At 41.3% G+C, this 72,089-nt stretch overlaps 3 protein-coding genes across 3 annotated transcripts; 1 reads left to right on the forward strand and 2 right to left on the reverse strand.

The window, feature by feature from the left end:
- Nucleotides 1-987: 987 nt before the first annotated feature.
- On the forward strand, nucleotides 988-23,638 carry LOC306977368 (protein sel-1 homolog 3). The gene is made up of 24 exons (XM_079575669.1): nucleotides 988-1,078; nucleotides 2,411-2,921; nucleotides 4,794-4,920; nucleotides 6,650-6,771; nucleotides 6,942-7,057; nucleotides 8,493-8,542; nucleotides 9,417-9,540; nucleotides 11,221-11,359; nucleotides 11,477-11,617; nucleotides 11,693-11,901; nucleotides 11,980-12,159; nucleotides 15,210-15,332; nucleotides 15,464-15,604; nucleotides 17,127-17,189; nucleotides 17,265-17,441; nucleotides 17,980-18,107; nucleotides 18,479-18,562; nucleotides 18,663-18,744; nucleotides 18,973-19,048; nucleotides 19,133-19,251; nucleotides 19,395-19,516; nucleotides 20,144-20,267; nucleotides 21,679-21,742; nucleotides 23,119-23,638. Exons 1-24 carry the CDS (start codon nucleotides 1,025-1,027, stop codon nucleotides 23,367-23,369), a joined length of 3,327 nt encoding a protein of 1,108 aa, XP_079431795.1. The 5' UTR covers nucleotides 988-1,024; the 3' UTR covers nucleotides 23,370-23,638.
- A 15,908-nt stretch (nucleotides 23,639-39,546) lies between these two features.
- slc34a2b (solute carrier family 34 member 2b) lies at nucleotides 39,547-52,925 on the reverse strand (the record flags this gene model as incomplete). The annotated part of the gene is made up of 12 exons (XM_079574792.1): nucleotides 39,547-40,083; nucleotides 43,174-43,298; nucleotides 43,375-43,491; nucleotides 44,516-44,683; nucleotides 45,936-46,047; nucleotides 46,351-46,446; nucleotides 47,442-47,637; nucleotides 49,071-49,182; nucleotides 51,149-51,289; nucleotides 52,469-52,597; nucleotides 52,668-52,799; nucleotides 52,883-52,925. 12 exons carry the CDS (start codon nucleotides 52,923-52,925, stop codon nucleotides 39,547-39,549), a joined length of 1,908 nt encoding a protein of 635 aa, XP_079430918.1.
- Nucleotides 52,926-63,260: 10,335 nt separating this feature from the next.
- LOC306976972 (chymotrypsin-like elastase family member 3B) lies at nucleotides 63,261-67,457 on the reverse strand (the record flags this gene model as incomplete). The annotated part of the gene is made up of 8 exons (XM_079575120.1): nucleotides 63,261-63,305; nucleotides 63,376-63,528; nucleotides 64,879-65,021; nucleotides 66,362-66,498; nucleotides 66,670-66,798; nucleotides 66,896-66,993; nucleotides 67,254-67,342; nucleotides 67,415-67,457. The coding sequence occupies 8 exons, from the start codon at nucleotides 67,455-67,457 to the stop codon at nucleotides 63,288-63,290; spliced, it is 810 nt and encodes a 269-aa protein (XP_079431246.1). The 3' UTR covers nucleotides 63,261-63,287.
- Nucleotides 67,458-72,089: the final 4,632 nt, after the last annotated feature.

Below are 72,089 nucleotides of genomic sequence, written 5' to 3' on the forward strand. Positions count from 1 at the left end.
ATGGAAACAGGAGCCAGGAACTTGCGGGGCCTGCTGCCATTTCCTTAATGAGTGAACTAGGACACAATTAGTCAAGTTTTCAATGGCAGTCTATGCCCCAAACAAGCCAACATTTCTTCCATATTCTATTATGCCAGGGAATAACGAAAATAAATATTTCTTGCACAACTAAAAGCTACCCAAGGACTTTTGTATTTTTGTTTTGTCCCAGTGCAACCCTTGAGAAGTACTTTGAAAGCTGACTGCATTTGCTACGTCTTTATAGAATTCGTTTGAAAAGACAACAATGCAAATCCAAAATCCGGTTTAGTCTTTGCCTACACTATCCTTACTTCTCTCTTTAAAGCTGTGGTGTATCTGTGTGGCATGCGTTTGCCAGTGTAGTAAGTTTATGCCAGTGTGGGCCTTAATTTGGCCCCTGTGGGTTTGGCCCTTGTGTCGTACAGGCTTTTTGTGCAGGACTGTCTTCATTTCGCCAGACAAGCTGTTTATATAATACATTAAAGGCACTCCAATTGAAATGTCTGTCTGGACACTGGACACAATATCCCGGATACCATCATCATAACACTGAGATATATCTGTCATGTTGTCAGACAGTGCTCCTATTCTTTTTTATTATATTTGATTCTTGAATAATAATGATAATTTATGAAATATATAAACTGTCATCAATTATATTTCCATCAATCAAGTTTGGACCTTTTTACTTCAAAGTGCTGGGGTTCCCTGTAACGCTGGAAAGCTTTGGGGACCTTCATTATAGTCTAAGATTGAAAATCATCCAACAACATTATTGGTTTGCTCTCTCACAGCACGTCAAGGGATTTAGGTCAGGAGCCTCTGAAATCCCTTATGCAAAATTGGCTGAGCTGTTAAACGAGAATATCAGGCTGTGCCTCATGCCTCTGGGTGTATCCAGTCTCACACACTACCTGTTTGGATGTCACTCTATTTGCACTTCCTGCTGGGACACGAACTCAGCCGTTTCAAACTTCATGGACTTAAAAGAGTAATCAACAAAATGCACTCTATGTGGTTCTTAAGGCGCGGATTTACCTCTGCATCTGTCATTATGGTAAGATTTGTGCTACTAATATGTCTCCATATAGTTATTATTATCTTCAAATAAGTGAATTTGGGGAAAAGTGGTGTTTATTTGCTATTCATTCTATAGCATTGGTCATTAAACTGTGGTGCCGATGCTGCTGACGTTTTCTTGTGAAGCTTAAGTGTCTTTTTTAGTTGTAGTTTCATGTAATATCGAGAGTTTTAATGAGAATTTGTTTACTTTTGAGTATGTTTTAGTGCATACATGTAATATTTGAAAGTCAATATTAGATATAATTTTGTTTTTTTTCTAGCTTTGAAAAGGCTGTTGAGTTACAGATGATGGATTATACCCAAACCCTGTTTTTACATGATTTTTGTAGCACAACAAAATGCAATAATATGTGACATAATATCCATGTTGCAAGAAGCGTCAATATATCACATATGTTTTGCTAACACAGCCTAAAAGTAAAATGCATTGTAATTCAAAGATGTGCAAAAGCTCAGTTTATGAGTCTCCAAGTTCATTTCAATTGTAGTGTAGTTTTGGTCCTGATCAGAGCGTGGCCAAAATATTTTCTCAAATACAAGTAAAAAGTAGTGACCCAAATAAATAATAATAAAGGAGTAATGAGTAACAGATTTATGTTTCAGTTGTGACATAAATTATGAGAAACAAAAGAATGTGAAAATTGTAATATTTATTTCAGTAGAAGAGGCACAAAACAAAATGACATATGACAATGACATTACTCTCAAGTAAGAGTAAAGATACTTCTTTACAATATTACTTAAGTAGACATAAAACGTACTGAATGATATAAGTACTCTGATAAGTACAGTTTCTGTACGACCCACCTCTGTCTTAATTTGACACAATTTGTTGAAATTGGTTTATTTATTTGGTTGGGACAGTCCATGTTAATGAACAAGCCACACCGGATTGTAGCCTTGGGCAAATTTCCATCCGTCGTCCCCCCTGCGCACTCTCAAATACACTCTCATTCATCCTGGCCTATACATGTTTTAGTGGTAGGAGAAACCGGAGTACCCAGAGGAAACCTACGTAGACAAGGGAAGAACATGTGAATTCCACACAGAAAGGCCCTGTCCCTGGTGGGAATTGAACCCGGACCTTCTAGCTGTGAAGCACGAGGGCTAACCGCTGTACCACCGTGCCTACCTACCTGCCGTTTAGATTGTTTAAATTCAGTGGGACAATAGGAAATGACCTTTTTTTTTTAACCGTATTTCTTCCCATTTTAGCAAATTGAAGATAGTACACTGAAGGCCAAATGTTTTCTGAGGATGCACTTTATATCGTTATGTTTACATTAGTGTCTGTCTGTGTCTCCAGGGCCTCTGTGTGCTACAAGTCGCCTCAGCCTCCTCGCTCGGCGCTGACAGCTCTCCTCACGCTTTCATTGCGTTTGCCTCGGCTCCTGACAAAGTGTTGGATGGTTCGGCGGTCCTCCTGCGCTACCAATGCTCCGGGCCGTGTCAGCTCGGCGTCCGCGTTTTGGCGACCACATTACAGGAGACGGATTTGGTCATCTTCAGGAGGAAATGGCTCGTCCGTGCACCTTGGGGCAACGGGACACACCGGGTGCCCCTGCGTTTCCCCCCATCTACTCTATATCGACCCGGCCTCCATAACAGGGAGGTTTTGGAGATGGTGAATGTGACTCTTCAGGCGTGGGTGGACCACAAAGACGTGCACCCCGGTGTCGTGACAGTTTCCAAACAGCTGCAGATAACACCACTTTGGGCGCGCCCGATCAAGCCTCCCACCGAGTGCCCTTCATGGCCCTCGAAGCTAATGTGGCAGATAAACACAAGCCGGCTCTCACGCTGCCGGCGGGAGACAGGTCAGACACTTTTCATAAACACTGCAACAAACATAAAGTTGTTCAAGAGCAGAGGTGAGCTTTGATAGGTTCTACTTTGGCTGTTTACATGAGAAAGTGTCGACATCTACCTGACTTTTCAGTAAGAATTAATACCTTTACAAACAGATCTGCAGCGACTTAATCTTTCCTTGAAAATTCTCGAAAACCTTTGGTTGAGCACAGCTTTCATATCTTTTCAAATCCTCAATAACCAATGTTGCCCAGGGTACTTGGAAATATGTCAGGTCATGAAAGAAGGTCAAACTGAACAGTACTTCAATATTACTTTAAAAGAAAACTTATTTTTTATGATCATTTACGGTAAAAAGTTTTAATTTCATATTGCTTTGGCTTTTCTTTTTTCACGCTATACAGCTAAATGCCTATAAATCGGAGTTTAGCGGATCATTTTCTAAACACTTCGCTGCACCTTGGAGTTTAGGGCAGGGGTCTCCAAGCTTTTTTTTTTTTTTTAACCACATCAGCTACTTATGCTTTCGAAAACACTGGTGTAATAGCCTGGAAAAACCACACCCACTTCTTTTCTGCGCAAAAGAAGGTGGGTCTGGACACGGTAAACAAGTGACTTTGATTTGATAGGCTAAGGCCAAACCAGTCACGACCGTCACAGAGAATTGACAAGGTTACGTCACTCGCTGCGCCGCTGTGTTGTGGTTCAATCAACAGTGACTCATGCAGAAGTTATTAGCCACAACTTATCATGGATGAAGGAGTCTCTTGTCAGTTTACAAACGAGCGATCGCTGTTATCGTTTACTTCCGCAATTTTCGCCGAATGTTTTGGTGAATGGTAGGCAGCAGCTGATGAATCCAGGCCTCGAACATAATAATCGATCTATTACAGCGCAAGAGAAGCCACGTCCTGTTCATGAACATTGTTTTTGCCGATCATAGGATTCTTATTATTTGTTTAAAACGTAAAATGCCTACCACGGACGACATCGTATTGCTGATTGGTTTATTTCACTGACAATCTGTGCGTGTTGGGCCCGCCCGCTCAAACTGCTCCACTTGCTCCGTTTACCAGACTAACTTCCCAGTGTGAAATGGACAGGGAATAGTATGGCAGACTGGTGTAACTCTGCGATTCAACTGGATTTACTTGATTATTTTCTTCAATATTTATGAGCTTCCTCTTAATCTCTGTACTCTATTTACCTGAATGTCTCCGATCGTGTTCAAAATATTCAGAGGAAAAAGAGAATGCATCTACAATGTGACTCATCAAGCGTATGTACAATAGAAAGTATCTGTTGGGCTACTTGGAAAGGGGCCCTGGTTTAAGGTAAATGAAGGACTCAAGGGGTACGCAAGACCAAAAAGGTTGGGAAACACTGTCCTAAACCAACAACTTTGCCGGTTAGCCGTGTGGACAAGACAGAGGGACATACGAAGCTGTTCACAGAAAGACAGCAGTTTGATTGACATTGATTCTTTATTGCAGACATTTCTAGACTCAAGGCGCTACATTTAGGATTATATAGTTGCCATAAATACAAAACATGCTCATACTGACCAGCTGGACAGATTTTTTTTTTTTTTGCAGTAGGTAAATCTAAGAATGGATTTGAATTGAGGACCTAATCTATTTAAATATCCTATTTGGATGCCTTTAGTCCACACGAGACACGTTGGAGACATCTCGGCTCCCAGTAAAGTTACAGTCAGTCCTTGTATTTCTATTCATTGGGTAAAATATATCGCAGTGTGGCTTTAATGTCGACCGTAATGAAATGTTTCCACTGCATTTGACAAATACTCCACCCGCCGCTGCTCACGGGCAAACACAGAGACATAAACACTGAATGTTTGGCTGATTTGTTGTTCACAGCAGAGATGGATTTGCTGGAGTTTCCCTTTGCCAGCACTGGGGAGGGCTTTGGAGTGGTCCGCAGGGTCCGGCCTGTGATGGACGGGGACCTGGAGAGACTGCGGCGCCGCGCTGTGAGCAACCCCAGGTCAGACAAACACTCAGCAACATCAACTTTTCATCTGACTTACTTCAGCCGCAGACGCCTTTTCTGTGGTGGTTTAACTGCGCAGTGGGACAGTGCACCCAGTGGAGGAGCAACATGTTGTCACGCCATGAAAAACCGTGGAATGACTCAATGAGAAAGGTTGAAATAGGGTAAAGTCTGGTGACTGCCCATTGCACCTTGTAAATGCTGTGGCTCTGCCTTCAACCTTGAAGAATCTGATTGGCTCATAACAGCAAGACAGGTGCAAAAAAGAATCCCTCGAAATAAACACTTGTGACACAGACTGTGATCTTGCTGCGATATCCTTAAAGGAACAGGCCACCGTTTTTCCATACTGAGATATGTGCTTACCTGAGATTAGACGAGTTGATGTGTAACTGTCTGGTCTTTGCGCATACGCTCAGTCACGCAAAAATGTTGTCAACATTTAGCCTCTCCTCCTCTGCTAGGGGGGAATGAATATAAAATACATTTCCCTTAAATAGGGAAAACGTGGGAGAGCTTGGTCGCTTCTAACTTCACCCCCGTTTGGAGCTATACCTATGCTAGGAGAGGCTGAACGCTAACAACATTTGCCTGACTGAGCGCACGCACAAAGACCAGACAGGTATGCATGAACTCGTCTAAGCTAAGGTAACAACTTATCTCAGTATTCAAAAATTGTGGCTTGTTCCTTTAAATGTCAAAGGTGATTTGTCTGGAAACAGTAGATTTAATAGTCTAAACTTTATGCTTTGTAGTAAGTTAAACACTGCAGGCTTATAGAAGGATGTGACTTGAAACACTTGAATCTGACATCAAAGTCTCAGTTGGAGGACAAGCCAGTAGTACTTTGAACTTTTATTTTCTCTGAGAAACAAAATATTGACACTTAAACTGCAAGTTTTACCATATGATTTTGACTGTCCTCAGATTTTTGGCAGAATCTCAGTGGATTACTGAAGACAGGTGGAAGTTTTGATTTCATATTGAGAGCAGAGATAATGTAGGAAACGGATTCGTATTTGCATTGCACTTTTCGCCGACATAACTCAGCTAAAGGACTATTTTTTCTCCACTCTCCACTCGGTGCTTGCATAAGCCAGACTGTACGGTAGACTGACTGACAGAAGCGTGGCTGCACCAATCTGCACAATCACTCACCCAGGCTGCCTGGTATTTCCCCACGGTTTCCCGTCCTGGTAGTAACCAGAGCCCACTTCTGCTTAGATCAGTCGAGTGTCTACAAGGTGGTATGGTTATTGAAGGTGTGATTGTGATGAAATCTCCAAACAGAAAATCCACTAATGCTGGACCTCTTCATTTTCTATTAGGGATTGGCCCAAAACACACACAATATTCATAAGTAGATTAGTGCTAAATGATTGTTTGAAAGGCAGAGTGTTTAAAAGTGCCTTGGCATCATCAGCAGACTGCGAGGCTCCAGCTCATTGACTGTTTGCTTTTCAGCATTGGCAGATGTTCACGCCATCCACACTCGCTCACTTTCACTTCACACTCATTATAAATTACTTTACCGGCTTCATGACGCCTCTTCACCAGAGCATAAAGCATTTTTTATTTACGGTCAACGAGAGACGCCGAGGTCAGTGTTTTAGCAGATTGCACGCTGCGTCATTTATTTATTTTTTCATTTTGTACTCCCCATCACGCCTCGGGTGTGAGATGAAATGATTTGTCAGATCTTGTTTTGTCAAATGTCTTTCAGAGCTGCATTCTCCATGTGGATCTACCTGACGCAGTGGTGTCAGGTAAAGCAGTGTGCCATCTTTCATCACCTCAACAGTGAACGAGTGTACGAGTCGCCTTTGATCCAGCTTACAGACACAGGTGGGCAGCTCGCGGAGGCTTTTGGAACAAGCCATGCGCTACTAGCAGAGGGGCGATGATGGTGACTGATGATGCGTGCTCGATGCGGCTGTGAACAGGCTGGCTTATGTATTAATAAAGCCTAGAGATCTCCCATGGTGTTTTATATGACTGTCATTTCTCTGGTGCAGGCGACATCATAATTCAGGCACATTTGACAGACGGAGTAGATGAGGCTTTCCGATTGAACCGGGCCCTGCCTCTGTGGACGTGGATTCGATTGGACTTCTTTATACAGGGCGCAAAGGTATGAGAAAGCTGTTAAAGAGTTTGGTAAATCAAGCTTTCAACCAGGATATAATGTAGCCTGGTTAGCCAGTACAGGCTTGTCCTGCTCTTTACAAGGACGTGTGGTGTGGGACCCGGTGTTCATTTTGCGATTTCTGATTAACCAATTAGAGAAACGACTCATCCGAGTACAAAGGCATGAAAAAACAAAACAATAAAACTCATACAGAGGAGAAAAATTCCATTTCTGTCACATCAACAGCCAAACAGGCATACACATGCAATTACAGGTGAGGTGATACATAAGTACATAAGTTTGTTTATACAGCACCTTTCACAGACACAAGATTACAAGAGAAATACAAACAAAGTCACAAAACAAGATGGTCATACAGCAACCCTTCCTTTTTTCCATGCAGCCCCTCTGTGCAATGTGGAGTCAGGCCACGCCTCCCAGTCCAAAAACGTGGCCCCACAAACAAATCAACACATAATAATTGCTATTAATAAACATTTCTTTCACACAAATAACCTGAACTTGGAGTGTTTTAGGCCTGTCCCGCCCCCGTGCCTTAATCTACTGGAATTAAAACGCTTTCTGAAACAAGGAGGTTTTTAGTTTGCTCTTAAAAGCATCAAAAGAATCGAGCAAACACGGATTTTAACATTTGTTTCAGTTGAGTGAGAGTCTTCCCCATAAGAGTGGTGCGTTTATTTGTGATTGCATTTGGGAATCTGGAGTGAGGAAAAACTTCGGTTTTGGGATTGGCCACTTTAAAGTCCCATAAGCACTCTTTTGAACTGAAAGTACAAATGGCATACATGATTGAATAGAAATGCAATCATGAAAAACACTACGTTATAACAAAAACATGCATTTAGCCAGTCTTTGTCGTCCGATGAAGCGCTCAGATCTTTTTTTCCTGTATTTCATTGAGTCATTGAGGGAACACAATAAAGCCCTCCACATTTTTAAAGCCATAATCCATCACTGGACTTGTTCTGTGCTCAAAGTCCATCCTGACAAGATGGATGTACAGCAAAGTGGAAGTTTGTTTTTGATGTTATTCAACGTTTTACTCCCACTGCTGCCTGCAGAGGGCGCTCCAGGCCAAAGAAAGACCAGCCCAGTCTTTCATGCAAGACATTATTTCACATTTAAACATTACTTTAAAGAGCATGTTGCATTATTGGACCTTAAAAGCCGCTGGGATTGGAACGACTGGCAGTAAAGCTCAAAATTCAGCTTGTGGCATCTCATCTGACTCCTGCCTTTTCAGTGTCTAATTTCTTTTGGAAACAGCTGTAAGATTCTGCACAATGGTCCTTTCCAGCTGGAGAACTTCAGGCAATTGCAACGTGTTCTGCAATTTAGAGTCATTCACGGCTCAGCAGCGCTGCCTCTGCGCTCTACGCCGGTTTTATTGTTGTGTGTGTGTGTGTGTGAATTTCAGGTGCAGTTGGCAATGGCGTGGGGCGGTCGAATCTCTGTGTCAAGTTATAGGTACGTTTTTATTTCTGCCTTTGTTTGTTTTAGTAACATTGTAGGAACAGTAAGTCTCTGGACCAGTGGTTCTTAACTGGTACGGCTTCACCATTACCCCAGAATGACAAGCCATGACCCAAATAAAAAATGTATTTGCGCTATGTACAATGGAAAATACTGTGTTTTCTCCACAAATAACAATTACATAAGCCTTTAAAGCTGAAATTATGATCAAACCAACTCGAAAACAGTCATTTTAACAGACTCCAGTGGTGATTCTCCACCTACATTTTGAACAATGTTTTCTGAGAAAGGCTCGCACTGAAAATTATTCTGCGACCCACGTTTGAGTCCCAACCCCACAGCTGAGAACCGCTGCTCTAGTCCAGATCATACACATTAGTTAGGTACAGTATTATTATTATTATTATTGTTATTAAAGCAGTACTAAGTAACTTGTTTTCCTTAGTAAATCCTTTTCGTAGTTCCTCTGGGGGTAATAAGTGTTGATTGGGGGGTCTTTCATCTCCCCCAGAAGAAGCTAACAGGTGACCAGGCAAAGCTAACTGCGGGCTGGACCAACTTTTTACAGCCAAGTTTGAGTGACAAACATGATCTCCATTGTGTAATTGGATGTACAAAATCCCTCTCCCTTTGTCTTTTCTGTAAGCGTAGGATTTACTCTTAATGAATATAAAACTGTAAAATGCTATGACACCTGCAGTGGCGCGTATGGCCTCTCGGGGCATGAGTTTCTTAGTACTGCTGTAACTTATAACTGACAGCATAGTGGTCAGCTGTCAGGCCTTATTATAGTTATATTGGATCATTCAATTATTCAATACCATGACACTAGTGTACTTTTTTATTGGCAATGGCTTCATTTTCACAGGTTTCATCGTAACCTTTATCTGGATGACACTGATGGACACTTTGTCATTGGAGGCACCCGATACGTCAGAGGAATCCATGGATATTTTGGCCCTTTTAAGTACTACCGATTTGGTGCTAAAAAGGTACTGACTGTGTGCCATTACTACAACAATAGAAGTGCATCACATGGATTAGCTCTTCATCTGTGCCTTTTGATGAGAACTATGTAAAAGAGAAAAGATTTGGCCAATATGCACCAAGGGAATCAGATTTCAATTATTATGTTTTCAATGTTTTCATTCAAAGAAAAATTGAGCGCAAGGCAGTGAGTGCTTTTAGCAAGTGCCAAATTGTGATGGCCAGACAATTGGATCAGCGAATCTCCCAAATGTGCTGCTCTTGTGAGATGGTCTCAGGCTGCGGTGATTATTATCTATCTGCCAAAGTCAGAATCAGAGGTCACGTCCATTTTGTCGTTATTGGAGTGGCACAGGGGCTGTTCATTAAGAGCGCATGGCATTGGTCCTTAAAGGCTTGAACAAAATTAAATGAATGAAACTGTGATGATAATTAAATACAGAATACAGCTGTCTGTGAGACTCAGTGAGTATGTTTTTATTCACACTCATTGAGCCTTATGTGCTGTTGTTTGCTGATACGTTGAAGTAAAACCGGTTTGAACTTGGGTTGTGTGGGCCTTTCTGTGCGGAGTTTGCATGTCTTGGTGAGTTCATTCTGGGTGCTCCGGTTTCATCACCATCACCACCAAATACATATGACCAATAGGTAAAGGAACTCCTGTCTAAGAAATTAGCTCAACATAAGGGAGGTAGGCTCTCAGGTTGCCCAATTGCATTAACCTCTTAACCCCTAGCCTGGCACGAGTCAGACTGATCCTCCATGTTAAGACATACATGGGGATGCAGTCTTGAATTGTGCGACTGGAGTTAACGGTGCGTCCTCTTCCGCGCTAGGATTTTCCATCAATCAGTGCTCCTCCGGGCCGTAACCAAAACAATGAAGATGGCGGCCGCGACATAATGATCTTTTACCAGTGCCCTTTCTTCTGTTTTAAATGAGCTCGACATGTCCTTAAAGGAACAGGCCACCGTTTTCCATACTGAGATATGTTCTTACCTGAGCTTAGATGAGTTGATATGTACCTGTCTGGTCTTTGTGCACGTGGAAGAGCGTGGTCACTTCTATCTTCATCCCATTTGGAGCTATAGGAATACATTGGGAGAGGCCAAATGCTAGCAACATATATGTGTGACTGAGAGCACACACAAAGACCAGACAGGTACGCATCAACTCGTCTAAGCTCAGGCAAGAACATATCTCAGTATTTAAAATTGTTGGCCTGTTCCTTTAAAGCTACACTTTGTGTTTGATTGGTTCGCTCTCGTTCAAATTGCGATTGTTCGCCCCGCCTCGTGTCCTATTACCACAATTCCAGACTGTCTTTATATGTATTTAAAAATACATAAATAAAGTCAGTCTGGCTTTATGCCAGGCTACTTAACCCCACCTTCACCAAGCATTTTTTTTTCAGTTGGCATCACCCAAATTTGTCATCTTGTCGTCACTTTTTAGTCGCTTTTTGCTTTTTGTTGTTTTTTGTTCTTTTTGGTCACTTTTTTTTGTTACTTTTTTAACGTTTTTGTAAAGAACCTTGTAGATGACGTTAATGTGGTACAAAACGGGAGAAAATGTGAGCGGTTAAGGTGGGGGTAATAGTTAAAGTATCCGGTGTCACTGCCGCAGCCCCTCTGATCCATTCATCTGCATCATCACAAACTTATAACTGTGTTTCTGTGTTGCAGATACATAACGATCTTTCTCCCAAAGGCTTGCCGTTGGGTCTGAGCGAATTTCATACCCAATGCAAAGAGTTACAAAACATTACCAACACCTACCAGCAGGAAGTCACAGCGAGCCATTTCCTGTCACCAATCAACAAAGGTGCAACATTGTTCTGACAAGTTGGCTGTATATATAGAGACTGCCAATAGGAACAAATCGCACCTATTAAACCTATGAAAGGCACTGTTGACAAGTGAATTTCATGTTTTGTTGCAGACGTCTGTACTGGTTTCTTTGTCAAAACTTGGAGTCAGTTCTCTCGGAAAACCTGCATGCGGACGTGGAGCTGGGAATGGCAGACAAAACACTATATTTTTCTGAACTTTCTGCGAACAAAAGAGGAGCTGATTCTGAAAGGTTAGCGTTGTTTGCACACAAAGTGGTGGTGATAAGTGCCACCGGGGTTTTGAGAGAGTGTTTCATCTTTTTCAGCAGGAAATTTGAGCCTGCGAAACCTCAGGAGCGACTTGTTCGAAGAGGGAGTCGAGGCGATGTTTACCGAGGGCCTGGTGGGAATTAGAATGACAGAGAAATCAAGAGCTCTCCTGCACACTGCCTCCTGTTTTGGAAATCACAAAGCGTCTCTTCTTCTGGCCACTCTCCATCTCTCCGGGCTGGGACACTCGCTCGATCGACAAAAGGTACAGTCAATGTTGTTTTTGGGTGGCTTCAGAGACGGATTGATTTGTGTGTGGCCTGTACGCTTGTTTGTCTTGCAGGGGCTTATCTATAGTTTAACCGGAGCGTTGGGTGATGATCGCTTTGCCCTGATGCATGCTGGGTACAAGCATACACAGGGCCTTGATGGCTTCCCCAAAGACTTTGATATGTCTTATGGCTACTACTCCAACGTGGGACAGCAGAGCCTTATTGACATGGGGAAAAAGGATCAGAGCAAAGTAAGTGAGCCATTAACTTGTAGACATACTATTTCTCCAGTTTGGCTTTACCCAAATCTGAAAGCTTAAAGAGGGGGTATTATGCAAAATCGACTTTTTCAAGCTTTACATCATGTTATTATGTCATTCCCTCATTAAAAACATGCCTGAAGTGTTGCCTTGGCACATTCACGTATTTTTGAGCAATCTGTAAAAACTCTGATGGCGGCCATTTTAGGGACAGGTTTGTCTGAGTCCTCCTAGGAACGCCCCCACCTCCTGGAGACGCCTCCGAGCTTTCGTCACCAGCCAAGTAACCAACCACTGCTCCTCAGCAGAGCCCCCTCCCCACTGATGCCACAGACAGCGTGTGGAGGGGGCGTGTCGGAAAGGGTCAGAGGTTCTTAAAGAGACAGAGGCCTATTTCAAGACATTCGCTGCAGCCATTTTGAGAGAGCAATTTATACAAGGCAGTTATTCTAATTTACTGCATTTACAGACCAACAGAAGGTTTGTAGTGTGCTATAGACTGGTGCTATGTGATTGAAAAAAGCAGAATACCCCCTCTTTAAAGGGGTATTTCAGGATTTTTGACATAGGGCCTCATTTCCTAGTTATCCAGAGTGTTGCTGATTTCTGGAGATATTTTTTTTGTAATTCAAGCAGTTCTTATATTTGAAGAGTTTCGTGGCGCTAGGCTAGTGCAAGGCTAGTGCATTTTTAAGATATCAGCTAGCCTGCATTAAAAACAGTCTGACCCGCTCCACAGTGCACCTGAGGCAAATCACTTATAACGCCAGATTAACAATATAAATGTCTGTGTCGATAGAGTGATATTAACAATTTTGCATTTAAAATAACTTATATTTGAGCAGCATCAGCTTCGTGGTTGTATAAGCTACGCAGCGGCGGAGTGATCTGCTAGAAAATAGTCCCTCAAAATGCGATTGTTCATGTGATGCAAGGTCAGTTGTATTCCCAAAACTATTCTATCGACTCGTTATAAGTGATTGGCCTCAGATGCACTATGTATTGTGTTTGACTGTTTTTAATGTAGGCTAGCTGATATCATAGAAATGCGCTAGCCTTGCACTAGCCTAGCGCCACGAAACTCTTCAAATATAAGAACTGCATGAAAAAACAAAAATCAGAAATCAGCAACACTCTGGATAACTAGGAAATGAGGCCATAAGTCAAAAATCCTGAAATATCCCTTTAAAGCAACAAAATAGCGATGGAAATGGGGATAAAAATGTAACAAAAACACAACAAATAAGTGATGAAAACGAGGCGAAAACACGACATAAAAGCAACGGAAAAGAAGAAGAAGTAACAAAAAAGACACAAAAACAAGACAAACACGCTTTTAAAAAATGTGACAACAGAGCTACGATCACTTTTGTCGGTCTTAGCTTTCAAATGAGGCGTAACCACTGTTGTTCTTCAGTCAAGAAGCTTTTAGATTTGGGTAAATCCAAACTGGAGAAAATGCGCTTGGTTCAGGCGAGGGGTAAAAAGTAAAAAAAAAAGAAACTAAAAATACCTAAAACTATGACTAATTCACACCAGTCAAAACGTAACCGAAAGGAGAAAAGCAACAAGATCCAAGCTCCTGATGAAAGATCGTTCCTCCTTTTCAGTCAGAGGCTGAAACCATGTACAGGAAATTCACTCCTGTCTGGCCCTTTGTACATTTTCAATAAGGCTCCTGAAGTGATGCAGTCAGAACACATTTGTGCCGCCTTCTCGGTTGAGATTTAGTCGACTCAATGTTATGGCGATCCAGCAATTAATGCAGTCCTTCATTTGTCCTATATCGGAAGTCGTAACTCGAATCTGGGAAGTTTTCCTGATCATTTGATGCTTGCTGTTCCATTTGCCCGCACAGAGCTGGGGGGAAAAGGGCTTTTGTTTACTCTGACTGGAAAGTAACTGAACTTATCCCATTAAACGCTTTTAAGTCCAGATTGAGAGCACTTGAGATTTGAATTGTAATAATTTTGATGTCATTTTTTTTTGAGAATTGTAACTGAAAAATGAAGGCTAAATAATAATGGTATAAAAAAAAATCCGACAGTGAGACAAAAGTAAGATTTGAAGCTCATACAAGTCCAACAAAAACATTAAAAATAATGATCTCATTTTGTTCTCTGGTACAGTGTGATTGTATCAACAATAATCAATATTGTGACAGTCAAATAGAGCGCGCCGCTCGCTAAACAATAACTGTAGACACTCACCTGCTGCACAGGGGACGGCTAGGTGCACAAGAAATGCAATAATATTCGATGTGATAATAAATGGCGCCACCATTTTATCTGATCTAACTCAAGATTATTAGAGATGATGCATGTAATTCAACATTTGAATGATTTATCTGCCTTTACTTGGAACAGCCCTCCGAAAACAAGCTCCTATTTACTCTTTGAATATTAAATAAGGCCGGGCTCATAAACGGGGCTGTAGGCTGGAGCACATGGGTCAAAATAGGCAGATCCATTGTTCAGAACAATATCCTCCTCTGCATTGTTTTGGAAAAGCAGAGTCATGGACAAGTCAAAGAGGGGGAACAAAAACAGTCCTTGCATAAAACCAAAGCACAGTTTCAAGGTAAGTTTGAATAAAAGTGCAAAGTGAAGTGGTTTCTCTCTGAAGTAGTTTATAAATAATCCTCTTCCATTTACGGATGGTGCTTCAGCGAAATTAGTCAGAGCACTGCTTTTGACGTGAATTTCCGGCTTTTAGAAAACAATGGATAACAGCAAAATGATATATTTCAGAAATGCCACAGTTTAAACAGTTTACAGCTGGATGAACGGAAAGCTGGTTTATTTTTGTGACCTTCGGATAATGCTCTTTAATAACGATCTACTGTGATCCATTAAAACGGAATCATCATGATTGTGGAACAAATGTGTGGGGATGGGGTACGACTTAGATAGAACCTGCCAGAGACTTATTATATCTCCACTGATAAACAACAATAGGATCTTGTCCTTCCTAGTCTCTGATATTATAATAATAAAAGTAACAGAGTACAACATGTGATGACATTTATGTTTCTATGACAGCAATACACTCCAGAACACATCTACTTATGGAGGCGCGAGGACCTGGCTCAGCGGGAGGTCGCAAGGACAGACTTGATGGAGTTTCTAAGATACCAGGCATCGAGAGGGGACATGGAAAGCCAGGTGTGTTTTTATGGCCATGTTTAATGGTGCTGTATAAGCTAAATTAAGCTCGTATTTACTCCCCGTGATCCTCTTGGCTGAGTCATTGTTTGGACAATAAAGTGGCCAATTAAAACGTCTATTAACCGCAGAAACAATTGGGAGCCATGTTGTACTGGGGACAGAACGGCCTCTCCAAAGACAGAGCGAGCGGGGTCCAGTGGCTGGAGCAGAGCGCCCTGCAGATGAAGGACCCCGCCGCCATGTACGACTACTCTATCCTGCTCATGAAGGTGATGGTTATACTGAACTGTCCATACTGCCCATGCGTAGGATATTGTAGAAGGGGAAATTCATCTTATTTGTATAGCGCTTTTTACATGACACAAGCGCTTCACAAGGAATTCACTCCACACTCAATTGAGGTAAGTAATGCATGCTGCGTGTGCTGTATGTAGCCATAGCTGCCCTTAGACTAGACTGAAGTGCCCCTGATCTTCTTTTTTAAGGTAGTTTTCAACATTATAAATATATGTCATAAATAAATGATTGTATTTTATTCTATTTCTTGGGTGAAATGGTGCGGTATGGTGTGGCTTTAAAGGAACAGGCCACCATTTTTACATACTGAGATATGTTCTTACGTGAGCTTAGACGGGTTGAAGCTTACCTGTCTGGTCTTTGTGAGTGCTAATGCTAATGCTAAATGCTAACATCTCCTCCTCTCCTCTATGGGGCCAAACGGGGGTGAAGTTAGAAGCGACCAAGCGGATTCTGAGCGGATAGAAAGGGGTACTATATATTGCAAGGCGTAATAATACATTAGGAGCACTTCGACTTTACTGCACGGACCCCCGTTTGGCCCCATAGAGGAGAGGAGGAGAGGCTAAGTGCTAAAAACATTTTTTGTCTTTTTGCGTGACTGAGCGCACACGTAAAGACCAGCCAGGTACGCATCAACTCGTCTAAGCTCAGGTAAGAACATATCTCAGTATGGAAAAACAGTGGCCTGTTCCTTTAAAGTGCATGATTGTTCTTCATGGAAGAGGATTTTTAGAGCTTTTTTATTTTAACCTTGTTACAATGTTGTTCTCTCATCAAAAACATACCTGGAGCTGTGTTTCGAGCCGTTAGCACATCTTTGAGTAATCTTTCCATCGTTCTTAGGGCTGTTCCGAGTAGAGCGGCAGCAGCTCCGTAAAAAAAGCTCCTGACGTTCTTGCTAAGCTTTATCCTTTCATCTCAAAGGGAAAACACTCATCACAGCTTCACTACAGTAAAATACTGATAGAGATGTATTTGAGATTATTACCAAATACCTGCCCTTTTTAAAACATAGTTAATACAATTATATTTATGGAGATTTATCGAGCACAGGGTTGAAATTTGTATAATTGTCGCAGTTCAGCTATACTGTACCAATGGGCCGTGAGTGAAGTGACTGAGAGTTTGCTTTTAATAAGAGAGATTGATGGTGTCATTACTAAACCGCTCCTACTGCATTGGTAATATAATTTATACGGCCTGCTGCAAAATGTAGATCTTTAGTCACCGACGAAGGCGTAATGTCAGCAACATTTTAACTACCAAGCACAGATGACAGATTAAGAACTTTTGTCTGCACTAGGGGAAGCTTACTCGAATCTATGACCTATATACTTCGTACGCTTGCACTGCTGTTTTTATTTACCAACCCTACAAAGTTCAATTTATTGTTAAGGCAATCTGTGTTATGACTGAGCTTAACAGGGGATGTTTGGAGCCTGTCTTGGCGTTGACAACTATTGATTCTGTGATTGATGCTGATCCCTCCAGGGCCAAGGAGTAAAGAGAAACTACACCAAAGCTGTGGATCTGCTGAAGAAGGCTGCGGAAATGGTACGTGTCGAAAATCAAGTGAAAGAGAGCGTGTTTACAGTCACTGGCTGCAGCTTGTGTTTCCCTTTGCTTCAGGGCTCAATTAATGCCTTGAATGGTCTGGGCTGGTACCACGGGATTATCCTGAACGACCACAAATCGGCGGTGAAATACTTTGAGCAGGCAGCGTTTAATGGGAGCGAGGACGGCATGTTTAACCTGGGAATTTATCACCTGAGCGGCACTTTCCCGGGCCAGCCGCAGAGGAATGAGGTGCGGCTCCAGAAACCTCATTAAGTGTTTGATAATTAATCCCGTTGATTGACGTCTATTTATTTAATAATTATTAAAACATATTCTGTGCTATTTTTTCTTTTACTCAAAATTAATGACCTGTTTCCTGTTTTTTCTTGTTTTCAAAGGGTGGCAGAAGGAGCTAGTTAGTATAAAACTGTTAGCTGTGGTTGAAACACATTCCTAACATCCTGATCTTATTACAAGCATGTTTCAAAAGGCAAACGATAATACCACCGACAACTAAGACGCTTACAGCACATCAGAGTGGCTTCTTGGGTCACTATTGTTAAAAAAAGCCTCTGTTAATAGATGCAGACTATGCACAAAGCCTTGTTGTTATTTTGAATTCTTAATTTTTCTCTGGATTACTCCAAACTAGCTGTACCCCGTTGTTCCCAGTGGCCACAACTTTTCCTTTTCTTGAGATTATGTTTGGGACTTTTGTTGTGTTTGGAAATATAGCAGATGATATGACAAGCTAATAAATATGGATGTTTTTTGTTTATGTTTTCAGACAGCTGCGTTCCTCCTCTTCCTGAACGCCTCTGAGTTGGGACACGCTGGCGGGTCAGTAGAGGCAGCGCACTACCTGTCCACAGGCGGTCTGCAGGGGGTGTCCCAGGCTGCGGAGAGAGCCGTAAGGTATGAGCTCTTCATCGGCTTTGGAGAAGAAAGCCTTGTTTTGGGCTGTGGCGCTGTAGCCCGCAGACTCTGGCATCTCATTTCAATGACAGTGGCTAATTCAAGGTCAGAACCCACCATTTGCATTTCTAAAAATAAAAGCCAGTGTTGCCGCTTTAGCTGTAGTCTGGCACACTCAGGCACACACAGACTCTGCTTACCAATGTTATTGTGGCTTCTTATGAATTTAAAGAGGCCCCTGCTGCTGCAGCGCCTTTTGTAGATGACCTCAACAAATCACAACTATATTTAGATTAGATTAAAATATTTCCGGTTTAAGTGAAGTAAATGTTATTGCATAATTCATTAGTCGTTTATTTCCTTCTGTGCAGAATGCTAAAAAAGGTGTGTGAACGAAACGGACATCTTGGATTTATGATCAGAGAAGCTCTCGTAGCTTACCTCCAGGGCTCTTGGTGGGATATTAATATCCATTACTTTTCAATTGTCCTCATTTAATCACTTCAGTGCAATCTCACGCCTGACTCTCACACTTGTTTTTGTGCTGCATCACAGGAACGAAGCTTTCGTCAAGTACGTTTTTGCAGCAGAAACTGGTTTGGGTTTGGCCCAGAGCAACGTGGCTCACCTTTGCGAGGTAAATGATATTATGCTTTTAGCGGACGTATTTGTCCCTGTTTAAAATGGTAATGACTCGCTCTGATGCAGCCTTTTTAACACGTTGTCAGTGAATCGTGAAAACAGTGCGTGTAATTCTAGTCACATACAGAGAAGCTAAACTCTGCTGGAGGGAAATTATTAACTACTAATGAAATAACTTTCATCCCGGCGCTGCAGCCTCACTGTGCTCTGCTCTCAAACACAGGAGCTCAGTCTGGGTGATGACTGTCAGTGGAGATATCAGAACTACTCCATATTAAACTATGATCCCCATCCTTCTGGTGAGTTCCTCATTTCATTTTGCGGTAACCCGGCTCTCTGTGCCAATCTGCTCGATAAACAGCAAGTATTTATCTTCGTTATAGCTCTGCTGAAGATGGGGGACTTCTTGTTGGACTCGTGGAGCAGGCAGCAGGACTCATTATCAGATCTGGTGCGGGTCGTGTCGCTGTACAGCCGCGCGGCGCTGTTGGGCAGCCCTCAGGTGACACTTTCTGTCCAACACAATCAAACTTTCATGGACGCAGGCCAAACAACACACAACAGAGATTTATGAATATATTCGCTGCATTTCATCAATAGTTTTGAGAGCATTCCTTAAAGCTACAGAATTATGTTTTCACACAGGGCATGTTCAACTTGTTCATGTTGGTGCAAAGAGGCCACAGCCTTCCTTCGAGCGCCCAGGACTTCTTCAATGTGTCGTCCCACGAAGAGCTCCACGTTGTTATGGAGAAAATCTTAACAAGGTCTGTCAGTTCATTTTTCGGTTTGAATTTAATCAGTTGTTTTTATGTATGACTTGTTTGTGCAGCTGATAAACTGAATTTCCTTCGGGATGGATAAAGTATATCGCATCGTCGTAAAACTATTACATTTAGATAATGTTGAAGGTACTCAATGATCCAGATCAAACAATTACACTTTTTTTGAGCTTATGAACACAAAACACACATAGACAAAGACTAATTGTACTTCCACATGTTAAGATGGCATTATCTTTTGATGAAAATAATTTAAACACCTCTCAGATAGTAATGATAAAGCTCTACATGATTTGGAATAATAGATACATTTGAAAACATTATTAGTATAACCAATATAATGTTTATCATTTCTAGAAAATAGAATTTTAACTTCAACCACCAAACTTGACCAAAGCATGACAGTAATGTTATAATTGCTAAGTACTAAATTAGCTTCATTATACCTTGTACAATGTTAATTATTATCACATCTGGGAAAACTATGTGCATTGAATTGTGTTGTAGTCACCCATCCCTTTATTGCACTTTATTCTTGTAGAGCGCTGCCTTTTGCATATTGAGGTCAGATATTCTCGTAATGACACGCTCTCCCTCTGTTTGTGAGTGTAGATGCGTGGACGGCGCGGGGGTGGAGGGAGAGGAGGCTGTGGCGCCCTGTGCTTTAGCCCTGCTCAGAGTCCAGATGGGTAGAGCCTTGAGGAGCATGAGTCAGAGCGCTCCTCTGCAAGCCCTGGTAGGCCTCTCTTCAAATATTAAAGACACATCACACATTGTACATGAGGCTATTGTGGATAATGAAGCACAATACATTCAAAGAGGGTCAGAAATACATCCAGAACCACTATATATTGTAGACAAAGGTCCTCAAGTCAGGATCTAGGTTGTTTTTTGAGCTCAAACGATCTCTAAGCAGCAGACATGATTCATACTGATCTATAAGGGAGGGACGATGGCTGGCTTTAACTTATTGGTTCCATCTATAATGTCTCCCACAGATCTGACTGAGGCTATGGGTTTGTAAGCGACCCCTATTTGAACAATTATTATGTAGGTAATATACACCTTTGAGTGAAATGTTAAATTTTATTGCTTCTATTTGACCCTGGTAGTTTTTATTTTTAGTATAGTTAATTTATTCATGATTTTTCTTTTTTTTTTTTTTAAGTTGAAAAGACAAAGAAGCAAAAATGATCATTTCTGATGCCAATTAATTGTTTAGCTTTTAGACCACTTCTATTGTGTAAGTAGATATAACAGTATAAAAGTATATTATTAACAGTATAAATAGAGACAGGCCATTGAACAAGTCGAGAGTATGTTTAAGAAGAAGAAGAAGTAGAAGAAGGATGGAACCAATAAGCAACAAATGTGTTAGCGCATTATTAACCTCATGGAATAGAATAATACAGTATTATGCAAAGAGCCACTGTTAACAAATGATTCTATTCATTAAAAATAATTAGTCTAGTGAATATCGCCACGTTTCTAAATAAGACTAATAGTGGGGTTATCTCGCTCAGCAGGCTCAATAAATCAGGTGCCAGTTTCTCCTGCCAACGTTTTAGCTTTTCCTTTTACGCTGACACTGAATCAGAGCAAAGAATTATGGTCATGGTTCACGTGTCCCTGAAACAAATCAAAGCATTTCAGACCTAAGAGTTTAGAATTCAATAGTGTGCAAGGGTAATGTGAGACATTCAAGATCCCAGCATCATTTCATACCTGATCGGGCTGCACGATGGGACTACTGCTGTTTTTTTTATTAAAATATTTTAAAACGGCTTAAGAAAAATACTTAATCAAGATCAAAATGAGGCTAAAATGGAACATAAGTAAGGGAATCATGATTAAAACACATTGTCAGTGACCATGTGGGTTTTGTTTTTGGCTGTGTTTGCCAAAAAATGGGTAAATCAAAAGTCAGATGGAAGTGATATAACGTTATGGCTCATGCTGTGCAGCCTTAATCTCTGGTATTTAACGCTAGATCCCAGATGTTTATCCACCTTTGATGAGCCAATATCCCTTTAATTATTGACATTTGTAAAAACGTGAAGTGGAGCCAGGGCATACATTAAACATTACAACTCTATGGATTGCTATTTTGAGTTGAATATGCATGACTTATTTATATCTCTCCATAGGTCTGGGCAGGGTTTCTCTCACTGTGCGTCGTTATTGTCACTGCGCCTTTGAGGATGTGTCTGGGTAAGTGGCTGCATATTCTTCTCCTGCACAAATGAGCCACAAGAGGGTACAATTTCCCCACGCACAGCGCCGTGCCAAAGTTTAGTGAGGTGTGGGGAATGATAAGAGAGCTTCGATGAATTATTTTGGTTCTGAAAGTTCAGCAAAGGGTCAATAAAGACGCTGCTTTCTGTGACAATCCAGGCCTTTGTTTCAAACCACGAGTAGAGGATTCTGGAGCATTTGAAGACAAGAACTAAAAAAAAACATTCACTTTAATCACTCAGAGAACGAATTATTTGCTTTTAAACGATCTTTTCCACTGTGAGATGAGGTTTTGTTGCTCATTTGAAACAGAATTTACCCCTGAAGCTTGTCCCGGTCTGGGCACTTTATCACAAAGGACTTAGTAGTGCCTTGGCAGAGGTCTATACTCATCCAGTGCTTTTAAGTTTTTGTTTTTCAACCCAGTCGACTTTATTTACTAAGCATTTTTAAAAACAATGACAACCAAAGTGCTTTACAGTTCACATGTGTTTGTATATTTGTGTTTCAATGCACATACATTGGACGCATTGAGCAGTCACAGTACCATTACTTAGGTTATGAATCCGCTATTTTGTAAAGGACAATATGGTGGACATATGCATAATTTAGGGTAACTTTGTATTGATATTTTAATTCTTTTTTAAAAAGTGAAAACACCCATCGTAGCTTAACTTCGCAGCCACACACACACACACACAGAGCAGGGGAATTTCTTTCTTTTGTCCCTCTTTATTGCAACAGCTGCGCAGCAAAGAGGAGCCAAATGATTGTGGTGGTGGGAGGGCCTTATTTTAGCTCACTCGGAGGAGTGGGAAGTGAAATTACAGGATATATATATATATTGCTTTTAGATCAATAATGCATTTTCTAACCAACAAAGTGTAGGATAGTGATAAAGATGTCTTTGATGTCGGCGTGATGCGAAAGGATCCAGTGATGGATTTTGGGCTTTAAAATGTAGAGGACAATTTTGTGCTCCCTCGAATAAAATCCAGGAAATACAGCGCTCTGATCTCCACTCTCAAAAGGGGGAGATGTCTGAAAAGATTTGTCAAAGCTGCGTGAATGGAGCAAATATACTGCTCCCAGCGTATTTTTGACAAGATATCAACATGGTTAAAAGCTCAAAAACTATTATTTGCATATTATGTCCGAGTACTGAATGGAGTATTGAACAGTACATTTTAAAATCTCAATTGGTTTAACATTACACTGAGAATTCGATGTAGTTATGACACACTCATCATGTCTGCCGTATACTGTGTGTTACTTTGTCTATGTTGCTGTAACTGGGTGCAAAGTTTGCCCAGATAATCCACTGTGATTCCTCATTATCTCCAAATGAACAGAACAAAGGCGACGGGGTGGCCTCGTGGTCACACAGAGGGCACGGACATCATCTGGCAGCCAAGATGATATCAACATCAACACCGAGCAGAACGGCATTGTGGGAGAAGCGCCCTATATACCAGCGGGGCGTCCGCGGATTAGCGTCCAGAACGAGGAGCACTGGCTGTCCCGGACCGGCGATTTGGCTCTGACACTTGGAGGCGTGTGTCTGTGCGCCTTTTGGACCGCGCTGCTCTATCATCTCTTCTGACATACAGCACCGCGGACAGTGATTCAGCACACGCAGCCAGGCCATAGGCACAAACTGTTACGGCGGGCATTAAAAAGATGACACACAGAGGCCCTTTAGGTGAGGCTTATTCTGTGTGCCGGGAACACGAAGAGGAGGTGATGCGAATGGCAATGTGCCGCGTGTTTCTGTGCAGTTTCGTTGATAATGTTGCCCCAGTAACCATTTTTTTCTATTGTTTTGTATGGAGTGGTGAAAACAAAACGCTTCTGACTGTTCCCTTCTGGGTCGTCACAGTAAATTATCTGTTTCCAAGAGTGCAGTGACTTGCATACAAATTTGGTGAAGGTTTTGCCATCCTCCTCCTGGACTGGACTGGGTTAGTTTGATAATACAACATTATATTGCCATATTAAGTAACTAAGTACTTTAAGGAATTCTGTATTTTCACTCATACTAACAGCTTGAATTCAATCGAAAGGAGCTGTGTTTTCATTGGTTGTTGGAAGTATTGATGCCAGCGTTTCATCCTCTCACAAGATCAATCTGTGTGTAGAGGAGGCAATTTGGGTGAACTTGGACTTTAATGATCGCAATTAGAAAATCACAGTTATTTAGGTTATGTAATGGACGCTAAAAACATTAGAATTATCTCTACAAACATGTTCAGAAATGCATGTGAGCACTTAGAACTTCTATCTGGATTTTCAAACATAAAAACGCAAATATAATCGCAAATGCAAAGCTTGTCAGAATTTGTTTCTTGTTGAAATGTGCAGCTCTAAGGCGGAGTGTCCAACAACTGTCACTGCACCATTGTCACCACATTGATACCATGGAATTATAGTCGCAAAAGTTAAACATTGAAACTTTTTTACCTTGAAGGAACAGGCCACCGTTTTTCCATACCGAGATATGTTCTTTCCTGAGCTTAGACGAGTTGATGCGTACCTGTCTGGTGTTTATACGTGTGCTCAGTCATGTAAAAAGACCGAAGATGTTGTTAGTGTCTCACCTCTGCTCCTCTCCACTATGGGGGGTTAAGTTAAAAGCGACCAAGCTCTTCCACATTTTCCATATTTCATTTATGTTATTACGCCTTACAATATAGTACCCCTTTTTATCTGCTTAGAAAATCGACATGTTTAATTTTGCGTAACTATACTTGGATTGTGTAACTATATTTAAATAATTTAAAAATTGGGAAAACATGGAAGACCTTGGTCACTTGGTCGATCTCAGTATGGAAAAACGGTGGCCTGTTCCTTTCACCTCTTAAACTCCACCTGAACCGACCACATTTTCTCCAGTTTGGCGTTACCCAAATCTAAAAAGAGCATCAAAACTGTGACAAAAAACGTGACAAAAGAGTGACAAAAATAGGATACTAAAGTGACAAAAGTGCCTCAAACACACAACAATAAAGTGACAGAAAAAGCAACAAAAATGTGACAAAAAAGCCACATAAGAGTTACATAAAAGTGATTAATAAAAAGTTACGGCAAGAACGCAAGGAACACGATCCATAAAGCCCAACTAGAGAAAATGTGCTCAGTTAAGAGGTGCTGATGCTAATGGAGATCTAAACATAAACACAGGCCTCTCAAAACTAACATTTTGCCTCTACAGAAAGCACCTGGATGACTGAGAGCTTGCACTGACATGCATCGTTGTGCAAATTGTAATGATTGTACTAAATTGAAGTTTTCAATTCTAATTTTACGCATTGCTGCTAAGTTATTACGTTGTAGTTTTTAATTTGTTCAATAAAAAACGTTGTCATCTCTAATCAAGGAAGGTGCTGTTGGAGTGAACACGGCTGACACTGGATTACGTTTTCATGTTTGCACGGCAGAGGAAACTTCAGAAATAACATGTTTGGCACAGTATCATGAGCAGAAGCAATTTCCGAGGAGATAGGCCATATACAGAGATACAGAGGATGTTGATGCGGGGACTGCGGATGTCGTCAGGAAGCTCTGGTCTAATACTTCACCCATTATGTCCCAGTGGTGCATACGTGTTATTGCTCCTGTGTGAACGCCGGTGATAAGTGCTCAGAGGGAGAGCGGGCAGCGGATTCCTCTCAAACATTTGGTCCAAGGACAGCAGCACATCGATAACGTGACTGTGCAGGTCCTCTGTGTTGATACATGGATAAGATATTAGTTTTACTCATTGCTATTGGAGATAACAGGAAAAAGGTAACATGGCAGGTCATTTTGTGCTTAGACTTGTCCCTGTGGAATGTGTCCTCTGCATTTGACCCATCCTTTCACTGGTGCCTGTGGGAAACATCCATCTCCAGATTGTTATATATTGATCGGGGGTGCACGGCAGGAGGATTTACTGGTTATTAGCAAAAGAGACTTAAAGTGCATATGACACTTTTTTTTTGCTAAAACACAGTAGACACAATGTAGTGAGAAAAGGGTCCTGCTTTCTATCAAGTAGATCTAATCATATAGAAAATATTGTTTAACTTGGAATTTACAACAATTATGTTTAAGATTATGCCAAAAATTGTGCCGTTTTCTTTTGTGATGTTTATAATTTAACTCCCTTATTGGACACCGACAGGAAGTGACATAGATGAAGGCAAACAATTTTAAACTGTTGCCGTGTCAACCATGTTAGGGTCAATGGGAAATGAGACACTGCTCTGGAACCTTAACTTTATCTACAGCTTTAAAATTCAAATAGAAATAACCTTTCTGCCCAACATTCCTTCTACAAAACTGCTGCTTCACTGAAATGAAATGATAATTATGAAACTGATAAACTTGCAACTGATGTTATCCTTTTAAATAAGTCATATTTTCAAAAAGCATTAAAACCCGTTATAAGCACTTTAAGTAAACATGTTTTTTCTTATTATTATTATTATTATTATTATTATTATTATCATTAATTATACTGTTTTAAAATTCATTTATACCTTTCTTGATCCAGGAAAGTCTCACTGAGATTCAGAATCTCTTTCAGTTTTTAGTGGTGAGGGACACAGGAGTAACCAGACCTACAGACAGATCATGAGTAATCTTCTCACTGAAAAGCCCTACTCTGACCGGTAATCGAACCCGCAATCCTCTCATGTGAAGTATAAGCACTAGCCACTGCGCCACCACATCACCATCACCTACTTTACTAATACTTTTACTTATACTGTGTTCCAGTGTTGTGCAACAGCTACACTAACAGACTGCCATATGTGCCATTACCACATTGCAAATGTCAAAGTTACAAATTCAAAGATATGAAATTACAAGACATTATCCTATTTCACGACCCTGTAGTAATTTTCAAACCCTGAACTACATTTTTTCCACAAGATCTCTTCAAAAATGACTTGGAACAGTTTGTACCCTTAAAGCGGAGCAGGACATTTACTGCATATGCTGCTGAAGCTCAGTGCATCTCTATGGTGCTGTGCTGCTTCTATAAAGATAACATTATGGCCAATCTGCTCTGAGGGATTGAGTTTCCACTGGTGTGGACTGTTTGGGATGAGGCGGTGTTAGTCTTTAAGTATTTACGGCCCGAGTGAGCGTGTGTTGTGATGATGTGCAGTTGTTTGCTATGTGAGAAGCTGTCATTAGTTAAATAGCCCCATGCAGAGATCAGGCGCTATGAAGTATAATTTAGAGCGGCAGTAATGATGTCCCTCTTCAGCCCTGGACTGTATGCGTAACAGTGAGCCGTGCTTTTCCAAAGGAGTCCACTAATGTGAGAACGTCATGCTGCTTTTTACTTGTTATAATGCCCGTCTAGTTATGTGCCACTCTCAGTATTATGAAGGGTGTGTCTGTACTTCCCTAAAGGCATTACAAGTTTGAATGTATATTTGAATAAACCCAAATATACAAGGGAATACAGTGCAACAAACTGTATACTGTGCAATTAACCTTTTTTTTAAATTGTGTGCAGTGCAATTTAAATTATTTTTGGTGTGAATGTCTAATTTTATCAAGGCCCCCGGGTGGTGACAGGTCGTTGGTGTAATTGGATGTAGTGTGTCATGCTGCCACTAGATGTCGCATGAAACTGGACATTCCACCTGGAGAACTTACCTTTAAGTAGCTTCCGAATCCAAACTCTTCTCCAAAACTGGCAGCTATCACCTCCAGTCTATTCTGAATATAAATCACTTGGCTTATTTGGTGACAGATAACACAGTGGCCCATTCAGAACCACTGCTGGACTGATTTAAATCGGCTCACGGGATTATATGAACCGCTTAGTATGTCCTATACGACATGCATATGTTCCTTTTTCTGTGACATTCATCTATGCAAATGTGTCCTGCCATTGCAAGAGTAGATTACATCAATTCCATTAGATTTTTTTTTTTTTTTTTTTTATGTGAGATTACTAAATGAGTGATAAGGCTGATGGATGGACCTTGAGGATTATTGCATGACAGATAAGAATAGCCTTTGACCACCACTTTCTTTTTATCTCTTACAGTTAGGGCTAAATCAAACTCTTATTCAATCACTGAGCATTAAGAATATACTTTATCTGCTGTAAATAAAGGAAAGTCTTACAGTTTCATGTGCAACTTAAATTTAGCCATTAATTATTTCTGCTCGATCAGCTTAGCATATAAATAGCTTACAAATTTAATGTTGTTTGCTAGAATAATAAGTTCATGTTACAGTCGCTAACCACCTTATTTAATTACATTAATTCTTTTCAAGCGGTTGGAGCGCTTTCGTTCACAGCCCGGGCTCCCCCGCTGACAGCGAGCTAAATCTCCACTGTTAAAAATCAGCAGTTGAAGCAGCCAATTGGATTTTCATATGATTTGAGTCACACAACAGTGGATCGGCCGATGGAGCGGTAACATAAACAAAACAGTGTGCATTTCCTGGCAGCTCAGCCCGATGCAGCCTATAAACACTGAGCACATATATATATATGCAGGCAGTGGGGGATATATGGAATAAACAGTGCAGTAAACCTAAATATAGCAATATGCAGCTATCTGCCCCAGCCACCTGAGCGAAGCATGCGCACAGTGAGCTCCCTGCTATAGTCACAAGAATATTATACAACAATATAAAAACTCTGTTGGGAATTATGAAATTATATTCCTAAATGGTCAATCTAGTAAATGCTTAACCCCTGATTTCTTGCTGAGCTTAATCCTTTCATCACGGATTAAAGTCACTCACCATAGTTTACTACAGTCACACAGACTTCGTCTTAATTGAAACAGCAGTGAAGGGAGGGTGGGAGGAGCTTACAGGGATACTGTGTGAAAACCAGGAAGTGAAACAACTGGTTATTTCGTTCCAGCTGTTTTAGATCAATATCCCATTTTCAAACCAACAAAGTGTAAAATAATGATGATAATGTGTGTTTTAAAATGTAGTTATATAAAACATGGTATACGTATAGTATGGGTATAGTTTCTAGGGTCACAGAAATATCCATCGTTCAATCACTCAATCACCCAGTCCAGTTGACAATGTTTGAAAATCTCTTCTACAATGGGTAAGTTAAATGTAGAATCCACAATGTCCTTGCTGATATACACTGTGCGTCGCATGTCTGGACACATTCTGCCCTGTATAACTCAAGCGTCTAATGAAATGTCTGACCTTTTTAAATAAAATATGAATCAATTAGGAACAGATTAAAGTGCGGTTGGTGCAGTCAGCATTCCATGTTCAATGTCACCTAACCTTGGATTCCCCCTCCCCTCTGATTCTCCCACATGTTTCTCTCAACACACTAAATACAGCACGGATTACAGAATCCAAACTATCTTAAGTATGCTAACAGTAGAGTCACACACCTTCTGTTCTAAAATGACACAGAGTTTTGTACTTTTGCTACTTGTTTACCATTGTCGTTTTCCTTAATCCTACTTGATGCTGTAGTGCGCTTTCCCCATTATGGGATGAATAAAGGTTTTCTTATCTTATCATTGTGCTTTTTCTGGCTTTTAAACTACTTTAGGACACCTTAGCCTTGATATTTTTGTAATAAAACGAAATAACTTCAAATGATACAAAATGTAGTCCGACAAAACTGCAACAGAGCACAACGCTACTTCTGCTACAGCAGTGAAACGGCAAAAGTTTAAATTGAAAGTAATGATATTAGAAACCACCGAGCATACGAATGTGCAGAAGGAACAGAGAATTTGTCCATGGACAGAATCTGACCATGGTAAAGGTGTCCACTCTTAAAGGAACAGGCCACTGTTTTTTCATACTGAGATATGTTCTTACCTGAGCTTAGACGAGTTGATGCGTACCTGTCTGGTCTGCGTGCGCGCCCTCAGTCACGGAAAACCAAAGATGTTGATGGCATTTGGCCTTTCCCAGTATGTTCTTTTAGCTCCAAGCGTGGTGAAGTTAGAAGCGACCACACTCTTCCACGGGCACGCACAAAGACCAGACAGGTACGTATCAACTCGTCTAAGCTCAGATAAGAACATATCTCAGTATGAAAAAACAGTGGCCTGTTCCTTTAAGAGTGGAGCGACGTACTTTGCACTAATGAAACAATACACCACTATGTATGATTTTTGATGAGGATGTGCTTAAAAATGTCATTGAGTGTTAAGGACAAACAAAACTCTCACAACAGCTGTTTTTGTAATTTTGGAGGGTAAAACGTTGCAATTGTTATCAGGAAAATCCCTGTTCAGACTGTTTAATAAAGTAAAATCCTGCGCACTCCACCTTCTTAAACTTCGGTGGCTGTGAATCCTTTGCCCGGTGGTTCAGCTGTATCGGTCTCCGCTGCAGGGTCGCAGCTGCACTTAGAAAACCTAAAATTGCGGCCTGCTAATAAAAGCACTGAATGTTCCCGGGACATTGGATCCGCGGTCGGCAAGGCTCCAGGGGCAAGATGTCAGCTCCCACGCCACTAGAAAAAATATATATATGTCACGCTAACTTTCACACAACTTACTTTCTTATTATTTTCCTCGAGTAGTTTTTGAGAAAAATGCTGTTCTGGGTTCAGTCGTGGCGGCATAAGCTACATCTGAGGAAAGTTTCGGTGTCGTGCAAAGATGTGTCGAGTACGAGGAGATGCCGGATTTGGATCTATAATTGTTCTGATCCAAACCACACAGAAAAATGTAGGAGGAAGGGCAAAAAGTCAAAAGTTCGGTCATCTCTTTATTGAAAGGTGGACACATATATAGTACTGTATACTCATCGGTTTCTGCCACATGTTATTTTCTAATTATGGCCAACATTTTGGGGAATTTTGACCAGAATAATCTGTTTTGAATTGTTAATCGCCATGGCAACAGTTTCTCTCTTGAAACCCATGGAAACATTTGGTCAGGTACCAAATCTTTCCATCGCCTCACCGTTGACAGAAGATTGATGTGGCAATTTTTACGACAGTGGCTCAGGTGGTAGAGTGGGTCGTCCCATAACCGAGAGGTCGGCGGCGAGGATCCCGACTCCCGATGAATCCAGTGAGCGATTGGTTGTTGGTGGGCAGATGGTGGTACAGATTTACCTCCATTAGTCTACCCTGGGTGTGTGATGTCATATCTTTAAGCATCATGGGATTTGCAATAATAAAGTAATGGAGATTTTAAAAGGTAAAATGCTGGAGATATTGTTCACATCAAAACAATTGGACAACAGTGTGTTACCAGTTGTGACTCAACATCTAACAGAGTTCCACAGCCTTTTTTTTCAGTTTTTATACTGTTTTTAGCAATGGTAAATATATTCTAGCGCCCACAACCATGGCGGATCTCAATGGTAGCAGTGGATTTTGCCGAGCTCCATAGTTTACCGCCTCTGATGATGGAGTGAACCAATAAGTTACCTCCAGTTAATGAAGCCTAGACGTAAATTCAACTTGGAAGACTAATTTCAGCATCTCCTACCTGTGCTGCGACCCACCTCCACCCCTTCACCGCCTCTTCTGTCTGGCGTGGCTTAACCCTGCTACACCACCACCAGTTTCCAGGCTCCGGGGAAAGACATCCCCTCACTGTAACCTACACATCCATACTAAATATAATCCGTATACTCAATGTCTACTGCCGGGGTCTGATCGCCAAAATATTTATGTCAATAAATCTTTCTAATCTCTGCTTTTGTCTCTGAGTCTATCCGGGACGGTTGAATTACTATTACTTGATTGCACATTTAGTAAACTTGTAAACACAGGCTTGTAACACACATTGCAATATCGTTATTATTAATTTCAAAAGAGATGAGCAAAATTCAACAGCAAATGATTGTGCAGTGAAACACCCTGCTGTTCCTCTGCTGCAATTATAGCATGGAGCTGAAATAGGCCTTATTCTTAGACAGAGTGGGAGGCGAGCATTACTGTAACGATGTGTCATCTGGTATGTCTTGTGTTCAGTGTGAAAATCCTCCGTCAGGTAAACAAAGTGATTTCTGAAAATGGGACGGCAAATGCTGGCAGTCGGGTGGTTGTGAGACACACTGCTGTCCTCCTGCTGAATTCCCTTATGGTAAATCACTGTTCGCTGTGTTTGGGTCAGAGCTTGTTATCAATGACCTGTGAGCGGTGGCCAGAAGCATTACTCAGTCTAATGTGTTTTTATATTTACTGGTATTGCTTTCTCATCACTCAACACTGATAGCGAATAAATTGTTTTGCAGAGCGTCTGAGAATCACAACTTTGAAGTCTTCAGCTTTTTGGGGGAAATGAAACCTCAAACGGCAACATTATATTGGATATTTAGATAGAGCAGTCATAGTGTTTCAATGTTTGCATCTAATTAATAAGATAACTAACTGGAGCTTAAAGGCATAAATATCCGAAATCAAGTTGTTAAATAGGAGCTTGTATCATCTAGCAAAAATTAATGTTCTGTACATAATATTTGTTCTGAATGCTGTAAAAAAAAAAATGAGCAAAAAGTCCTGATTCACTTCTTGACCTCCTGAAAGTTTCTTGAAAATACGCTGCGTTGCTTTATACAATGTTGTTTCTGTCTTGCTTCTGCTGTATCCTGTTCGGTTTGACACATTATGCTTGAGGCAGAGGTAAAAGTTACTGTATATACAATGTAAGCAAATCATTCATGGTGGCATTTCCTCTGATCTGTAAAACATATAGGTTAAAGTAACTTCTTTAGGTTATTGGGGTGAACTTTTTACCTTAATGATTCACCACGGCAAAAACCACCAGTGTTATCTTAGTATAGCCACAGACTATTGCCGTGAATAAACCATGGGACAATGTGCAACCAGCGATTCTTTTATCACTACTATTTCATCAATTATGCACATGCTAAAAGTGGACTAAAATGGGTCACTGCTGGATGGACTCACTTAGCTACGAAGGCTCTCTAACAGGGCAAAGTGAAGCCGTGCATCAGAGAAGAAGAAGTGCGCTGTTACAGATGCAGTCAGCTCAGGGCAGACTGGACGCAGACAAGGGACCTTTGTCTTTAGTTTGTGCTATAATCTCAGGAGGACTGTGTTTAGGAAGGGGATATCGCAATTACTCCAGGTCTCTTGGGGTTTGGTTGGATTTGTGGTATTTGTGAATGGACACCAGCTGCATGGACTGGATTTTTGAGGTTATTAGCTTCCTTAACTGCACTGACTTTGCAGCAGTTCATTTTCCCCCCAATTATTTTACATAAACTACCACCTGGAGCCAAAGAGTGGATTACACAACAACCAAGGCTAAGGCTATATCACCGGTAGCTGTAGATGATTTTCTGAGGGTGCAGGAGTAGTGCAAAGTGCCTCAAGTAGTTGCCACTAATGATGTGATGTTATTAACTCATCTGCTCTTTTGAACGGCTGTTCACACTGAACGGCTTAAACATAGACTGTAGAATTAATTGACAGCTTCTGCTCACTCCTCCCCGTTTGACCATAATGACCACGTTCGCAAGGGAAATCATGGTGGATTTACAGACTCCTACCCTGCTCTGACGGAGCATGTTCCTAAAAAGGGTTTAAGGGCGGGATCTTCACTGTAGCTCTAATGCTAACGGCCTGTCAAAGTCCAGCCGTCATTTGTATACGAGATTTCTAAAATGTTTCATACGAAAACCCGCCTGGTTTCTTTAATTGTAACTGACCCAGCGTTATCACAGGAGCAATATCTATCGCAGAAAGTTTAAAAAACTTAGGCACCAGACTTTACTGTTGTTTAGAACGTATCTAAAGGGCAATGCTATCTAATGGAAAACTAGCTTGTTTTTGTCTTTGTTGTTGTTTTGTCGGTACTACAGCAACGTCGGCCCCTAGCGTCGCCGTCATAAAGCAGTGCAACCAGCGGCCATTGGGATTAAACCAGATCTCGATTGTGAAAAAAGCTGGATCTTTCTTTCAGTTAATATCACGCAGTCTCACCTTGAACATACTCATAAATCAGCATCGGCAGCAGAACACAAGTGAAAGCTTTTAGTACAAAAAAAACCCCCTCATGGTGGGCAGTTGTAGCCATGGCGCAACATTTTATACACATATATATTTTTCAGATGGTCCTCCCCATCAACAATAAGCCACAACAGTAAGCTTATACGGCTAACATCCAGCCCTACATGACAAACAAAGACATGGAGTATAAGCTATTCTCCCAATTCTTAACCATTATGTTACTCCTCAAATAACCCTCAGACTTGATTATTGTGAACGCTGCTATCAAGTGTTATCATTCAGGAGCTGCACAGTGCACCTGTGTCGTAAGATGCTCATAAATGTTTCCAATTACATTTTCCATTGTCATCATCCACCTGTGAGGAGATATAAAGTCTATAATCCACTGTGTACTGACCTGGACCTTCACCTCAGGAGCGAGAGCGCTAATTACACTGTTAGCGTCACTGTTAGCTGTTTGTTAGCGAGGTTGACCTAATGTTGCCAGATAATTTCATCATGATAATGCTGCTATGGTTTGTCCAGTCACTCAAAGCCACTTAAAAAATGTCATGTCTTTTCCTGTTGGTGTTGTTAAGCTCAAGAGACAATATAATAGCTGATCTTAGCTAAACCAATAAACAACTCATTGACTTTATATGGTATCACTTTTTCTACTCCAGTTATTTTTTCTTCAGAATAACATCTCTCAACTGTTCTTTTACCCTCACGCAAAAAAAGAAGAAGACAAAAACATGCTGGAAAAGCAACAATAACAAAGTAGAAAAGTGACAAAAACACAACAAAAACACAACGAAAAAGCAATGAAAAAAAGCCACAAAAAACAAACTCGACAAAAAAGAGACAAAAGAGCAAGAAAAAAAAACATTGTGAAAACACGAGAAAAAAGAATTTAAAAAAAGAGACGAAACAAGACAAAAAAGCTTCAAAATGTGACAAAACTGCACTTAACAATAAGACAAAAAAAGTTATTGCCAGTTTTCTTTTAAATGAGGTATTAACTGTTGCTCTCCAGTCAAGAAGCTTTTAGATTTTGGTAAAGACAATGCATTAAACGGACTATGCAGAGTTTAAAAATGTTAAAATAATGTATTTTCCTCCCCCTACATGTTCCAGCCACATCCTAATGTGTAGAATGGGCCCAGACATAGTCACCACAACTGCCTCTAAAATCCTGCACTTTCACTCAAAAAGTTGTTATTCAGGTCCGAAGTGCCGTCATGCACGAGCTTTATATAGAAGGTGCAGTTACGCATAAGACCTGAGGTGGCAGTAGTGAGTATAAAATGGCCAACTTGCATCTAGCCCCTTTGTGGTGGGGGGTATGAGGTAAAAAGTGCTAAAGTCTTTACATGTAAATCTAACTTTAATGACTGCCGGCCTGTTGTTTCACTGCTCAGAATGATCTCAGAGATGAGGCGTCTGCGCGGCGCATTTCGTGCGAAACTTGGCATCCCAGGGACAGATGCAAAAATAAACAGCTCATAAAGGAGCCAGACGGGTGTGTGCGTACACGGTCCACTTCACTCCGGCAGGTGCTTCCACTTCATCTGCCTGATTGAAGCGCCGTCTGAGTGCCATGTTCCTGAATGTATAACACGTTCGAATGAGGACAGAAGTATGTCTCAAATAACAAATAACAACTTAACGCTCGTGCTTTTGACAGACTGATGACGGCTGCTTTGACGTTGTCCCTTTAATTAATCCTGATCCCTGAATAAACACCTTAAAACTTGAAATGTACCTCTGAAATGCATCCATTTGAGGAACAGCATGTGATCATATAGTTCTGTTGATTTAAACACTGATTTGTCAGTTTTGCCAAAAGCCCGCAACCCGCCTCCAGGTCCCATGCCCACCACTGCCCTACAAGCAAACAAAGAAACATTGTAATTTTCCAAACTCTTAATCTCAGGGTGACTTCGAGTGAGGCCAGTTTCTCAGAAGAACTGCTACTTGAGCTGGAACAAGACATCGTGCTCCAGCCTCTGCAGATAAGTTGGAAATTGCCTCCAAAGAACAAAAGATATGAGGTTGTTTTTGTTAAGCCAGGCCTGAGGTGAACCTAGTTATCTCTAAAAAAAAAAAAAAAAAATCTGACCTGGTATTTCCAAAGTCAGACGTGCTACTGGTCAAATTCCTGGATTTCTTTTTCTTTATCATTAGCTATTGCAGTGCTGAGTTGTTGGAAGAAAGAGATTGAGATTGTGAATTCAACGTTGCCACAGAGCACTTTATCTCTGCACCCTGGTTAAGGCAGGCCGTGTGTGAGCCATACCAGGCCATTGTGTACTTTTGGTTGAGATTGTTTTACCAAAATGTCCAATTAATTCCGATTTACTGATGGATTTGCACTATCTTGCTTTCAAGTGGGGACAAAAACACATTGCTTGATTGAAGCACACAACACAGAACAAAAACTTAAAAATACAATACAGACAGCAGAATATAGACAAAACACTGCAATTATACTCACACTTAGACCTCTATATTGTTTAGTGAATAAGCTATTGATTTTTTTTTTTTAATCTCCCATATTATTTATTGAGAACAACATCAGGCTAGGTGCAAATAGAGAGTGTACATGCAAAATCAGTCATCATCTCTCCCCCCAAAGATGTCACCAAACCATAGCACCGTGAGGCTGCAGGGGCAGGGAAGTTTGCTTGGTCGAGGGCAAATTCTCTTTATTGAACATAGACTAAGGGCTCAACCTGCCAGGTTTTTTTTGCCTCCTACAAATGCCAGTGCTGTACATAGTACAGTGGGGAATAAAAGTATTTGGCCAAAATCCAATAGAATGTCTATGTGAAACTGACCAAATACTTTTTTCCCCACTGTATATGACCTAATTGGGCATTCTGTTTGGACATTTTTAAGTAATTGGCACATTTTTAGAGTATTACAATTCTTATAATGTCAAAGTATTCTCTGATTTGTGTAAAGTTATCTCTCAAAATCATCTTGAGGGCCGGAAGGTCTATGCTGGAAGGCCGGATTTGGCTCACTTTTGCCTCTTTTTTGCTAGCCTGGCTATCGCCAGACTAAATATCACAAGTGATATTGAATGTCACAAGTGATGTTTAGTCCTGGGACCACCAGTTCATTTTCTTGTAGGAGAGGTGTGGTTTACGATCGTCCATAGCCGTTTATCGGGCGCTACACATGTCTATCATGCGTCTGCATGTAGCCCATAGCCAATCGTATCAGCCCGATGACATATGACATACTCACTGTCTTTTTCAATAAACTTTCGAGCTAAACTATTTAGAACACAGTCTGAAGCTTGATCGAGAAATGGCTTCACATCTGCTTCAGTCATGTAAACAAACTTTTTTTTTTTTCCTGTCAAATAGCACATCATCGTCTTGCCGTCCCTCCCTGTTTTGTGATTGGTCCCCAAATCCATGCGAAGATTTTGGCCATGATCTCTAGGCTATGGAGCAGTTTGAAATGATTTGAGTGAATCGGTACTTCCTTTGTCAAGTCAACAATCAACAACAATCCTAAAAACGGCTATGTGTCTGTGTAGAACTGACTTTCTCTTGACTTCTCTAGTCCTATGTAAACCAATAGGAGTGAAGGGGCAGGCACAATTCACGCCCACGCGAATAAGGTGTGTCGTGTTCAGTGATGTTCCTGTTGTCATAGTAGCTGGTGAATTAGGACTTTTATCACTTGAACATTTTTTTTTTTGGTGGACTATGGCACTTTTTTTTCTTTCGGTTTCGGGAATATACTAGCCACATGATAAAGTGTCTTTGACTGTGCTTTTGGTTGACTGACCGGGCAGATTCCCATGTTTATGTTTAGGTCCAATGCTGACTAGCAACAAGAACGACACTATCATTAAAATATAATCGATAACAGTGATTAGTCATTGGTGGAGCCGTAAATCAATAAAGTGCACGTTTTCCATGCTCATACTTTGACCATCTGTAGTCCACTGTCGAGCTCCTCGAGGTATTCAGAGTCAGCCGCGTGGGCCGTGAGTGGGACAGTGAACTCTGGCCTCTACTTTGAACTACCCTTTGAGTAATAAGCGCACATTTAATCTTAACAAGACACTCAACAAGACCACACCGGTTAACATGAAAGAGTCTAATTTTGACTCATTATCGTTGCGAGATAGCCTGCTTTATTACTACTACACTCCTAGCTTGAATGCGTATGACTTTCTCGGAGGCTCCACTCGCAGCAGGTCAAAGATGCATCTGATAGGACAAGATAATAATGCTAATCAACTGGAGTTAATATAAACTACGGTCAAGGGTGAAGCTTATAAATAAAACTGAATATATAAATGAATAATAAACGCTTTATTCGTGCTCTCAGTGGTTGTAAACGAGTATTTTAGCCACAGATGCCCTGAGGTAGACTGACATTCGGGCTAATACAATGTTCACAGGATTTGTCAGTTCGAACAATGGCACTCTTGGTTCAACTAAGAGTAATAATAGAAAGTAGTAAAACAAAATGTGTTGAAATGAATGCACTAACGTCAAACAGAGCCATGAAAGAAATGGGATTATAGACTTTTTTTTAATATATACATTTGCTGTAGTGTTATTATATTACAGTATGGAAATGGTGAGCACCCAACAAATGTAAAAAGAAGGCATTACTTTACAGTATTTGCACAAATGGAAACACAAAGCAGCACAAGAAAACAAAATAGTTATGTGAAATACCTCTAGCAGTCAAGAGTGTAGCGAGAATCACCAAATATTGCACGAGTTTGAAAAACTGCATTTTTATTTACAAATATGATAAAGTCTTAAATACTGAAGAAAGAAACAATAAAATGCTACATAAAGATTTCCATAATGCCTATCACGCAATTCGTATAAAGTATAAAAATATCTCTGTTTACGCTCGTTGTAAAACCACATCCATAAAGTTAAACATTATAAACATTATATCTGTGTCCAACTGTGTCCAGTGCTGAGATGGTCTTAGACTTTGTCCCAAATGGGAATACAGTAAATCACCATCTCACGAGAGGTGTCCAGGTCAGAGTCGTGTCAACTAGGAGTGTCTTAAGTGATTCTCACACTGTGGTGAGGGTTTAATAAATATTATCTCACACGAAGCGCCTTTCTCAGTCTCAGTTTTCTTCTTGTCATGTTTTGTTTAGTCGTCATCCTGATTGAAGATACAATTTTGATCTGTTTCGGACTGGGTTTATTCCCGGCCTATGTCATTTTGAACTGGTTAAAGGGGCCACATCCTGCATAACTTACTTTTTTGAGCTCTTAACATTGTTATGACGTTACAGTGGTCTTTTACTTACTTCACATGGATTTGAACAATGTTTAATGTGGTGGTTTCTTCCACTACTGAAACACTCAGATCTGTGTTTCTTAGATTTTTTGGCGTAATAAGTAGAACATGGAAGTGTTCTCCACATTTTCAAGGCCCATAAACCACCACCACACCCGTTCCCAGAGGTCCTATACGTAAAGTGCATTCATCACAACTCTATTGGTTTGTTCTTATGCCGTCAGCATTGTCTTGTGTCATTGTCACAGCTGACTGCAGAGGGCGCTTGAGGCGAAATTGAAAAGTAGACCAACAAAGACCCTCACTAATGTATTTTTCATATTATTTCAGACGATAAAAGTTCAAATGTTATTAATGGCAAGATGTGTCGACTTTAAGGTTTATACTTTTAGAACTCATTTCGACCAGTTCAAGTCCTGCTTAGTCATGTGTCAGATGTGGTTCAGTCCTTGATCAGTAATGCTCATTTTCATCCACAAAAAAGATTGCGCTTTCAAAGCCAGAGTCCTTGAATCTCTGCTGCAGTGAATTAACATTTATATACAGCACGTTAGAGATGTGTGGATTTGACAAAGTCCTCGTCTTTGGTCATGGCCGGATTGTCGTACATCTGAAGACTCTTCACGCTTCCCTTTGTTATTTTCTCATCTTCTTCTTTGTTGCAGCATCTACAGCATTTACAGCAGCAGCAGCAGTGCGATCCACAGAAGCCCAAAGTCACAGTCACCACGTGGTCCCAGGGCGCCAGGGAGTGCAGCGGCCGGGGCAGGAAGTCCCACGTGCGGAGGACGCTCGGCAGGAAGCGCGGACACCTCTTCTGCATCACGTTCACGATGATGGAGAAGACGACGATGACTATGACAGGAACGCCGACGCCCACCAGAACCTGCCACCCCGCCAGAGACAGCCCGAACACGGTAATGGGGAACACCACGAAGCAGAGGAAGAGGTAGAGCGCGGCGAACCAGCGGTACTTGGCCGTCTTGTTGCCCAGACCTCGGGCCAGGCGGATGGGGATCCTCTGGAACGGGAAGGGGTACCACAGGAGGATGCCCATGATGTTGAAGAAAAAGTGGCACAGCGCAATCTAGGAGCAAAGACATGGCAAACCATTTACATCAGCCGGAATGGACAAACTTTTACACGCAAGGGCCACATTGGGATTTTTTTCAAATACAGAAGACTGTCATTGCTCAAAAACAATCACTAAGGAGTAAAATAGCAGCAGTTATGCATTACCTTTCATTGTGTCAGTGAAAATATTGGTTTAAGCCAACGTATTTGGGGCTTGATAATGATTGCTGGTGGGAGGGAAGGGCTGGACAAACCATCTTAGCCTTAGCCACCTCTTTCTTGGTATATGATTCTGATGTTACTACGATTCAAGTATATTTAGTGTCTTTATGTCGCCTTTAAAGTGTGTGAGTGGTGTCTGTTCTGTTGACAGCCTCAGACCAAGCCCCCCAGATTTGACAGGCTGCTATTACCATGATTTTTTTTTTCCGTAGGATAGTTGGTACACTCTCATGACTTGTGGCGTTCAGGTGCGCTGCGCTTTTCCCGGTTGTTACGAGACAGAGGCAGAGGCTTGTCTGTGGGCGGGGGCAAAGAGGCAGAACCATGGGCAGAACTGATGACGTTCTCTGGATCCGTGACGTTTCTTGGCTCAGTCACCGGCCAACCGCACAAATTAAAATGTAGCAGACACGTGGACCCTGAGGGAGGCGTTAATATTGACTGGGAAATGGAGATAGCTCTATTCAACACCCATTTACACTGTTCATCAGCAAAAAAAAGGGGATTTGGTGTTTAGTTGCTCTTTAAGGGGTAGCTAGGTGACCTGTCACGCACTCAAAGAATGAAGAGACTGACCAACAGGGGAGAAAAGTGTTTTTTGTTTGTTTGTTTGTTTGTTTTTTTTGTTTTATTTAGTTTTTTTTTTAACCATAAAGCTGCATTTAACAGAAACGGAATCATGATCTGACGATTGTCTCAAAGATCACTTTTGGGTATCTACGTCGCTCAGGTCCATGTTTAAAAATTACTTTAAAACCAGTCAGGGCCAGCTTACTTTCTCAAATTGGAAATCTGTAAGATGTAGTATTTAAGAAAAAGACCAATTTTTAGATATAATTTGCCATTCTACTAACAGAAGAAGGATGGCGCGTTTCTCCTTTCGTTTTATTTTCTATTTACATTGATTTTAGCCCCATTTCACCTACCATCAATAATACAAAACAAAACTCTTTTAAAACTTTAATGACGACGCCAATTTTGCCCACCTTTTAGCAACATATCTCTCCTTTTCTGTGTTTCCAATGACAGAAAAGAAAAAAAATATCGGTCAGCTTTTCCCCAGACACACAAGAGCCCTGTAAGTGAAATGCATGGAGAGGGACGGCACTAAAAGTATAAATTATTCAAAGAGAGTCTTGTTTTTGCAGCTCAGATATGTTGCTGATGCCGCATTTATTTTTACAACCACTTTTAGGACTAAATGCTGTTTGTTGTCCGTTTGCAGGGCTTGGTCGCCCAGAAGAGCCGTTCTGATTTGATAAGGGCCATAAAGTGAAATTATAAACTACACAATCTCTTCATGTAACTTTGTGGGAGTTTTATACCGACCGTAAAAGCTTTATCGTCGGCCATAACTGAAGTCCATGCCAATATTCAGGGCAGTAGCAGAGAATTGAATATGAAGATTGATAACTAACCTTATATTCTCTATATTTTAAACTCAGAGGCATTACTTAAGAAGATTTTGTGAAGAAAAATAACTAACGATTATTGGGCTAGTGTAAGCAGATAGTAGAAGAGGTTGTAGTAGTAGGAAAGCAATGAGGTTGAAAGATAGCTATACTGGAAATACTGTATTAGAAGCAACTGGTAATATTAAGGTGTATTAAGGAGTATTAAGGTGACAGCAATCAAATTGAATGCTTTTTAATGCCATTTTAAAGCTGCCTTAAAGGAATAGGCCACCGTTTTTACATACTGAGATATGTTCTTACCTGAGCTTAGACGAGTTCTTTAGCACCTGTCTGGTCTTCCCCTGTGCCTTCAGTCACGTCCGCACAGTTTACTGCACGGATTTCAAATTACTTCTGGTATTATTATTACAATGCAGTTCCCCCTTTTATCCGCTTAGAAAATCCATATTGTTTAATTTTGTGTAATTACACTTTGTAGTGGAACACTTCACGTAACCATATTTAAATAGGGAAAACGTGGAAGAGCTTGGTAGCTTCTATCTTGACCTTGTTTGGAGCTATAGTGGAGCGAGGGAGAGGCACACACGATTTACGATTGAAGGCACGGGGGAAGACCAGACAGGTACGAAAGAACTCGTCTAAGCTAAGGTAAGAACATGTCTCAGTATGGAAAAGCGGTGGCCTATTTGAATTATGGGGGTGAGGGGTGTGTTGGGGGGTGTGCTGTTTACTATAATAAACGGGTAAGGGAGGTGCGGTATGTGTGTGCGAAGTACATGGTGGCGCTTATTGGTAATGCACAAATGTAAAAAGAATAGATTTGCAAACATTCCATCAAACAGAGGAATGAAGAGAAACTTCAATAAAAAATAGTAATGTGCACTATTTCAGCCTTTACTGCAGTTGATTGTGTTTTGGGCCATAGTTGAAAATAGTTGAGCGAGACAAAAAATGGGTTTAATGCCAGATGGAATCCATTTGCTTAATTTTGGTAGAATTAATTGAATGACTTATGAGGCTGTTTAATGCCCCCGCAGAAACCTCTTAACACCTTTGCTTTTAATTCTACTCAGCGATGATAGTTTGAGCACCAATTACACTGTAAGTAGCATTCATTAGTTTTAGTGATTAGCAAGGAATGTACTTACTGGTAAGTAATAGATGCTGTTTGCTCTCTGTATGACATTATTTTAATTGTAGAAAGAAATGTTCAAGTTGTGCTTGTGTTATTTGGAAACTGAGCATGTTTTGCCTCCCACCAAAAGGGCGTCTTCAGCTCAACCGATTATTTGTGGCCGCAGACTGTACAAAAAGGGTGTACAATCACTGACCTACTTAATAATATATTTTTACATAACAGCTTAAATCTTAGTGGAAAATGGCTTCAAACATGACTACAGGGTTTATATAGGTTGCAGAAAGTATTGTTTTTGGAAACCATTGGAAACCTCTGGACTGAGTTTTACCTGTAAAGAGTTGGACAGTGTTTCCCCTGGACTCGCCATCGCAGCCAGGATCGCCGTCGTCGTCGTACCAAGATTAGAGCCCAGTGTAAGCGGATAGGCTCTCTCCAGACTGATCACTCCAATACCTAAAGTAAACACAGACATATTTATTAGCTTTGAGACGGCAGGGGAAAACACAAGATTGATATTGCGGTGACTTACCCACGAGAGGAGTGATGGCGGAGGTGAAGACGGAGCTGCTCTGGACGATGAAGGTCATGCCTGCGCCGACCAGAATCGCAATGTACCCGGTGACCCAGGTGAATGGGAATGGGAAGTCTGCAATAAGAAAAGAACACATTGTTTCAATCTTTCCAGCACATAGAAATAAAAAACACTTAATGTCTAGTGTGTTACAGAAAGTAAGCAGGGATGAAGCTTTACGGCTCTGTACTGTTGTTTATTTGCTGTGTTTTTTTCTCCAAATTACACATAAAGTACTGGAAAAGAAAGATAGTAGCAATGAAGTGCGGCTGATGATTCAAACTGGAGCAATTCAAAGAGCGCATTGTAACGTCACTGTAGACTTTGAAGAGCTACTTTCAATGCCAATCCAAGCAGGAAGTCTGCCATTCCAGTTGCATAAAGCTGAATTGTCTTTCCAAATGCTTATTTACCGATACAGATGAGCATGTAAAACATATCAAACAGGAGTCTGGATGCAAACTGAATAGAGCTTTGATTGATTTCAGCTCTTCATAAACAATGAGAGGGAAAAAAAGACAGAAAAAGGGGACAGAATCACTTGTTCCACTGATGTTTTGTTGCTGCTTCCTCCTCACTCAGGACACTGGGCCTGAGTGACCCGAGGAGACGCAGACACTCTGTACCTGCTTTGCTCATCAGCGCCACCACCAGGCGAGGAGGGGCTGACTATCGAACAGGATTCTAAATGTCACTGTAAAGGAAATTGGCTAAACAGTGTAGAAGAGGGACAGAACCATTTGTCAATTTGAGGGGTAAGGACTGAGCTAATGGTTTCAATCCAGGGATATCCAAACTTTTTTCAGGGCAGTTTACAGCAGATGTTGGTCAATGCAGTCAAACATTCAACTTTCAAAGTACCACCCTTTTTTTTGGGCACCCTTGGCCTACAATCTTAAGACAAGACACGGTACACTTTATTGCCAACATAGGGAATCTGTCCACGGCAGCGCCCGGGGGCCTCATCTCCAAACCGTGAGTTCACTGAAGCCACTAAACAAAGATTAACTCAAGACTAAAGGAGACAAAACTTTGTGACCTTTGACGTGCTGCCTCTTCAAATTCTTTGACATTAAACATTGACTTCCTCCTCTGTTACCTGTGTTGAGGACCTTCTTGATGACCACAGCCACTTGTCCTTTGAGCATGGAGTTGAGCAGCTTCACGATGAGGATGAGGCAGGTGCAGAGGATCAGCAGAGAAAGTGCCAGCAGGATCAGCCCGATGGCCAAGTCTGGGAGGTCCACGTACGCAAACAAGTGTGTGCCTGCAGCATAGCCCAGCAAAAGGAGAAGCCGATTACATTTAGAAAGTAGACACTGCCCAGCTCGCTGTTTATCAGAGAACTAAGTTAAACATGAGATTAATATCATCAATCACCATCAATGCAAGTTTAAAAGTTTTATTCAACAAACTAATACAGATACAATACTTGGTGAATTATATGGAATACTTTGACAGCAGTACTTTAAAGGGAGTTCAAAAATGTTAAAAGTAAGTGTTTTCCTCCCCCTACATGTTCCAGCCACGTCCTAATGTGTAGAATGAGCCCAGACCTGTTCACCACAACTGCCTCTAAAATCCTGCACTTTCACTCAAAAACTTCGGGTCCGAATTGTCATCATGCACGAGCGTAATATAGAAGGTGTAGTTACATGTATGACCTGAGGTGGCAGTAGTGAGAATAAAATGGCCAACTTGCATCTAGCCCCTTTAAAATTGTAGTAAAGAAAAGGAGAGTACTACAGGGTTTCTACAGGCAAGTCAAATGTAATGCTTTTTAATGCCTATATACTATTTTTTAATGCCACAACCGCATATTATGGCATATTTCATTGGTAAGATTTGTAAACATTGAATCAAACAGGGGAATTTTGAGACAAATTTTGATATTCAAAACTAAATTGGACACAACAGGAAGCCTTTGAGGAGAAGATTGTGTGAAATTGCAGTCAGAACTGCACCTGAATTTGCTTCAGTCACGAGTTTTTGTGTTTTGGGCGAAAATATGCAGTAAAAATAGCGATGTCATTGTTGTGGGTTTCGTCTCTAAGGTTAAAGAAGATTTAGATGTAATGACTTTTAAGGCCATAAATGGCAAATTAAGGCCTTAATTTTGGCATCATTCCTTTAATGACTGTGAGGATCTTGCCAAGTCATTGTTTGGCTGCGTGTCACTATCTGACAAAAGCTTCTAGTTCCCAAGAAAGGCCATTGTGCTTATGAAAACATGTAACATGTTTTGCTAAAATTGCGGTTTTGCCTCAATTCAAAAACCCTTTTGCAATCACATTCTTTGCCGTGATGCATTGAGTTGCTTCAGATGCTGAATGGTGCTATTGACACAGGCGGACGAGGTCACACCGTGGTATTAGCTGAGTCACTTGCTCAAAGGTAGCCATTGTTTAGACTTGAGAGCTTCGGGATAAGGACATGCCTTGTTAGTGGCCACCATCCCCTCATGTTTCATCTTACACTGGAAGATCGGGTAAAACTCCCCCCCCCAAAGACGCACTCACATCTCTCCAGGTTGAAGACATTTGTGACGTTGATCTGAGCCCAGGTCAGGTTGCCTTCTTCCCAGCATATTGAGGCACCAGTGCAGTTATACACGGTCGTATTAATGGTGGACTGCGAGCAGGAAATAAAAAAGGCACTTGAGAATCAAGAGCAATGCAGCGGTAAACAATAACTGTGTTAGATATGAGCTTTAAATTGCCACATGCTGCATTACGCCTTTTATGCAACAACAGGGGATTTAACCTTGAAAAATATGACCTCACAAAAACAATCACTGTTCTCAAAATACACAGACAACAAAGGCATTAGCGCAGCAGCAATAGCGGTCATTAAAAGTGAGCTAACCTTAGATACAGTCTGCTTTGCTCCTAATGTGGCATGATGACTGTATACTCTTGCTGTAGTAATGCTTACCATGTTGGTATGGGTTTTGCACCAGCGCTTCACCAGGCTCTTGTTCTTGGCTTCCGGGTCACCAGTGGCAATGCCCGTAATAACAGACTTGTCCAGCTACAAAGGAATGAAAATAATAATAATATCATTTAAAAGTTGGTGTAAGATTGTGTTGGAAAAGACATGAGTCGCTGTCTTGAGTGAGCCGAGATTGTGCAGGAGCTCATTGTCAGGTTTTAGGCTATGGGTGAAGCACTACTTTAAATCTTCATGTGTTGATATCTAGATCAGGGCTCCCCAACTACATCAGCTCGAGGTCCACACACTTTTCTTTTGGAACTGTCAACATATGTCCAGGTTCCGGACATAAATGCAGTCATTGCTCTTGAAAATGTTAAAACATGAGCATACATAATATATCTGTATTTACATAGCAGAGCTGATCAATGAATCAATCATTTTGCCATTTTATTTCTATGTTATTCAAATAATTAGGATAATCTTTAATTCAGCCTTAGACATTAAGTATATTGAGAGGATGAAAAGAGGCTTTGGGGTCCGGATCTGGACCCAGGTCTGCCAGTTGGGGACCCCTGATCTAGATGAACAAACTCCCGATTTTTCTCAAGTGAACATAAAGTGCTACTGAGAAACTCGACAGCTGCATGATTGGATAATACTTTTTAACACTATGGAGAGATGACAGTTTTCATGATTAAAGCCTCTTGGTCATCTTTGTAAAGGAGATTAGGCTCTCAATGTTTAATGGTAAAAGATAAATGATCATTTGCACACTCTGAATTTTAAACCAGATCTTTTTGTTTCAAGTCTGAAGGTTAAGAACACCAGAGCGATACATCTACAATCTTCCACTTGTATTTGGACACTTTATTCTCCTCGTAGGGAAATTTGGCCTGCATTTGACCATCCTTCAATTCGACTGGGGCAACCTGTCAAGAGCAGTGTGAAACATCTCCTGAGTTTGAGCCAAGATCAAATGTATGGACCTTGACCACTGAATCCTGAGCTGCTCTGCACCTCATGTTTAAACCTCTTGTAATAATACATACCATTTTAGTTTTACTTGTATGCATGTGTTAGGCACCTCATACCTGCACGATGGCTTCAGTGAGCGGGTCTGTGATGACGTTGAGCAGGTCTGGCGCGTCCTCTCCAGTTTGGATGTTGAAGGAGTCGATAATCAGAGCCGTGAGCTTGTACAAGACTCCGGTGGCCACCTCTAAAGGCAGCAGGATCATAACCGACAGCCAGTTAAAGAAGTCATGCACCGTGGCTCCAGCAAACGCCCTGGAGATAAAAAACACACACACACACACACACTTGGTCAAAATATTACAGCCACTGACACACAAAGTGAATATCAACTTTGTCTCTTTTCCTAGAGCGACATGCAGCGAGTAAACATGTTGTTGTATGTGCTTGGAGCAGGTACATTTAAAAAGATTGAAGAAAGGGTCAGATATTGAGCGTTGACTGGGCCGGAGCATTTCCAAAACAGCAGGTGTGGTGGGATTTTTCCGTCTGCAGTGGTCGGTATTGACGACCTGTCAAAAGGGAACTCAGGAAGGAACGGTGGTAATTGGACGACAAGCAAAAGGGGACGACGGGAGAAAGCCGGCCTGTGGCAATTATAATGTTGTTGTATATTTCAAACAGCTGTAAAGATGCATTAATAATACAGCACTAAATAAAGTTACATCATTTTGGATAGCCCAATATCAAAACAGGAGTTGCCTGGATGCAATCTTGAGCACTATTACTCCAATATGCAGGCAGATACAAATAATAACTAAAGAGTAATGTCAAGGAATTAGGGCTGGGCAATTAGTCGAATTTAATCAAGTCGAGATTAAACCTATTGTACATGTCTATAATTGTTTTGTTGACAGGTTTACAGCCTCCTGTGTCAGTAACAAATCATTCTTTTGAGTGGAGGGTGAAGCATTCATGTGTTGTTTAGTCATCATCATCAACAGTTTATCACAGACTCGAGGTCTGATTTAAAAACACAGTTCAGACTGGAGGCGCGTGACACTGAATTTGATGTCGGTCAAGCTCAAAATAATCATATTCTCACAGTTGTTGAGCCGGCAAATAAATCTATAGTTTATGTTTCTCAAAACTGCATGAATTGTTTTGACCCCAGCAGAAACAAATGTGTCTGACACTCTCCCAGCGAGGTCTTTTCAACAGAATCCCACTGTATGCCACATTAAATTTCCATTTGCTCGAAAGTTTATAGTTGGACCACGGTGTACCACGTCTTAAACAATGTATTATTTACTACATCTGTACATACACGAGCATATTAGCCTGCACATACATCATCAGTACTTTATTATTTTGAAACAGTTATCTCATGAACCACGCAAGGGTTTTTAAAAGCATAGATACAAGGTCAGACTACTGTTACTACAAGCCCAAACCCAACAGGGAAGGAGTATTGTGAACTGAATTGTACTGAACTGAAAACCATTACATTCCTGTATCCACTGACTGCTTGTAGAAGTGACAAAGCAAGCATAAAACTTCATCCTTCAAAGCGCAGCGGTTTACAGCTTTTATTAATAATTGGCCACACTTATCTAATCCTCTACTATTAAATCAGGCTTGGATCGATATGTGTGTCGGGAAGCGTGAGCTTTGATAAACACAGCACAATTTTACAGGCCCTGGCGTTAATGAGTGACAGAGTGTGGTGGGAGGATGGTGAAACTTGCCTCCTGAACTCGTTCCTGTCCCCGGCCTGCATCATGGCCACTATAGTGTTAGTGACAGACGTCCCAATGTTGGCCCCCATAATGATGGGCACCGCGGACTCCACTTTCAGCACTGCAGCAGAGGAATAATGCATTACACTCACATATTTACAGAAAAATAAAAAAATAAATAGGCTATATACTGTATATAAAAATACCATTAGAAAGCTAGGTGTTTTGTCCGCACACTTGTTTGTTTGGCTGCCAGCAATGCCAGAAAGTACTAATGTTTTGGATAGTCTCGAAACTTTTTATGGAGCCTTAGGTGAACAGAATTATAGCCGAAAGAGAGGAGAGAAAGTCGATGTAGTACTGCAGAGTCCTAATAGTGGTAGTCATAAAGTCGTCGTCATGGTAACAGTTTTAATGCAATTCTAAGGTTATTTTTGTTGTTTTGATTGTATGTGCCTTCTCTTCTACTGGTTATCGTATGTACTTGTATGTACATTCTTGTTCTGTGAAGTACTTTGAAATACTTTCTGATGAAATAAACTTTTGGGGTTGTAATGTGATTCACTGTTACCATGGAGATCGGCCATCTTTCTGGCACAGGGTAACGTTATTTATAGACGGCAGCACGTCACAGAAGGGGGCGTGGCCTCGCCGAGGGGGAAAATATAATCTTTTGGGAAACACAATTTTTCATTCTTTTTTAGCTGTTTTCTGGTGGAGTATGAATTTATTTATCACACATAAATAGTCAAGTGTAAATCGGGCCCATATGGATGTTTTCTCACAGCAGATTGTTCAGTAGAAGTGAAAAAACTGTAGTCGTAGCTAATGCTAGCTAGCCGCTAGCATTAGCGCCGTTATTTATGTTTTTATGGACTTTTGAACCATTATTCTCCTCCCCATGTCTTTGTATCATTATTTAGTAGAAAATAATATTCATAATTCAGTGTTGGTTAAAGTAGTTTTTTGCTCCTCGCTCACTCCTAGTTTTAGTTTAATCTTATTTCTCATGATCACTTCCTGCCTCCAGCTGATGTCACTGATGATGTAAGCAGTGAAAGGGTCTAGCATTAGCTTGTAAAAAGTGGAGAATGTGTGAATACATGCGGTGAACTAGTGTCCATATGTTTTATTGTGAATCATAAAGCCAGTATTGTACATTTTAAAAAGTCCCCATCGGTTTATTATTAAGAAATGCACCAGAAATCACTGGTTACACAAAGGTTTGCTAGTACCCACAAACATGTTTGTGGGTACTAGCAAACCTTTGCCATAGAATGTAAAACCAGTATTAAACTGGAGAAAAAAGCTGTGGAAAAACTCAAACTTCTGGTACATCTAACACACAGTAGTGTCTAATTGTTTTAATGTGAACAAAAAACTCTGCTAGTTTATTATGGAAAAAGCCTGCATCAAATCCCATGATGCTTAGCGAAATAACATCACAACCCTGAATCTATACCAGTAAGTGACAGTATGTAGTGTGTTGTAGTGTGTTGTTTAAAATGGTTCTTTGTAGTAAGCTGTATGACTAAAGGTTGTTTCATTACTATACTAAAGGACTGAACAAAACCACATTTTCAAAACAAAATCTCCTTTGCACTGCGGTTTGCAACAGCGTGACAAATAGCGTTGATTCTTTGTATCTACATCTGGGAATGTACGATCTTTGAGCTGTAACAGTAATACTACATGTTTGTGATGATTTGTACAAGTAGAGATAGCAGAAGTACTCGTCATAGTTGAAAGACTAAGAGTAGCAGCTATGCACTGTAAGTAAGTACAGGTTGTGATATTAACAGAAGTTGTCATATTAGTATTGCAGTGTATTTTGAGTACAGAAAAATCAATTATTTGCAAATTACTTTGACAGTAATTATGTTATATACTATATGTTAGTATATTTTTCTAAATGTCAAACGGTGTATGTTTCGAAGTTAACCGTCTATTCTAGAAGTAGCATCAGTAATTGTTTTAGTGACAGTCTCCATGGTAATTTTTGCAGTTTCAGACATGAATAAACCAGCTTTCCCAACATCGCTCAGCCTTTTGTGAGCATAGAAAGCATGTAGTTCAACTGTACTCACATCCGGAGGAGACCATGCTGACCACAATGGAGGAGGAGGTGCTGGAGCTCTGGACCAGGACAGTGACTAAGACTCCAATGACCAGACCGGCCACAGGGTTCGACAACACCGTACTCTGGAAGATGTCACCCGCCGCTTTACCTGAGCGGGCACAAATAGGCAAATAGAGCTTTTAAGTGCCGAAACACAAAGGACTGACCAAAGGGACTATTCCTAGCAACAATGATTTGATTCACTACATGGAGGTTGCATAGAAATACGAAGATTCAAGCAGAGCAAACTTTGTAAGCGCAGCCAGGGGCCAGAAGAGGTTCGGTATGGGAACCACACCATCTGTTGTTCTGTTGACCCTACCAGATAAGGACCTTGTGTGCATTGGGACTGGGATGAAAAGTAGCACCTCCAAATCTGAAGCCATGACTCATGAGGTCGGTGATTATTCCTTGCCTCAAGTGGCTGAGTTCAAGTATCTCGGGGTCTTGTTCACGAGTGAGGGACGGAGCGTGAGATTGACGGATGGATCGGTGATTCTGCAATGATGCGGTCACTGTATCGGACTGTTGTGGCGAAGAGGGAGTTAAGTCGACAAAGCTCTTGATTTACCGGTTGATATGCGTTCCTACCCTAACCTAATGTCATGAGATCTGGGTCATGACCGAAAGATCTCAGATAGAAGCGGTTGAAATGAGATTCCTCCGCAGGGTGGCTGGGTGCCCTTCAAAGATAGGGTGAGGAGCTTAGTCACCCAGGTGGAGCTCGGAGTAGAGCCACTGCTCCGTCATATCAAGAGGAGCAGCTGAGTTGACATATGTTCTGGACGCCTTCTATTCTGAGCACGTCCCATCGGGTTGAGGACTTGAGGAACTTCTAGGACACACTGTAGGGACTATGTCTCTGAGATGGTCCCGGATAGAGCAGAAGAAAATGGACCGGTGGATGGATGGAAGGACAACAATTTTCAAGTTTGTTCTACATGTAAACAACAACAATACAGTTTTTTTAAGAAGTTTGCTAAATAACAAATATCATCGAAGGACAAATAACTGAGGGAGAGAAAATCATACAGAAAACAAGCGTATACAACTTAATTTCAATATACCTTTTAATACTAAAGCCTTTCTCTTGCATTGCTTATTTTGTGGTTAAAACGTATAACCAGTTAGAATCATGTCATGAACATTGCACTCACTTTAAATTTTCTAAATATCAGACACAGAAGTAAAGTCTATTCTTCCTTGTTGTTAATCAACCCTAAAGTCTAACATTAAACAACACTCACTCGTTCTATTGTTGCATTTTTAAAACTAAAAGTTTTCTTACCTCCGACAAGTTGGAAAGCAGAACTCAGCACAGACAGAGAGCAAATGAAGAAGTAGAGAAGTCCAAGCAGCGCCACAAACTTCAAAAGTCCAGTCAGAACTCGCATGACCTTCCCTTTAGTGTCCAGCTCTGCACCAAAAGACTTATTTAAGACCCTTGTCGCTCTACAAAAATGTGCGAGAGAGGAGCAGGCGCTCACCTGACCACTTAACCCCCGTGTCGACCAGATCGGGCAGCTCCCATGGGTCTTCTTCCTCTTTTTCCTCATTGACCAGGTCCACCGTGGAGTAGGCAGGGAGCATGGCCATATCCTTTGTGCTGTGAGATTTACCTACACAAGTACCAGTGAACACAGTGAGGAAAGTCCCGACAAGTGGCTGCGACATAAGTATCAAAAAAGGACCAAGGACATACCGAGACTGGAGTGATCCGTCCCATCTTCAGGTCTGGGAGCCATGACTGAAGCACAAAAGACACAGTCGTACCAAGAGTTATCCAAAAGTCATGCCTGTGCACATTCCCAAAGTGCACTGGGGCGTTTAGACCCACTTGTAAATCTTATCCGTGAAACTAAACCAGAAATAAGGCACACTCTGTAACTCCAAATAGTATGATTGATAAAAATGTATGAATGTAGAAATGTAATAAATTAGCCTGCATGAAGAAGACGCAACTTGTGTACTTCTAAGACAAAAAAAAACCCATGTTATATAGATCTTTACGCACCTGTTTAGTGGCGCTGGGCTGAGCGGTGCAGAGAAGAGGATGGAGGAGGAGGCGCACCTGTGTTACCTGTTGCTGGGTCCCGAGGCAGCACTGCTTTTTATACGGCCACGCGCGCGGCTCACGCTGATATTAGTTCAAAGGTCGCGCACACATCATGAGCACAAGTGACTCAGAGCAGGAGAAAGAGGCAGAGTTACCTTAAATGTCGGTCACGATGCAACGCGCGCGTCGTTAACGATGAACTAATGCGATAAAAGTTCAGGTTGCTGGGGAGAATTTGCTGTGGATATAAACAAACGTAAGACGCATCTTGAGTTTGGGATCTTGATTTTCCACGCAATACGCATTAGCCAACGCTGGGTGTTTGCTGAATAATCACATTTAACCAGGAACAACGAAGGGAATATAAAGGACATAAATGCTGACAGTTGCTTGAAGACACCGATTTTTATTTTTAATTAATCACTTTTTTGTTTTTGTTGGTAAGTGTGAATCAGCCCACATCAAAATAACCTTCCTGCACCAACCCGTTCCAAGCAGCGAATTCACGTTGTGCTTTATATGCTCTCCTAACTTTCTCTCCCGTGACCCATTTCAAAAGTTATAATAAATATGCACTGAGCTCGTGCATCAACACAGATGCTAGGTAGCAGTACGCAGAACAGCTTGAGACAGAAAGGTGCAAACAAACTGTGCGCCCTCTGGTGGGAGTTCAGCAAAGAGCATTTTCCTGCCTCCTCTTGATTGCTGTTTTATTACTTGGGCTATGAAACTATCTTTGCTTACACTGGAGAAAAACAGTGGAGTGCTTAAAATGTGCTTTTATTTCTCTTAAATTAACAAACAATTGTTTTTCAATTTTTATGTGCTATCTTTTGTGGGGTGTTGGGGGCTACTGAAATGAAGTTGTAAAGACCTCCGCACAGTACATAAACCTGTTTTATGGTGTTAAGCTATGTTGTCCTAACATGCCCAGCCATGTTTAATAGCCTATATCTTTACATCTCCCTGCTCAGACCTACAGTGGCGGTGAAAATGCTCGTAACCAACCAAAAGAGCGCTCATTAATTTTATTGCTACAGATAGGGCCATAATAACATCTTCTATTACATCTAAGGTAAACGGTGTGAATATGAGTCAATGATTAAACTGTAATTGTATAGCACTCACTCCCAAAGTCCCATAAAGCCATCAGGGGAGATTTACAGGCTTTGATATAAAAAGGTTCACCGGGTTGAGAGTGGGGAAAAAAATGGTGCAGGCAGTAACTTAACTTAATCATTGATCTGCATCAAAGTAGTGATTAGTGAACCAGATTTGATCATTGTAGCTATATTACAATGCTTTGGTTTATAGTAAACATCTTTTTTCTGCTGCTTTGATCTGTTGGTGTTGGATCAAGACTCCCGATCGTGGCAGGGGCCAATAACAATGACAAAATCGATTGTGTTTGTGATTTCTCATACTATAATTTAAAACAGTGTGTGAGAACAACAGGTCTAACCAGCAATCATCCAACTCACTTATTTCACGAACAATAACAAAGCCTGAAAAACAGCCCCATATCACCACACACATGAAAGAAAGATGTTTCAAGCTATTGCTGTTGCAGTGGTGGCACGGGAAGCCAAAATGTTTCATGTTTTTGAGCCAGTTCTTTTTTTACGAACCTCATCAAGAATAAATACATGTTTTCTTTGGAGTGCGTGAATATTTTAAATGCTTTGATTGTAAACATGCCCTCGTGAGGCCGTGGCGGTGCCGCCTTGTCACATGATAACACATGCCTGCCCCAACTGAAGATGCCAAGTGCAACTACGTGCCAACTCCAAGTGCGTATGACAGGTTTCCATGATATTCTCATTGCTCAGTTTGATGGAATAATGCCTGTGGTAAATACTGGCATAGTTTGTCATAGTGACAATTTTAGAGAAACAAGTTTACAATAATTATGTTTATCCAAAACATAAATGTGTTATGGGAAGAGAGACAATCCCATATTCCATGGATAGATGGACTGTACTGTTGCGCAGGAGTTATGGAAATCCTACCACTTCATATGGGTCTATGTCCAATAAAATAATGAAATACTGTCACACCCCATCTTTCTTTCTTTCTTTCTTTCTTTCTTTCTTTCTTTCTTTCTTTCTTTCTTTCTTTCTTTCTTTCTTTCTTTCTTTCTTTCTTTCTTTCTTTCTTTCTTTCTTTCTTTCTTTCTTTCTTTCTGTCTTTCTTTCTTTCTTTCTTTCTTTCTGTCTTTCTGTCTTTCTTTCTTTCTTTCTTTCTTTCACACATGTCTTCTCTGCATAAATATTGCACATGACAAAGATGACTTGCTGGCAGTCAAGTCCATTTTCTTTGATGGAGCAAATGGTATTTATCAAATTCATCAAATGAGTTCCTGATAAAAAAGAATACTTTATACCAGTGTTTCCCAACAAGGGGTATAGGGACCCCAGTGGGTGTGCGAGCACCTAGCAGGGGTACCTGGAAACATTTTAGATCTACAAAGGAGGTGAATGATAATTTGCAGTAAAAGGTTTGAATTTCAGAGTGTTCTTGCTTTATTTTCAACACAACACTCAACTGAACACCAATAAATCTGAGTTTAGTGAATTTTTTCAGTAATTGGCTGCACCTTAAAGCCACACCACGTAACATTTAACCCAATAAATAATATTGCAGTACAAGCATTTAATTTACCACAGATACTTCATTTTATTGAAAAATACCTCATAAATGTACAAACAAACATGTGCCTTTGCTGTGAGCGGCTCAGCTCTCCTAAGTCATGACTGTAACTTTACCAGGAGTGGGTACGTCTCCGGCTCGTCTCCATGGAGATGTCAGCAGAATTTTAGATTGAAATAGATTAGATCCTCATCCAATCCATTCTTTGATTACACACTGCAAAAATAGCATTTTCTGTGCCGAGCTGCTCATTAGGAGCATGTTTTGTGATGTTACGCAGTATGCCTTTAAGTTCAGGTTTGGGAACCACTGCTTTACACTATCCAATAAATCTTTATCCAAGTCACAACCCACTAGTCAATATTATATGAATACCTTTTATTTATCTGGAGTCTGTTGTAACGGGTGACAGACATAAAAGTGCAAGAAAATTTAAAAAGGCATTTCTATTAAAATAGCAGCTAGTCACATGTTATGGTTTATTTACTTGCTTACAATATCTAGATAAAAGCAATCATCTGCAGATTAAGGCCGTAAACTTAAGGTGGGGGGCCATTAGTCCTGATAAATAATTAGTGATAAGAGCTGATAATAACTGATGTTTGTTTGTCTGCAGCTGTTCACTGCACGGAGCGTCTATTACAGATGTGAGCCTGATCGTGGCCTTGACCCGGAGTCTCCGTGTGCAGGACATGATCATGGGAGACCAGTCTAAAGTCTGCGTGTGTAAAACGAACCGTGAGCCCAAGGCACTTTGAAAACTCTCCCTTTGTTTTTTTTTGTTTTTTTTTTTTAACAGTAGTAGTTATTCATTGACAGGACACAGTTGACCCGGCCTGACTGCAGAGGACCCACTATGATACGTAGTGGTGTAATTGTGAACATCGGACCAGCCTTAGCTTTCACCTTTGGAGTCGCTCTGTCCATCCGCCCACACATCAGCACATTCAGGCTTCTGCTCATTGGATATTACAAAAGAACTTCAAAATTAGACTTGAAAAGAAGTGGGTATCGTATCAGCCCATGGGAAAGGCGAGGTGAAGAGCAGAAATCTGAAAAACATCTCGATTTGTGTCTGCAGGAGCTGGTGTTTCGCTGAATCCTCACACCTGGCATGACCTCTGTGAATGTGTCAGTGATGAGTCTGAGTGAATGATTGCCGGGCAGGTCAGAGAGTTTGTGCCACCTCGGTGCCGTGTTGGCGCGGTCCGGGTGGGGTCAAGCCACTGCCTGCGCTGTTACTGCGGGGCAGGCCTCCTTCGCCGTGGTGAGACTAATCCATAAAGCCATAAAGATCAGCTGTAACTGCCCAGCGCTGGTTCAGTGTGTGGGGGCGAGAGACCATTATCAGGTTATGAGCACAGGCCCACGAGTGCAGTGCAGAGATGGAGCGACTCTAGGAGCTTATCGCTGTGTAACAAAGTCTAATGTCTTGGCGAACTCCACTAAAATTGCCTAAAAACCCTCCTCTGTTTGGCACTCCAGGAATAACTCCGCAATTAATCAGCGAGAATCCATTGGACAAGATGAATCTGCAGGTGTTTTGGGGGATTTTATTCTTTTTTTTTCTTCCACAGCACAATCAAACGCAAGAAATTAATAAGATCTTTCTGTTTCATGACAAAAAGGTTCATGATTCTGCAAAATATTGTCAAATTTTCCCACTCGAATGCCTCAAAAGTGGAGCACAAAATGAAGGTGTTTGTTTGCTTCTTCCTCTCTGATTTTAACACAAACTTCACGGCACGACACACACCACCTTAGCTGCTTTTTTCAAATTGCCACAAACTAATTTGAGGAAAAGTATCCCAGAAAGAAATCAACTAATTAGTAAATATCCTCTTTGCTGTGGCATATAGTAATAATCCTTCCCTGATTGTCAGCCTCATTGTCATGTGGTGTCATTAGCATCTAAACGTTCTGCAGCCTCACAAAGCTACTCTGTTCATTGCCCTGTGCACTGTTAAAAACGCATGTCCCACAGTCTATAATTGTCCTGCGTGGGGGCCTGTGTTCCCGTGATCAAAGTGTGCCGTCCCGAGGGTCTCGTGTGGCACTGCCCCTTGACCCGCTACCTGCAAAAGGTATAATTATTAACTTTAACATCTGTGAGGGCTTATTATTGCACATAGTGAGGTGTTCTGTCTTCCTAATCTCCCTCTCGTCTGCCTGACTTTGTCGCAAAACACAGAATAGAATAGAATACCCAGACAGCAATTAGGTCTGGGCCAGCTCCGTTTTCAAGTCGCCAAATCCTCCTAGGAATCAGATCCGTATTGCGGATCTGAACCAGTTCCTCATCAGACTCGTTTTACTGAACTTACTCCCACTATAAGAATCATAGCTCCGGAACAGCTCTGGAGCAGCAGCGTAAACCGGATCTCTGGCCACCTGGCGCACCCTCAACATCACCGACTCGGAACAGCTCCGGAGCAGCATCGTAAACCGGAGGAGCCCAAATTCAAATTGTTTGACAGTTACTCCTTTTTTTTAAACGTTTAATCAGTTTGGATCAGTTGGGATCACTCTCACAGTCCTTCAGCAGCACCGAGGGACACTCGCCACATTCTTGGGTAAGTCTTCATCCTATACTGTTTTAGACGTAAAACATTTATGGCTTTTAGACCATGTAGCTAAATCATATAATTTGTTTGTTCGAAAACTTGAATGGAAATCATACAAAACGTCGAACTATATTGTGTGTCTACAGTTGATCCGTTGAAGAGCCAGTTTTTAACTGCTACCGGAGGCGCGCGCTAACTACCCCTTTTCATATTTACAATATGAACCAGAACACAAGTAACACAATGGTTTCACAAACTAACTGTTAGACAGTAAAGTCAAAAGTTTAGCATTGAATGAACACAAAAGTAAAAGTGCACCGCGGTCCCGGTCCTGTCCGGGATTCGCATTTGTTTCAGGGCATGATAGCTGTTCTGGCCGCTAACGTTTGTGCAAATGTGTGATCCACATCCTTCATCAGAAACTACTCCGTTAAATGCTCATTTTTGTAGGTCTGCGGGTCCCTGTGCGCCGTGTGTCCTGTTAAAGAGGCTCTTTTCCTGGCGTTTACGTGTGACCAATGGGTCTAATATACTTTTTTTTTTTTAATCATGTTTTATATCTCTACAGGTTTGTACATAATTTGAGGTTTTCACGGACGTTGGGTGGACTTCATTTACATGTAAGTGGAACATATCAGAGAACAATTACCGCAGTTTTTTACTGTTATAACATTCTCAATGTAACATTGTGGTTTTGTAGGACCAAATATAAAGATGGAGCAGGCTCACTGCATGAAAAGCTGAAACACTGTTTGGATTCCACTCATCCACAATCGTCCCTTTAGGAACCCGGAGCTACCACAATGAAAAATCACTCAAGACAGGTCCGTCACCAAACTTGTGTTTTGAATATGTTGTACATTATATATCAAAAATACTATGAGAAAATCAATTCTTTTTTTTTGTCCTTTTTTTTATGAACTTTTTCTTATTGGTGTGATGCCATTATTGCATTTATAGTTTTATCAGTATACAGGCATAGCACACTCCCCCCCCCCCCCCATTTTCTTTTCCCCAATCCCCTTTGAGATGGGCATCAAATCAGTTGATTCATCAAATGATACACAAAACAAAATCAATTATTTTAAAGATAGACACTCATACAACATCCAATATATGTGTAGTTTTATTTTTTATTTTTTTATGACCAACATGTTCAGGACTGAGGCTGAATTCAGAAGGACTACATCTGGACTAAGATGTTCTGTGATTGTCCATGAGGCTACACACTGGACTTAACATGTAAGTGATATTTAATGGACATTGTTTTTCCTTTGACCAGTACATGTCTTGTGTCTGACGCGTGTTGTTGTTTTTGTGTTGGCAGCCCTGAACCAAATGCTGTTCCTGATGAAAACATGAGAAAGAGAATTTTCCTCTGGAGCAACAGAACTGTAAAGACTGGGTTTTGGAATCACTGAGAGACTGAGGGCTGACTTTTGGAGACTGGTGAGGTTTGCTTTGTGAGCTACAACATAGTCCACTGCAGTGTTCTTTATAATTTGCTTTAGGCTTATCAATCTTATTTCTGGGGGGCATTAAAAGGATTAAGTCATTAAAGGAATTGTATGACAATCAAATGATGAGGCATTACACTGGCTATTAGGCTGTAAGCTCCAGTTGAGAAGCTTTTAGATTTAGGTAAAGCCAAACAAATTTTAGAGAGCAAGATCACTAAAAAAAAACACTAAAATGATTATCCAAATGCACAGTTTCTTCTCAAAACTTGCCGTACATGTGTATGTAACAGCATGTAGAAACATGTAGCAATTTGAAAAACATATTACACGTTTTCTGTTCCGAACAAAGAGGTTTTGCAATTTTGTTACCGCCTGCGTTACAGCCTGCAGTTATTTATTTATCTATTTGAATATTTTTGTAAAACAAAATAAATAATTATTAATTATGTGCATAACAGTTAAAAGAAAGCAATATATTTTAATGAAAGTAATTCTTTTATACTTTTATACAGACAATTTTGTGTAAGATTCCTTGTTGCTAACTTCTGTGATTCAACATAATTATGCTATTTGTAAATGTGATACATTTCTGCATGACTTGTTTAGAAATAAACAATTTTATACATGAATGTACGTGTGTGTGTGCTAATTTTACCATAGACTGCAATCCGTTTTACACCTTTGAACCGGATTTAAAACAGATTCTGTGACACATGGCCAGATCCGGATAGGATCCGTCCCAAATATGCTAAAATCAACACTCATTTCACGTATCTGCACCAGACCCGTCCCGGATCTATATAAAAATAGCCTCCGTTTTGAACATCTGCACCGGAACTGTACCGGAGGTAGCAAGTTTTTGAAAGATCCGGGGCAGTTCTGGCCCGGCTTCTCTCCGGATCCGTAAAACGGATCCATGCCGGTATTGGGCCATTGGAAAAAAAGACAAAGGCCCGGGTTGGGATAACGGAGTTGGGCCAGATCTACTGCTAGGTCTGGCCCGGATCCGGTCTGAATGTATTTTGCTGTCTGGGTAAGTACCCTAAAAATAACCTAAAATGTCATTACCTGCTTTTTAGTGAAGATAATTTGAGGACTAAAATGAGTGGGTGAAGGTAAAACTTTCGAAATTGTGCAACCACCTCATGACACAAGAAGATGGAATACAAAACTCCAAGTGTGTTTTTATTTTTATTTTTTTTATGAGGGATCAACAAAGCCCTTCAGGGAAGAAAGAAGATGATTGAATTTAAATTGGACTATAATTAAACATTAATATATTTTTTTTATCTTGATAATCCAGAAAAAAAGCAAACACCTACGGCTGGCCTTGAGTTTGAATCAGCATTGCCCAATACACCCCCCTGGTGGACAGCGCGAGCAGCCGCAGCACAGTATTGAATTTACACGTGTCTGGTGGGATTTGTGCAGAGTTAAATATCATTGTGCGAGCCCTGAAGCAGCGGATCCGTCTGAGAGCAGCCACTGAGGGGAGCTGCGGTGATACGCTTAAAGCCAACCATCATTACCGTCACGAGCCAGCAGAGGGGGGTAAATGATGCAACTGCACACAAGAGTTTCAAGCCCTTTACCGCTCGCTGAATACTTGATGCACATAAATCCATTTAATTATGCATTCAAATTTATGTCCGTGTTTATATTCATGTCTGTAGTGCTACATCGGGGTTAACTATGGCTTTCTGTACACGCACATTTGTCACCTGCTCTTTAAAAGGGGACGTTTGCATATTTTCCCCTCACCTCATGATGTTAAACAATGAAGTCAATGCTAGGAATAAAATGTGTACTTGAATTTGTTTCCAGCGACACTAAAGCACTTGAACATGGTTTTCATATTGCCAGCCTCCTGTAAATCTGACTCCCATTATGAAGTTTTTGAGCAAATTGAATGAACAAAGTGGGGTCCTCATCGAGACGACTTAGGCCAGGGGTCTCCAGGTAAATTTCGCCGGGGGCCAAAATATATCGGCAGTGTATGGCCGGGGTCCATGAACAAAAGCTCCAGTAAAATATGTCTTGATTTGGGAAAATACCATTGAGGAAACTTTTTTCAATCAATGAATAATAATGAGCCTGACGAGACTGTAACCTCGGCTTACACTTAACAAGCCTGTGGCACAAGTCACTGCTACACTGTAGTCATTATTCACTAAGCGCTTTGTAGCCACAACTGCCCAGGGGCAGACTGTCCATTTGCCACGTGTTTATAATGTTTTGTTTATGTTCTGATCTCTTCTTATGGCAGTGCCCTCTACTGGACACGTGTGGATTTCTTTCCTTTCTTTCTTTAAGCTGCCCCCTAGTGGCTGGAGTGAGCATTCTGGTTATTTCTGTAAAAAGTCATAACTCCGCACAGGAATGGGCTAGAGACGTACTTTTTGTGTGTGTGTCATACTCAGGTGTTTGTGCACTACAAATCAGGGGCCGGGTTTAATCACCTGTTGGAGACCCCTGACTTAGACAATGGTGTTTTATAGTAACAAGCCTTTTCTGACTGACTGACTGAAGACATAATGATACTTAAAGATACATGCAGTCGCTGTGTTTGGAGAGTTGATTCAAAATGACGAAGGCCAATGGTTCACTGGCGGCACTTTGGCTTTCTGGGTTTTTGGTAGATTTCTGGACACGGCCAGTTTAAACTTACAGTGACAATATACTGTTTTAAAATCAATGGCTTATCAGCATTTAACTGCATCCTACTTATTTATGTTCTTTTAATCGCTAATCAAAGCAAACTGTGAATCAAATCAAAATACCAAATCATGATTCTGAATTTCTCTGAGTGACCCAAGAATCCTAAATCATGATTTCCAGACACTTCACGGGTTATTAATCTTCTTAAACACCGGTAATCAGAAAAAGACGGATTTCCAGGTGCTGTGTTTTCTGAAGTAATTTTTTATTGTTGATGATTGTTGAGATGAAGCAGATGTCGTGGTTCAGCGTCACCTCCTCAGTGATGTGTCAGAGATGAACGCTGTGATCCAGTGTCTCCATGGGCCGTCCTTGTCCGTGACGGATGGACTCTGTGTTTCATAAGTCTCTCTCTGTCTCTCTCTCTCAGTCTGGTTTTTCACCGTTATCACAATCTCGCTCATCATTTACGAAGTGACGATGCCGCTGCGCCTCATTAGCGTCTGACAAATGCAGATTGGACTTTGAGCTGAGACCTGCAGCTTACAATAAACTACTGAAGTACACGTGACTCACTGTACAGGCTTTTAATGATCAACAGTGGATGCAAAAAATACTCTATAATGTCAAACAGAATGGGATTTGTGTAAGATGTCCTTTCGTTCTCAAAGCGCATGAGTCGTACGCACAAGGAGAAGTGTGGTGAAGTGGAGCCGGTCTTTAGTAGTTGGTCATGACCTGCAAAAAATAAAATAAAAATCATCCTCTGTTCACCAGACGCAATATGGAACAGATCTCGGAGCCGTACCTCGTTGATCCACTTGGTGAAGGCGGACGTCCTGGTGAACACTGTGGGTTTCTTCACTTCGTTGCAGGTCGCTGACGACACAAAGCTGGTCACTCCATGGACGTACCACTTACCGTCCTGTCCCATACAGTTCAGAGGACCACCCGAATCTCCCTACAATGATATGAACCAATCTGGCATTAGTCCGAGCGCTCAAAGGGGGGTAAATGATCAAGACAGGTGGTAAACAGGTGGGAATTCAGGCTGAAAGATAGAATATGATATTGGTATATGTATGTACTATGTATTATAGTATTAGGGCTCCAAATATGACATGTAGGACTGGGTGCTGCCACCTTAGGGTTAGGTTTAGGGTTAGCAATTATGTATTTCTATCCAAATCTCAAAGTGTATTGACTGGAGAGCTCACAACCTATATGCCCGTATGAGACCTCATTTGAAAGCCAAGACCTTCAAGTTTCTAAAAATATGTGTGAGATCTGTGTGAGGGAAAGACAGCTTACATTCTTAACCTTACCCTAACCCTCGCCCCCTGATCAGGAGGGATGGCTCAAATAAATGATGCAAATAAAAATAAAAAAAGGTCTTATATGGAATTAATTATTTTTATTGATCTGCTTTTTGGTATCAAAAAAGTATTGTTTAGGTATTGGTATCGTAAACCAAGCATCGTCAAAGTAGTGATGTGCAAATGACTCAGCTGCTGCCCTCCTTTTGCACATGTGGCTCATTTTGCACATTTCGCTTTACAACTTTGGGGGGTCATTTATCAAGGCAGGTGCTAAATAGTGGGTGCAAGCTGAAAAATAAAATATTCTGTTTCGCTGCCATGTTGCACTTAACTTACCATTTGATGTTGCCTGTATTACAGTTTTAGGGCCCAAAATCTGACACGTAAACGAGAGAATGCTACGTGAGTAAAAAACAAAATGCATAAATGAGTCTGCTGCTGATCCACTTTTGCACATGCTGCCTGCTTTGCACATGAGCAAACGCTTAGTAAATGACCCCCTTTGTGTGTTAATCATTCTATGCCTGATGGTGGTAATCTCCAACCAAGCTGGTATTCCCGCAGTCTCCCGTTCTGTTACTAACCTGGCCTGAGACCTGACAGCAGCTTTCTTATGGGGCATGGTTGCTTATGTTTCAGCGGTATTTTAGTTTTTCTAGATTTGTTTTAGTACTAAGTCTATTCATGTGCATTTCCATTATTCGAAAATACCAAAATGTATTCTGTGTTTGATATTTATTGACTCATATTGCACCTGGCTGGCAGATTAACCTATTGTTTAGAGCTGGGAGAAACCCAGAGGAAACCCAGAGGACATTGTTAAACATGATCAGGGAATTGAACCCTCGACGTTACCATTACCCCATACTTAACATGCTTGAGTCATACATAAAAGCTACAAAACTCTGACATCTGAAAAACTTTTGTACTTGGCTCTCAACTGCATCTTTTCGACGAGCACAATCTCTCATTCCTTCTCCGCCGTGACTCACATTACAGCCAGATTTGACGTCTCCTCCCGCGCAGACCATGGTGCTCTTGACGTTGATGCCCCACCAGTCGCTCCGGCTGCAGACGCTGTGCTCCACCACGGGGAGGAGGGCCTGCTGCAGTCTGTCAGGCATCGGGCCGTGAGCTGGGGAGCAGGAGACTCAAGCAATAATGTGATTTTAATAAACGTCCAGGCGGCGAACAGACAGCTGAGGTCGGCAGGAATTACAGGGAAAATGACAAGCGCAGAAATAGCCTGATGTGTTAAAGAATATCTATCCACGGAAAAAAGTTAGAGGCAGGATATGTAGAGTGTCAGCTTCTTTTTTACTTTAGTCTACAGGCACTTCTATCAAAAAGTCCTCCGTGTGTAAACAAAACTTAGTTTGAAGTTTTTTAGTTATTTGTAATTCAAGTATTGGTTGTAGGTGGAAGCATACAAGTTTGTCAATAAGTAGAAAGGTTAGTAGTTAGTTAGTAAGCAGTTAATGACGAGTTAGTCATTAGTCAGTTAGAAGTTAATGAATAGTATTTGTTAGTTAGTAAGCAGCACAACATTCCTTGAATCTTGATGAAAAGAACACTGAGGTCGCATTCAAAGGTGCTGCCAGATTATTATTTTTTGCCGGGCACTTTGGCCAGCTGGGTCGTAAAATGTCGGCCATTGACAAGAATAATATGGCTTATTATTAATAACAATCTACATTTACAGACAGAGCGCTACACAAGTGCTTCAGTATGTCCAAAAACACGACGATCGGGGACTGCCTGCAGCTGGAAAGTAAACTAATCTTGAATATGGGGTAGGCACCTATAAGCTTTCTTGCTTCGGCCCACTCCCTTTGAGTTTTTCTGTTCTGTGACTATGTAATGTAAATAATGTAAACAATATAAATATAATCCCTCAAATAAATCCAATCAATCAAGCTCATGAAAGAATTACGCAAGAAAGATGAGACAACAGCTCAAATCCAAACATATACATGCCCACATTAGCAGTCGTTTAGATTATTGTAGCGCCTTGTGGTTTGAACCAAGCGTTCATAAAGAGGCTGCAAATGGTCCAAAAAAGGAAGTAGCCTGTTTGCTGACCGGCACCAGGCGACGGGAGCACATCACACCTGTGCTCCCTGTCTGCCACAGAATCCAGGTCGTTTTTTTAGTTTTCAGATATGACTTAGCAGTGCTATTGACCAAATCTGAGTTTTCTGCAACAAAAAAATGAAGCATTGTGAACACATTTGACAATAGCCGTAAATGGCCTATACTCAGGAGAAGACACATGTAAGATAAAAACAGCCCTCGACATGATTTGTAGTTTTGACGCCAAGTTCGAGGACCTTGGTCCAGCTCCCCAGCCAGAGTGTGATCGACAGGTGTAATAACAGCCGCCCTCTGTGTTTCTCTGTTATTGATGTCCTCGACAAAGCACTGTGATCAGCGGAGCGCAGAGCAGACGGGCAGGAGGAGTGTGTTGCCGCTTACTGTAAAGGTTGCCCCAGCCTGAGATGAAGCAGGGCGTCCCGTGGGCCATGATCTCCTCAGCTGCAGGGAGGCAGGCCGGACTAACGCTGTCCGTCATGATGGGGCTTTTGTCCAGTTTGAGCAGGGCCATGTCATTGCTGTGAGGAAAAAAAATGGAAAGAATGAACTGGAACGATGACTGGAATGATTTGACTGTACAATTTCATTTAAACAAATCCAAAATATCCTGACTCCATGAGGTCTAACAAAGTGTGGTTATAATGTTTTGGCTGATCCATAGTTTTACATTTCAACACCCATCTCCTCACCCTCTGGCCACGAAGTCGATGTCCCATTCCGGATGAGACACGATACGGAGGATTTCTCTGGTTTGCTCTGTGCCCTCCTGTACGCTCATGTCATGCTCCCCCAGGACGACCCGGTACACATCTCCAGGCCTGTAGCAGACATGAGAGCGCATCACACATACAGGGCTTTTTGAAGATAATAAAGCCTTCCCCCCCTTCCCTATGTCGGCCTGTCTCTCTCTCTCACCAGATGCAGTGGCCCGCGGTGAGGACCCAGCGAGGGGCGATCAAAGTACCTCCACACGTGTGATGAAAGCGGCTGCCATGCTTCACCTGCAGCGAGATCTGACGGCATACAAACACAGGACAGGTGAAATACTGTATCGCTAGGATTTACTGCCCTCTAATGGAGTTTATAATACACCCCACTGGACCACCTGTTTATCAATTGTGTTTGTACTGCAAAAAATGCTGATAGTGGTGCTTGTGTACAAAGGCTCAGTTGACATCTTACCTTTTCTCAGGTAAGAGAAAACTGAACTGAGAAAAGTCTTTAATAAGTCACAATGAACTGGATATTGGTTGTAGTCCTATAGCTCAGGTACCTGCCAGGGCCAGCTGTGCGGCGCGGCGTCCTCTCCGTTGACCACCCGGTTGGTGTTGGGTTTGACGGCAGGAGTCCCGCAGCCAAACACTGAAACACACTTCACTGTAAAGACCGGCCTCATCTGTGTTTACACACAAATGCACTGACCTGTGAACTCACCACAAGCGGCGTGCAGCAGGAGGAAGGCCAGTGTCCACAACATGGTGCCAGTCTGTGCGAGCTCTGCTCCTCTGTGCAGCTTTTATACCGGGACGGAGCGCCTGCACCAGCCTAAAGCGCTGATAATGTGAACCTGTGGCACCTGTTATCAGCCACGAGCCGATTGGAGCTGGGAAGGACCTCATGTACAGCAGATGCATCGGTGCAGGAGCCACAATAGGACATTTGGCATGACTTAAAACACACACAACCTTCTAAATTGTGTGAAAAGTTGCAGACCTCTCAGACAGAAATACTAACAGATAACAGATGTTCAGTAATACTTTATTAAAACTCAAAACATTATTACTGTCAAAATCACTATTTACTGGTTGAATTGAAACACTATGTGGCTTGAATGTTGGTCTTTAAAATAAATGGTGCAACGTAAAGCATCTTTGTGGTACATGAAACCAATGCGTTATTATTTTTATTTTGGTTACTGCTACAATTAACCATAAATCACCGTAAGTGCATAAATCACATGACCTCTTAACCCCCGCCTTAACACTTATAGGCCAGTGTAATGCTTTATTTGAAAGCTAAGACTTGTTGTTGCTTTAGTCACGTTCTCTTTCATATCAAATTTGCCGTTTTATTGTCGCTTTCATTTTTTTTTTGTTGCATTTTTCTTTTTTTTTGTCTCCTTTTTTATACTGTTTTGACACTATTTTCAAGAATCTTTTAGATTTGGGTGAAGCCAAACTTGAAACAATGTGCTCGGTTAAGGTGGGATTTAAGAGGTTAAATCATTCTCTGCATTTGACCTAGGGCTGGGCAATCAATCGAATTTTAATCTAATCGCAATTCGAATGAAGGTCGACCACGATAATCGCGTGGTGCGTTTTAATCGAGGAGAATTGGCCAGTCCTGTCGCACTCTGGAAAAAAAATATATGGACGGCGCAATGCTGCAGCGCCTGTCAGGTCAATCCCAGGTAAACACTCGGCCCAAACAAACAGGAAGCACGTGTGATACATGGCGGAATGTGCAGAGGACCTGGTGATTTTAAGTGTAAAATCAGCTACAAACTCACGCTAACTCGTCAAATGGGCAAAACAGAAACTCACGAGGAGCTGTCGATGAAGAGTTACCTTCAATCTATCCCTATTTGGACCATGTGGATTTGTTTTGAGGCTGCAGCGGTGGATTAGCTGGACTTTAACCAGTGAATTGTAAGTTTGATCTACTTTTATACTTATAAATGTGCTGTTTACCAGGAGTGTTTCTTTATAGTAAGTTGTTAGCGCTTCACTCGTAAGTCGTGGCCTTCTGAGGCTCTGAAGCCAAGCCATGCGCCAATTCTTGCTTCTGACATTCTTTTTACTTTTTACTTGTTTTCGTCTCCTTTGCAGATGTTTGTGTGTTGGCAGGTGAGGGAATACTGTACTGTGATGCTAGAAGTGTGGAGCTTGTTTCTGATGAGTTGGCTGCAATTTTCAGCTTGGCCGCAGCATCTGTTTACTTAATTGTAAATCCAGGAAAGGCCATATTTATTGTTTTCCCCCCCCTTTTAAACAAAAACAATTAAATCGAACATCGAAATCGAGCAATATTGGGGAAATAATCGTGATAATTTTTTGTCCAAAATTGCCCAGCCCCAATTTGACCCATCCTCAGTGCCGCTGAGGCAGCCTGTAGGGGCAGTGGGCAGCAGATGTAAAGCCAGGTTAATGGTCTGAAACACCTGGCTGGAGGATTCTTCTTCTTCTTCTTCTTCTTCTGTGACTGTTTAATGGCGGATGCGAACTACCCTAGCGCATTACCGCCACCCTCCAGCTAGATTGTGTTTGATCATCATTATGACTTACAACCTAAAAAAACAACTGCAGCCTACAAGCTACAGGAAAATAAACTGCAAAAATAAATAAAAAACATTTAGATTCTACCAATAAGTCCAGTGTTCTTTAAAAAATCAAACAAATGATTTATTATCCTATGCCCTGAATTCTGAGCTAACACATCTCTACTAGTAAAACTCTCCCCACATCCCTCTATTTTCCTCCTAATTAAATCTCTTTCTCTACAAAAGTTTTCACACATCATAAGTACATGCTCCACCTTTTCTGGCATATTACATCTCTCACAATTTCCTGAATTATGTTTTCCTTTTAGTTTCAGTGTTTTGTTTAGCCCGGTGTGTCCTATAGGCTATATGCACAGTTTCCCCACGTGACGTCTTCCTGGACAGTCAGCCAGACACAGCACTTCCTGTTGCTGGTCGTTTACGTTCACAATTAGCAGGTTCCCACACAAAAATAGCGATAGCTCAGGATCTGGTTAAGGACAACGAGTTACTGATGGACAGTCACAGCAACGTATTACAAACATCATGTTCGCTGTGAATCCAGCACCCAAAAGAAACGCCAGCTGTCGTAAGGTAGGAGCTTTTATCTTAGAGCTAAAGGCTAGTGTTGAAAAATGATAATATAACATGTAAACAAGTAAATATTATTTAAACTACTAACAGGACGATCCTTTTTTGCGCAGGCTCGTTCTAAACTTTGCGCTAGTTTTATTTTTTATTTTGTTAGCCGCGTTAGCTTCAAGACAAAAACATCCACCGTTATAAACACGGAGGTTTCCTCCAGTGAAGTCGTTACGTCTCATGTAATATTTTTTAACCTGCTCCAGCCACATCCGAACTTTTACTCGCTGTCCTTTACCAAATCTTAAGCTATTGCTTCATTTCTGTGGGACCTGCTAATTTTTAATGGGAAGAGATAACAGACAGGAAGGACAGCCTCTGGCTGACTGTCCAGGCGGAAATCACGTGGGGTCACTGTGCATATAGCCCATTCTCAATCTTCTTAAAATTACCTCCTCTCTCCGGCATCTTCGTTGGCTGGAGGATTAAACTATTGTACATGTTTTTAGTGGTTGGGGAAACCGGAATACCCGGGGGAAACCTACGCAGAACACGGGGAGAACATGCAAACAGAAAGACGGCATTTTGTAATTTGATTGGCCACCCCTCTCAAGCGAGACCGACTCTCAGAATTCAATTAATTAAACACTGATGAAGCATTTACTAAACCTTATTAAATCTGGTCAAATGGAAATTAGCGAGCCACCTCCTCAGAATTCCCAAATCGGAATCCAAATTTGTCTCGGGCCGCTACATAGTTTGAGCACGACCGTTCAGAAATAAACTCCCAGATAAAACGATGCCCTGTGCCAAAATCACTGCATGAAGGAACAGAAATGGTGTTTTTTCAGTGATCGCGGTTTGTAACAACAGAGCAGGAAGGAACGACTTCTCCGGCGAAACTGCAGAGAAATGAATGAATAAAACAGAGGCCACTCAGGCTTTATGTGCCTCACACTATCACTCCCTTGAAGCGTAGACGTTTTGGGTTACCGTCAAGAGAAACCGCGCTGTGACAACTTTCTCTGCTTTAATAACAATAACACTTCAAGTTCAAGGTCTCTGCTTAAGTCTGGGAATAATTCTTCACGCCTCACACACAATCTCCTCCTCAATGAGAAAATAATATCACCCAGGAGAAATCACTACACCCGGGAAAGTCTCCCCCCCCTCTTTTCGGAAGCATATCAAATCAGTATTGTCTGAAATGGGAAATGTTCAGTGTTTGGGGATGATTTTCTTCCTGAGATTTATTAAGGGGACATGCGCAGGCTGTTTGCATTACACGGCGGTGACACAAGTGTGAAGAATTGTGATTGGGGTACTAAAAGTTATGGCGGCTGATGTATTGAGTGTCGATGTAACTTTAGTGGCTCAGGTGGGACGTCCCTTTTTACGGTGTCGGTGCGGAGCGATAAATTCTCACAAGTTAAACACTGTGTAAAAGAATCACCGGCCTCCGTAAATCTGTTTCATGACTGCTGGACGCGTTTGGACAAGCAAGTCTGATTCCTGTGCAAAGAGGCCGGTCCCTTTGCCTATAGGAGCAAGGAGCAAGGACATTTAACTACCCTTGGAGCAAAGTAGATTGATAACGAATACAAAATATGGAAGGAGTTGGAGTTAGTAGTAGCCAAGGCAAGTGCGGCACGTGGGAAAATCAGATTCCGGGTCCTGTTGTGAGTTTTTGGGTTGAAACTTGAAGCTCATGCAGTACCAACAAGCTACAGTCACAATAACATTTGAAGCTCGATCAAATTCATACTATAAATGATATTATACAAGACCTTTTAATGCCATATAAACTAACTCAAAGCTTAAAAATGAGCAAAGTAAAGCTTTGTTCGGAAAATACTGAATCTCAACCTCTTAACCCCCACCTAAACCGAGCACATTTTCTCCAGTTTGGTTTTACCCAAATCTAAAAGCTTCTTGAAAAAATATTGACATAATAGCGACAAAAATGAGAGGAAAACGAGGATGAAAATGCAACGAAAAAGTGACTGCAACGTGACAAAAACGCAAGAAAAAAGACGTTTAAATTAGTTTTGTCTTGGTCTTAGCTTTCAAATGAGATGTTATACTGGCCTAGGCTGTAACCTTTTAGATTTGGGTAAAGCTGAACTGGAGAAAATGCACTTGGCGGAGGTTAAAGGAACAGGCCACCGTTTTTCCATACTAACATATGTTCTTGCTTGAGCTTAGACGAGTTGATACGTACCTGTCTGGTCTTTGTGTGGGCGCTCAGTCATGCAGAAAGACAAAAGA

This window comes from Gobius niger (assembly GCF_951799975.1).
Source record: "Gobius niger genome assembly, chromosome: 17".
NCBI classification, from domain to species: Eukaryota; Metazoa; Chordata; class Actinopteri; order Gobiiformes; family Gobiidae; genus Gobius; species Gobius niger.

Coding starts and splice junctions, on each gene's coding strand:
- LOC306977368 (XM_079575669.1), top strand. CDS start 1,025: ATGCACTCTATGTGGTTCTTAAGGCGCGGATTTACCTCTGCATCTGTC. Junction 9,541..11,220: donor ACCGATTTGGTGCTAAAAAG/GTACTGACTGTG, acceptor TCTGTGTTGCAG/ATACATAACGATCTTTCTCC. Junction 18,745..18,972: donor ACGTGGCTCACCTTTGCGAG/GTAAATGATATT, acceptor TCTCAAACACAG/GAGCTCAGTCTGGGTGATGA.